The sequence below is a fragment of the Artemia sp. Qi Xiang Cuo genome, chromosome 4, assembly GCF_049724085.1.
Source record: "Artemia sp. Qi Xiang Cuo chromosome 4, ASM4972408v1, whole genome shotgun sequence".
Classification (NCBI taxonomy): domain Eukaryota; kingdom Metazoa; phylum Arthropoda; class Branchiopoda; order Anostraca; family Artemiidae; genus Artemia; species Artemia sp. Qi Xiang Cuo.
The window spans coordinates 29,325,585-29,377,939 of record NC_142797.1 but is presented as its reverse complement, the minus strand read 5'-3'; the positions used below and the strand labels follow the sequence as shown (position 1 = coordinate 29,377,939).

Below are 52,355 nucleotides of genomic sequence, written 5' to 3'. Positions count from 1 at the left end.
GAAAATAGTAACAAATAGTTTACTTAGAACAGGAATAAATGCACAAAATAGATATTTGGACATTTTGCCGACGTCACAAACCGATACATGAAGACCAAATGACAAAATTACGACATTGTAAGGAAAATGGCAGCTAATAGTTTGTTTTGAACAAGAAAAAATGTGAAAAGAGGTATATATATATATATATATATATATATATATATATATATATATATATATATATATATATATATATATATATATATATATATATATATATATATATATATCCATTTTGTAGATGTCACTGATCGATACTGTAGGAGGCACTAACATAAGTTCGTAATGAAACGAACTTAGAATATGTTTTCCTGGGGAATATGTTGGTAGGGGTGGTAATAACATTCAATAAATTCACAAAAAGTTTCAAGTCAAATCAAGCTGACGTATGTCTAATACTTCTTTTTCTAAAACTAGGTTTTCAATTCATATATTATAAAACATAAACACTACAAATAACTTGGCTCATTTCTCAGAGTAAGTGGACAAGTTCAATCTGCTTATATCATACCCTGATGAGACATCGGCCGTCCAAGAACAAAATATCTTTCCTGCAAAAACCAGAGCCCGTCCTAAAACAATATAGAACAAGATATCAACTGTCTAAGAATATCAACTGTCTAAGAATAGAATAGCCTGTTTGTTGTAAAATTAATTTTTCTGTCCAAACACGAAAGTCATGGGGAAGGGATGATAGGATCCACCTTCCTCCAAATTTCATTATTTATAAAATATACTATGATTTTCACAAAATTTGCACATTATTTTTCTGTTTGGACGATATTAGATCCTCTTTCAAGTTGCAAACCTTTGCGAGTCCCATCTATCTTTTTTTTATACTATACATTTTAAAGATCCCTTTTTGTAATAATTTTTAATAAAGTTCAAGAAGTAATTAATACCCACATTTTTTTGTCATGATTTATGTATAATTTTTATGTAATGTCAGCATCTAGAGTAGCCAGAAATTAAGTTAACAGTTCACCAGGCAATACACGGTGAGGGGTCGCCAACTTTCCACCACCTAGTGTAAATCTCAGAGCGCCATATGTACCACACAGTTCCACCATGCGTGGCACTGTTCCGTTACACATGACACAGTCCACAAAACGCTTGGCACAGTTCCGCCGCGCTTGATACATCCCACCTAGTATATGAGATTTCTGAAGTCCGGCATCCCTTTATTACATGGTAATTTTTCATTTTAATTTTTACCTAGTGTATTTACTCGTTAATAAAACTCGTTAATTTACTTAGTATATGAGATTTCTCAAAATAGGCACCCCTTCATTAGACGGTAATTTTCTCGTTTTACTTTTTACCTAGTATGTTTACTCGTTAATAAAACTCGTTAATTTACTCGTTTTATTTTAATTACTTTTAGATTACATACAGACAGCTTAGTTTATTAAACAGTTTTAATTCCTGGTAAGGTCAACTAATGACCGATTTATGGAGGGATTAGTTACCCTCCCTTCCACCCTATACGAAAAAACTTCATAATTTGAATAGCAATTTGGTATCCAAATACTTTTTTTTGTATTTTCAGAACGAAAACTGTTGAGGAAAAATAACAAAAAGGAGAAAAGACAGAAGAAATGGTGGAGGACGAATCTTTAGTAAAAACAAAGGAAATACAAGACAGAAAATACTGATAACAAAATTAATAACATAAATAAAATAAAAGAAAAAAAGAAAAATCTAGAACAAAATAAACTAACTGAACATCCTAAAATACTTCCAGATCTCTAGGTACTTAATCACTATCAAAACAAACGCACACAATCAACTTTAAATATTAAATACAGCACTAATTTGGTGACACAGTCATAAAACTCTTATCAAAACTAAAGACATCAACAACCAAGTCAATAAGGAAATAATATCTCAGTACGTATTAACTAAAACCTTCTTTTATTCACTTTATTTCTATGTACATACCCGGGGGAATGATAGCTTCAAACACAAAGCGTGTTCCATTGTGCTAACTTCATTCAACTACAACAATAAGCAGTGCTTATTGGATACAATTATCATTTATCTCTGTATTGTAAGGGCAATAAGATATTGCCCTCATGTAATAGGGCAAAGGGATTTTCAATTTCAGTAATGAGTAACTCGAGACCCAAAAATTAAAAGTGTGCGTTAGTGAAGTCTTCTTGGGACACCAACATAAACTGAAATTGCATTTATTAACGTCTTGACGTCAGCGTAAACTGAGATTGCATGTATTAACGTCTATGAGACCCAACTCTAGAATTTGTGTGCATATTTCCTTGAAAATTTCCGCGATATTACCCCGATAAGAGGCGGTTTTACGTGGGGGGGGGGGGGCAGAGGGGGCACTTGCCCTGATTTTTAGGGGCCCCAAAAATTTCAAATAAATAATTTAATAGTTATAATCATTAATTTTTATTGAAATAAAATAGAGGGTGCAGTTGGCAAAATTTTGTTAATAAATTAAAATTTTTACTAAAATTTGGGCTGAAAATTTTTGGGGGACATGGGGGGGGGGGGGGCTAATCAAGATTTTGCCCCGGGCACAAGAGAGGCCAGAGCCACCACTGATTCCGATATTTAATTGATAGTAGGTTCTAAATTCTAAACTATACAAACAAAACACCGTATCACAATTTGCACACGATAATTAAAAACGACAGGCTTGATAGTTAATAAATACCATGGTTAACATTTGTTTATTTGCATTTATATTGTTATATTTGCACTTGTTTACATATTTCTTCTTTTTTCACTACAATCCTTTGAAATATGTGGGTATTCCAAACTTGCGTTAAGGAAAAACTGTGTAAAATGGTGGGTAAAATGATTAATCGGTCATTATTAATCATGACCAATCAGCATTAATAATGATTTAAAATCAGCCAATTAAAAAACTGCTCGTTTTTAGCCATCTATACGCATCTGAGTACCCAACAAACAAAGAACCTATTTTCAGGATCGTATTTTCATATCCCGCTCTTGGATCATTTTGGGATTTTTTTTTTTTATTTCCCAGAAAATCTGAGAAATTAGCCCACCAAAATATATCATAGCAAATTATGATCCCCCTATTCATGCAATACGCACCAACAAGAAATTGTCATGGTGAAAAAAAGAAAAAAAAACAGAAAAAAAGAAAAAAAACATGGCATTGTCATAAAGGATAATCGAAAAAAAGTTCATTTGACAGTATTTTTATTTCAAACATTTCAGTTCAAAACTAGCAATATAGCAGTTTTGATTTTTTTAAACACAAAATAAATTAATAGTTTTGTTTCCTTTTTAAGTACATATATTACTTGGGAAGGGTTTATTGTTTGTAGAAAGTAATTCAACAGAGTTATCTGTAAACATACTGGGTTTAAACCACCAATAGATTTTAAACAGTTCCACTGGAATCATTAGCCAGCTTATTAAAATGGTGATATTTAAAAAATATTTTCATACTTCCAATTAGAATTAAGAGGAAGCTCGACTTAGTTGCAACTTGAATTAGCCCACAACTATCTTGCAACTTTTGGAATGCAACGTAATTTAGAATTATATTCTCAAACAAAATTAAAAAAATCAAGATAGTTGTTTCGCAAATTCGCAACATTATCTATTGCGACCAGTCTTAGCAGAGCCCACCCCCACCCCCCAAAAATACACATTTCAAACAATGATTGGTAGAAGAAAATTTGTTTAACAAAGTAAACCCAATTTCTAGGTATCAAAAGAATACAAAAATTAGTCTACTGAATATTTTTTCTATTTGATTTGATTTTTTCAATATTCTCAAAATGTCGAGGGACAGTTTTAAGTATTTTTTCTGTTTTTCAAAGAAAAAATCTGAAAGTATTTTCATAAATAATATAGAAAATTAGGAGATTAAACAAGGGTAAATACTGTAAAACTATATGCTGGTAACAAAGAATATGCAAAGAGGGAAAAGAATATATAATCAGTAGCAATTATAAGGAACAAAATACACACTATAAACATGGGTGATGTTGGTATTACACCGCTATCTTTTATAAAATCTGTTCAAGTTAATAACCACATAAAACACACACAGAATAAAATTCCGGGGGATAAAATATATAAAACAAAATCTTTTACAATCAGCACCGTAGAATTGATTAATATACATATGTATTCATCGAGAATAACTGCCTAAGTAAATGCTAGTTGAACGAATAACTTTTTACATTACGGTGCACGCTGAACATTGGCAGCATCGAGTATCGCGTCCTTTGTTTTTTAGCTCCTGATCTGAAAATAAAATAAATCAGCAATAAAACAATAAATACACCTCGGACCTAAGAAATCTTCCCTAAGCCAAATAATCTCAAGAGAAACCCTGTTTTTAGAAGAGCAAACCTTCTGCCATGGACTCTGAATAAATTTCAGTAAAATATTCTGAGGTCCCAAAAAAATCTATTACCTCTATTACTAAAACGTAACTTTTTTACTGCCTGACTTTGAGTCATTTCTAGGATTAAAATTTTATACGTTTTACTTACATCTCCCGTATGTATATTCGTATATGTTTCTGGTCTTTCTTTGTGAATTTCACGGGCTTGAGCTTGATTCCATATCATTTTGTTTTTGATATGCTCCTAGATTTTTCTTTTGCTTAAGGGATTTGAATTCGGCAATAGTTTTTTTCGGAAAAAAAAAATTATTAATTGCCTTAAGGCTCATTCACAATGACGTTTTACAAATGCCGGGATTTAGCTAGCGCTAATTTGAATCAATCAGAATTTTTTAGCCAATCAGCCAATTCTCTTGAAAAACTTGATTGGCACAAATTAGCACTAGCTAAACCTTAGTATTAGTCAAATCTCATTGTGAGTGGGGCTTTATCTAAAACAGTAGCTTCCTACCGGGGGTATATACAGCTCTAGTACCATTAAAAGACTTAAGAGCCATTTCTAAAGAATTTTTTGTGAATTATTCTTTTTATTCTAGTTTTTCCCTTCCTCTTTTTGACCTTTTTTTTATCTAAATTCTAAAACAGTATCTCCCTAAAACAGTAGTTTCCTACCGGAGGTACAGACAGCTCTAGTCCCATTAACGATTTAGGAGACATTTCCTGGGATTAATCTTTTTATTAAGTTTTTTTTCTGTCTTTTTAACTTTCTTTGCAAAAAATTCCAAGGTCGATTTTTTCACCTTCTGATACATTAGTAGCATCTTCATGATTTGCTCGCCTTTCAAAATCTTTACTGTATAAGAAGACAAGACAAATAATCATAGTCAAATATTGATTAACAATTATGTCTTGGTAGGCTTTTACAATTAATGTGAACAATACATGATCTATGAGCCATATTCTTGAAATCTTAAATATAAAATAGAAGATCTCCTAACTGGCACTTTTCAGATAGAAATACCTTTAAAAAGGTGCGAAGGGAGGGGGATTCGTCAAAACCGCCAGAATAAGGCAAAACATACGAGAATTCCAGAGGCATGAAAACCATCGTACATTATGATAATTTAAGCAAAGCTAGGGGAGCCCCACCCACGACCCCAATCCTTTATACCTTGAAACATGCAAGTACCAACCTGCATGAATACCAACCTCAGTATCCTATTTCTTACTTTGGAGGAACTCTTTTTATTTAATTTTTTGTTTAAACAGATAGATGGTGTATGCGGGAAGGCGTCATAACATCTAACCGCCAGGAGCACTACAAAATCCGTCATAACGTCGACAATAAAAAATCTGTCAGAACCACTAACCGTCATAACATCTAAAATTTTAAAGCTTTAGTTTTTTGGGGTTTAGGGGGGAAAAGGTACCCAGGGTAAGTTACGAATTTAATATATGCTCTGCTTTACCCCCGCCCCTTGATGTGCAAATATATAGCCGAAATTTGTTTCTACACTATTATATACTCATTACTATTATATAAACTTATAAATTTTTTTTAGATGTTACAACGGTTAGTGGTTTTGACGGATTTTCCTTTTAGATGTTATGACTTTTAGTGCTTGTGACGGTTAGTCGAAATGGTAGCACCCCGATGTAATCTATCTATTTTTGAATAAACTTTAAAGACAGTAATATATTTGTTACATAAAATACCTGAACGAAGAGCTTATGGCAACATTAAAATATCCATGTCAAATATAAAAACACATGATACATTTAAGCATATAAAATCTGAATGTATTTGTGTAGACACTGAGAAACAAGCTCCAGCTAGAAAAGTGAAAATTTATGCTGGACATTTTTAGAATTATGAGAACGAGTATAGTTTATATAAATTCGAAACAATCCGAAATCGAGGTAATATAACGTCATGATAATAAGCGTGTGAGTGTCAAAGGTTTGAGTACGACCCAAGCTAAAAGATGGCACATTAACCTAATGCATGTGGTATTGTCACCCCTCAAAACCCAAAAGGCTGTTGTCATTTGCACATGACTGGAGAAAAAAAATCGTATAGTTTCTTTTTGCATTACATTAAAATAAATTGTCACTCGAGCTACCAGAATTTTTTTTTTATATGTCAGTACATATATTTGCAATAAGTAACTTAGTTTTATTGGTTTCTAGTAAATTGTACATTTCAATTCATGAGTATTCCTTTTAAATCCATTCCTTTCAATTTTACAGAAAAACCATTGGCTGAATAAAGCTTTGAAGTTGATTTATCGATTTAACTTTCAATAAAGGGCAAATGACACAGTACCGTTTGGAGGAGTTTACATTTTTTCAATCGTTTGTTGTTGTTGTTTTTTTTTGTTTTTGTTTTTTTTGGGGGGGGGGGAGGATGAATTAAAGATTAGTTTTTTTTTCACTCGTTTATAAAATAAACTACATACCTATGATAGGTTTAAAAAAAAGACAATCTGATAACCCTAGTCAACAAAATTTTGAACCATTTTGAACAGCAAAAAAAAGGCAAATTATAAAACTCGTTAGAACCTTAAGAAAACGACTAGGATAATAAGTTTGTACACATTGTCATGTTTTGTTACTAGACACATCGTCATGTTACTAGACACCAGGAAGTGTACATTACAGCCAATGACTTGGTGCTTTGGATATACTTTCATTATGTCTAAATCGTTTCTAGACAAGCGAAATCTTGCTTCGCAGGCTCTTTGAAGGCTGACACCATTCCCATAGACAAATATTTTCTATTCTGGGATCGTCCTCATTTCAAATAAGCCTGGTGTTTTTATGGATAGCAAATGTATTATTCATTATTATATTGTATTTTTGTCGTAGAATTATGATTTTTATATGCTTTGGATATACTTTCAATATGTTTGAACAATAATAGAAATCCGCCCTCCCCCAATATTCAATTTAATACAGGATGAGTTCTTTTTTACTTGTTTATAAAATATTCTACACAACTAGGATAGGTTCGGTAGATGATTAAGACAATTTGATAACCAAGCCAATAGAGCTTTGAATCCTTTTGGACAAAATGGTTGAACAAATGACAAATTCTAAAATTCTTCAGAATCTTAACAGTACAACTAGGATGATAAGTTTTGTTCATGTTGTCATGTTTTTACTAGACCCCAGGAAGTTTACATTATGACCTATAACTTGATGCTTTGGGTATACTTTCATCGCGCTTGGACAAAATGAAAAATCCATGAAATCTCGCGCCCCGCAAATATTCTTTTTAAAAAAGGATGTTATTTTTATTCGGTTATAAAATGATCTACATAACTAGGATATATAACTAGTAGAAAATATTACGATAATCAGATAGCCTAACAAACCGAATTTTGAACCTCTTGAACAAAAAGGTTGAGCCAAAAAGGTGAATTCCAAGATTTTTTAGAATCTTTATAGTACGACTAGCATGGCATGTTTCTTATATCATATTATAAAAAGAGCAGTTCTCTTTTGCTGTTTGACCAGTATTAATTGAATTTAAGCGGTATTAACTCTGCACCTGTTTGGAATATATTAAAAGTGAAATACCTTTGAACTTATAAATGAAACTTGTTAGATAAATTTATAAACTTGTAAGCGATTACGGCTTAAGGATTATTTATAGATTATGGCTCTAAGTTAATATTCACCAATATCATCCTCTGAGTCCTTTTCTTGTACCATTATTTGATTTTTTTTTTACTAAGCAGACGGAAGAGGGGCAGTTTTCCCACCAGAAAAGCCAGTTGACCTACCAGGAGGGACCTCCCTTAAACAACAGGGGTTAGGTCAGTGGGTACCGACACTTCCCTTGCTTTGTTTCATTCAGTTACAGACACTTCCTTGAAATTGACAACAAATAGTACACGATATTTTGGATACGAACATTTGGAATTTTGTTGGACTGACCTTGTTGCTTGTTGTTTAATGGGTAAATATTATTACACTTATTGTCCGGTGCTGAATTTAATCAAAAACTGTTTAGCTTTTCCTGATAGCATCCCGAAAGAGACAGTGATTAATACGAGGGGTAAATTTTTCTTCAAGGAGCTAATTAGAGACGCGCAAACGTTACTGAAAAAATTAATTATAAGTCACAATGAAAGTCTAGCGCGTGACAGACGTCAATAAATAGGAAGAGATATCCTTATTTGATATAATAAAGGCAACAACCAACATACCGGAATTCAAAGCGAAATTTACGATACGTAGAGCATCTGAGATCCCGAAGATCCCTCAAGATGCCTTGGCAGCACTAACTGTTCGCGTCATGGAGTACGCTGATGAAGTTGCATCTACGGTGAATGAACTTAAAGTTTCTATGCCATCAAAAGAGGAAGCAAAAGGCTTTTGCAGAGCAGCATGTGTCTAGGGGCCAGATACTCAAGATAGAGTAACGAAAGTCTCGCCTAGTTGCTTACTTGGAGTCTGATAGTGATGTGCATGCGCTAGTGGACTCTCTTAGTGAGCTACTGGAGGTGAAAGTTAGCTACAGAAAAGGAAAATTCAGTGCGATTGCTAAATTCATTCCTTTAAGAACTTCGGAGGACGAAACTATAGCCGCCTGTAGCCAGATTACGGAAGCTCGGCGTTATAGTTCAACCAGAACCGTTAAGCTTACTTTCAGCGATGCCGAGGCTCGCAATCGGACAATCAAGAAAGGGCTTTTTATAGGATATTTTTATATCCGTGTCGTAGAATTTAAACAAATACCCAAAAGATGTTTCAAATGTCAGTCCTAATTGAATGATGCTAAATATGCACGTTGTGCAGACCCACATAGTTCTACAAAAGAAGTTCCGTGTGACTCGCAAATTGTAAAGTGCGCTCTGTGTCCAACCGGCAGGAATTTTCATTCTTCATACAGCCTGCAGTGCCCAGCAGTTCGCAAAGCCATAGCCAAGCCTCCCGACGGTGCCTATATCTCTACATTATGAACGATCTTTCTATATTTTGCAAATATATTTATGGTCACAATTCGAGGAAAATGGAGTATATCCAAAGTCTATGCAGCAATTATCAGGTGGTGTGTCTGCAAGAACATTTGTCAACAGTAGACGACACAGGTATGTTCGTAATCCCTAAGAATACTGTACACATCCATCCAGCAAAGCAGTTTTACACTCATGGTCAACCAAGCGGCGGACTAGCAGTAATAGTTGATCAGGCGATTCAGTCCCCAAAATTAGAATCGTGTGAATTTTATTTAGCTGTTGAATTTCCAGGTCCATCAGGCTTCACATTGATTGATGTATACGTTGATTGATTGATGTATACCTACGAACCTCAATATTGAACGTTCCGCAAAACGCTATTCTGAAGCATGCGGCCGCCTCTCTCTTTTATTACAATGCCTTGGTAATAGCCGCTTTGCTATATGTGGAGATTTTCAGTGTGATATTACTGCGCTGTCCGAAATATCAGACATTCTTTTAACATCCCTCCCCAACGATGCATCCTCATGCTTGAAGGATGACCCACTCACTTATATTCACAATTCAGGCAGTACTAGTAACATTGATCATGTTTTTACTAACTTTATAATGCAATCACTCGTTCATGTAGACCAAGAGCGTACTGCAAGTGATCACCTTGGCCTGGCGTTCTGAATCAAGTACACTCCTTCGCATTTCAGCGTGGCATCGAAGTTTTTTGACAAATTAGAATGGGTGAAAATAGACAATGCAGTGCATAAATAAGTATGCGACGAAGTTTTAAACAAAGTAAAAGTAGCTTTTCACCTCCTTTGCCACGATACTTCTGATTCTGTCAAACTTGAAATACATTATGCCGAGTTAAGACATGCTATGAAGATTGCAAAAAGTGTCGCTGTCCCAGTGTCTAGGGTCCGTCAAGGAACAAGCAAACCAGGTTGAGACAAGTCTCCTACGATTCAGTATGCTAAATATCAATCAAAATTATTGTATAGAATGTGGAGAGGTTCGGAGAGACATCGGTAAGGTTTAGTGTACACCCTCTTTAAAAATACGAAAAAAACAGTATCAGTATGAAGTTGATGCATTGAAAACTAAGAAAGCAGAGAAGGCCTCCGCAGACGCCCTAAAAGACTCCCGTAATATGTGGCGTTCGTTCAAACAGTACAATATAGGTGTCAAATTTCCTTCGGCTAATATTCCTGGAGATCAGTGAATGCGCCAATACGTCCAGGTTTTTGGGTCGAAAGATGCTACGTTGGAAAATGATTCGAGTAAGTCTTTAAGTGAAAAGTTGGAGCTCCTACTTCGGCAAAGAAATTATTTTGTGAGCTCCAAAAAAGTAATTAGTGATGCAATCTCCAAGCTGAAGCATCGCAAAGCTCCCGGTGTCAATGGTATTATGGTGAGCCCCCTTCAGCAAGCGTCACCTTTGTTAACAGAATATTTAGCCCTTTTCTTTCAAATGTGTGTCTATGCTTGTTCGGTTCCAAAGTCTTTTTGTACAGGGAATGCCACGAATATACTTAAGAAAGGAAAAAACCCAATTCATTACTCTAGTTACCGCCATATAACGGTGCTTACCACCCTCAGTAAGTTTTTTTGAAAGAGTTCTCCTGCCAGAGCTGTTAGTAAAGTTTAATATCGAATACGGGCAATTTGGTTTTAGAAAAAATTTAGGTTATGGAGTTACGCATCGTCTATTGAGTGGTGTAGTCTAGAGCAGAAAATTTGTGTTCGTCATTATATATTTGCAATGTCGATATTACTTCGGCTTTTGATTCGGTTGTCAAGTCACAAGTGTTTTTGAATTTTTTTGAAATCAGGCGTTAACCCGTATGTTGCCGCAGTTTTGTCGTTTTGTTATTTTCATAGTTCTATCCGTATAAAAGTCTCAGCAAACGTGTTAACTGGTCCAGTTAAGCTGGTGAGAAGTTTAAGGCAAGGTTCGACATAAAGCCCCATTTTGTTCAGTTCTTTAACTACCACTGTTACAAAGAATATCCAAGGTGGTCTTTCTATTGATGGTTGTGATTCTAGCCTAATATCCTACGCTGACGATAAGCCATAATCTTGCTACTCTGCAATCCAATCTAAATCGCCTATTGGCTGACTATGATGGTCTCGGTCTCCGAGTGAATGCGCAAAAAACTGACGTTTTAGTATATTATTTTCAGTCTTTATGTGACGTTGTTGTACCTTATATTTCAATTGAGGAAACTAAGATTTATCCAGGTGCCTCATTAAAGTATTTAGGTTTAGTATATGGTTTGGATTTTAGAAGCACACGTGTACTCATTACAGATCAAGTTGCGTATAATCTGCGTAAAGGGTATGCAAACCTTGTGGCGCTAAAATACAGCTATAACAGGCGTGTACTGACCAAACTATATACAGCAGTTGCTTTACCACATGTGTTCTACACGTCTCCCCTATGGTCCTGGTTGAGAGACAGATAAACAGAGAGTTAGCTCGTTTTTTTGAAAATACCTAGTTTCTTTTGCGTTTACCTCCACACGAAAGAAATACAGCACTTTTGTCTCGATTTAATGTCCCTGATTCTACAGAAGCTTCACTTACGCAGGAATCATCTGAACGAAATAAAGCGTTTGAAAATTTAACAGAGTTCTTTCCTAAACGTTTTATTTATGAGTTTTGAATGTTTTAATTCCGTGAAAGTCATTTAGTTGTATTATATATATGTATATAGTTTTCTTTTCTAGTTTTTCCCTTTTACTCCGCTTATATTTTTGCATAGTGGGCTTCGATAAATTATCACTATAACTATTATCGTCTTTTTGCCAAGTACAACAAGGTGTAGATTATGCCCTATCCCTTTCAATTTTGGATTTATGTTCATTGTGTTTGAACATAAAGAGCAATTCCCCTCTTCCCTAAATGTGTATGGGTGTCAAGATCAAGTTAAAAAGAGATATAATATATTAAACTCTAGAGTTGAATATTTGTAAATCCGAGGGTCAATTTTAATTCCCCTCCCAAAAAGAAAAAATAAGAGTTTGAGTATTTTTCTTTTTATTAACCGGTTACTGAAGAAACAAGGACGCTTCTTGAAAATAATGAAAGTGAGTGACTTTTTTGACCCACCTCCCCCCTAGATTTTTAAAAAGACATTTTTTGGTATTCTCGTTAAAAAATACTGCCAACAAGTGGATAATGCTGCTTCAAAATACAGCTTATCGTTTTTTTAACCCCCTTCGGAGAAAAAACCTCTAGACTGACTGATAGGAAGAGGATGATTGTTTGATGAAAGTGCGGAAGAGATGCGACATTGTACATTTTCCACGTCACTATCTGTTTCCCAGTCTTCAAATTACGGTGGAAACGCTCCCCGAAAAAGATCTCCGTTAATTCTGAAAATACGTGCAAATCAAAATCTGAGGAGAAATCTCAGTTTACACTTCCCAGATTGCCGTTTGAAATCCCAACAGACCCTGAGGCGAATGCAAGCGTGACTGATCCAAATTTACATGATACAAGCTTTGAATCAACAACGACTTCAGAGTTTACTGTTGCTACTACCGCATTTTAGGTCTCCAAATCCACCTCTTCAGAGCCTCAGATACTACAAGTCATTAACCCACCCCGTTATGCATAACTTTACTCTAAATTTACTTACCACTCGAACTAGGTTCTGGCAGGTTTTCTCGAGAAACAAGATGCATGACCACAGTTTTGCTTCGAGGCAATCCCAACGATTCCAATGTCACGTTACTATGAAGAAATCGACCATGAAAGATTAACCGTAAGATATCAGCTTTTGATACGGCTTCCTCGCTCCATTCTGCAAAGTATAAAAATGTCCAATCTACTTTGATTACAAATAGCGACAATTGTTAAACAGCAAAAATGTTGCCTATAGAAAAAGACACGAAATAGCTACATAAAAACCCATAAACTATAGAGTGAGGAGACTTTGTACAATCAAACTGAATAAAAATCTTCTTCAATGTTCCTGAACGTGCAAGTTTTGTAGAAGTGACGCTATTGCACATTTTACTTCACCTGCCATGTCTGGCGACACAAGGATGATAACTGATTCAATGAAGAAAACACAACAGATCTCGATAAGGTCTCTCCCTTTTTTTACCATAATTAGTCAAATACATATATTTTAAATATACACTTTTCTTAATTAACAAATAGTTCACACAAAACCCCATAGTCAAATCTCCATATACTACTAAAAAACAAAAATGGACATTACCACTTACATTCAAAGTAATTCCCGACGTAGATTAACATATTTGAGACGGCCCAAAAAACACACATCAACTATTAATACATTTTCTCGGAGAAACGGAATCTTTTACTCCTCCCCTTCCTCACCTTTACTAAACAATGAACCTCTACCTCTATATCCTACGACTAAAGAAAAAACAAACAAAAAAAACGTGGAATTATTATTTTTTTAGTCTTAAAAAAAAACTAGGCTTGGCGGAAATCGTTGCCGAACAATCTGCTGTTTTTTTTTTATTCACCGACTGGAAATTGTCCTCGTTGCTGTTTTTCTTTTTGTTTCTGAATTTTTTCGTATGTCAGGTATGTAGCCAGTGTGGTCTGCAACCTTACTTAGGATTGACAAACATTTATGTACCAAAAATTCAGTTGCAAGAGTTGGCGTTCTTTGTCTGGCTCGTCAAATCCGTCAAACAAATTGTAAGGTTTGATTCTTTTCTTCGACGGATGAAAGAGATGTACGACTGTTTCATTTGATAGTAGAAGGGTAAAAATACCTGCCCTTTTTCTTAACATTTTTTTTATATTGAGACACACAGATTTCGGATCTCTTTACTGTATTAGCGCTGTTTTTTGTCAATTCTGTCAAATTCCCGTAAGCAAAATCACCCTCCCCTTACTAGGACTTGACCTAAAATAGTTTAATTCAAAACATTACGTAACCGCTTAAGATATCGCAAACATACTTTAAAATAATTCAGTTATACAATATTTTTTTTCTACTCTGGGCTCTCATCTTACGTCTGATTAATTTGTCTCAAATAGAACAGGAAAACACAGGTTTGTTAGTTTTTCGGTAATTGTTCTTTTACTCACAATATAAGCTTATGCTACTATCAATAATATCAGCTAATATTAATTCGCCTGTTGGTTCCATTTTTTATAAGAAAATTAATTTGATCTTATCAAAGAGTGAATTCTACATAAGGTACTTTTATGCATAACACAACTGGGTGTACTAACATACAACACACTTTATAAATAAGCAACATTATACTTTTAGCATAACTGGATATGCAGGCATGTTGTACAGTCAAGAGAAACTCGTTGTTATAAAAAAATAAAAAATAAAAATTGAACAATTAATTCCAAATTTTTTTACTCAGTATGCTTGAATGGATGTTTTCTTTATGATACCATGTTTAGTATAGAGGACAAGAGGGTTACATGGTTTACCCCCCTTCTGAAATTTTTACCCGGCTCAGTAAAAACGACAAAAATATGCATACGAAATTTTTTTTATATCTTTTTAAAATATTTTTAGTATACCCCCCCCCCTAAAAAAAAAATATCCTAGATATGCCCTTGAGGATGAATTTTAATTTCTAAATTTTTAGATTTCGACAATTGAAGGATCTCAATGTGTAAGTCTACTGTATTCCTCAGGAGAACTAACCATATCTGAAATAGAAGTGACGTAAGAGTACTAATAAAATAGATTTGTTTCTTCAAAAAGAAATTAAGTACTTACAGACAGCTTAGTAGCCATATAGCGGTTTTTCAGTAAAAAGGGAACCATGCATAGGATTTTCATCATCAAACATTCAATATAATCGAGGAAAGTTAAGAACTATAAAAACGGATCCAATGGAAACGAGGACATTGTTTTAAAAATAATGTAGACATATTTTTTATTATTTTTTTTTAAGCAGAACATCTGAAAATGTCTTTCTTTTCCAGAGCGACAGAATTACTACGTGAAAATCGTTTCTTTATTTTATGATAAACTATTTTGTAAGAAAAATAAAAAAACAACGCAAGTGCTATGTCAATGGATCAGTGCTTGAATATAAAAAAAGTAGTACGTCTGACTTAAGAAAAATTTTTAGTTTAGTAAAATTTTCAGTCCATATAACAACCCAATGAAAAAAGTAACGTGTCGACTTAAAATAAAACAAACTTAAAGAAGAGAAGGAGCCACTTAAAAGAGGTGTTATGCAATCGTTTTCGTTTGTTGTCATTCCTTTGTGACACAACAGTGTGAAAAAAGAAATCATTTCTTTTCTTTCAAATTGTTGGTTAGTTTTATCCACAAGAAAACAAATCTTAGCTTGGCTCATTCCTTTTCTCATTTTATTCATTTTCTGACACGTGAAGACAGTAGGTGCTCATGTAAATACGGCATTCTGTCTCCAGCGGTTCCCCCTCCCCCCACTTTTTCGGCTTTTTGATGACACCTGAAATGTTCAGCAATTATTAGTGTTTTAGGGTGCACCCATCCTTCTTTTTTTGGCTTTTTGATGAAATCTGTAATGCTCAGCAATTATTAGCTTTTTAAGGTGCACGAATGCTTGATTTTTTTTCTATCTTTGTTTTATAAACACTTCCTACGGTAGATTTAATAGCAACCCTGAACGTAGCCCTAAGCACATGAAATCAGGATTTTCAAGGTCTTATTTTTATATTACGCTAATGGCTTCCATTGAATACTTGATCATGGCCGAAATAGTCATGTTTTAAATTTGCATTACTTTAGTCGAACTATCGTCGACTCCCCACATGTGAAATTTCTTCTTACTCTTTAATATATCTTACGATTGCAGGACAATATGAAACAATTCTTCCCCGTCTTTGTACCCTCGCGGGACGCCTTAAAATGCAATTGCCACTATTGCCAAATATATGATGTACTATTGCCAAATATTCACTAAATCCTTTTTATATTTTTTCATCATTGTAACCTAATTTTCTTAAAAAGCTTTAAATTCTCTATCTTCCCGAAGAGCCTTGAGCCCCACTTTGTTTCCTCCAGTCTTAATCCGTTCGCAGTCCCGTCACTCAAGTGTCAATTTATTTGACAGTTCATTCGTGCAATAATTCATCATAGAGTCCATCGCAATAGACAGTTTATATGTAGCTTTTGTAGGTGATGTCTTTAAAAACCTAATTTCCCCAATTAAAAGATTCATATTAGATGGATGGATTCACATAACTACGTCTAATTATAATCTGCTTTGAGAACGCAGAGAAGGATTTTTTTTTAGCCTTCTTTGAAGTTTGACTATTGATTCGACCTTGTAAAGAAAAGAAGCATAATTACCCTGAGGCCAATTTTCAAAGAGGTACTTGGCAATATCACCGGCAGAAATAGATGGATCAAACTGAAACTCCTTTGTTTTTCCAGAAACAAGAATTAGTTTCAAATGGATCTATAACATATAATCACCAATTAGAAAACGCTGATGTTAATGGTAATACCAAACAAAACAAGTTATTAAACAACAGCAACAAGGGGAAACTAAGGAATATTGGTAACAGGCTTTTCAGCTTTAGAGGGCAGTTGTAAGCGCCCTCTAATCAATTGCTGAAAAAATCAATACTGCAAAAGTTTCAAGCTAAAGTCCATGGCCTACAATGATCGTGATTTTTTTTTTTCAATTTAATTTTTTATGAAAATTCTTTGTTTTAGATTACAAAATTTATATCTAATTGTCTATGAAAGTTTTCTGCTACAGTTTTGTATAATTGACCTAAAAAGGCCCATAAATTTTACAGAGTAATTTTTTGGATGGATTATTTTGCCCGAAAAACTTCATGGAATAACATGCGAGAGTTATGGGCACTAAAACAAAAAAATATACAAAAGAAAACATTTTTCACAATAAAACTTCGTTTTTCTTGTTTTTAATATAAAATACAAATAAACTCACATTAATATAATTCAACAATTTAACTTTGTTTGCCCTAAGAATCAACTATAATAGTCCTAAAAAGTTTTTAAGGACTTTTAATTTGTAAATGCACTCGCAATCTTATTCGAACAAAATTTTTGTGCAATGAAGAATGAATCTTCTTGGTACTTAGATAAAAAAAAAACCTTATCAAATCAGTGCGCGAAAAGTAAAGTTGCTAAAAAAAAAGGTACACTTTTTAATGTAAAAAAAAATCGCATTAGAAAAATTGTTTAAATAATCAAAACTTCCTATTTTCTAAAACAACAGGCTTCACAAAAAAAAACCAAAACTGGGGGTGGGGGAGATGTTAAGGTTTCATATACAAATACAACACAAAAAACAGCTGGCTTTGTAAAATTTGAAAATATTTTATATCTCTATATATATATATTAGCTTGTTTTAGTTCTACTCAGCATTTCGAGTTGATATACGCGAAGTAAAACAACACCGTGACATTTTTTGATCCACAAGTTACCACATATTAGAAAAATTTTTGATTCCGAATAGGTTCTAACAAATCTTTAGAAATATTTGTTACTCGTACACTCGTGAAGAATTATTAAGGATACTAATAATTTTCAGCCAAAATTGTTTACCACTATTCTTTCAAACTTGTCAGTATGATCTTAATATTCATTTTTAAGAATTTTGCACTCCCTCTGAAGTTTACCACTATAAAGAAAACCCAAGGCTAAACAAACACATTCTATTATCTTATCACTATATACAAGTAGAATAAATATTATGAAAGGGTTTGTTACTTTGGGTTTGTTATATTTGAAAAGTTAAGTGCTTTATGTTGAAACTAGTGGGATTATTAGATATTTGTGGAACTGTCTCACTCCCAATGAAAAGTATTACGGGGATCAAATACAGTCTTTGAAGCATTTTAATGCTGTCAAAAAGTAGCTAGTGGCACCTTTTTTTTACACCAACATCTTACGCTTTGAACTTCATTTATTTCCCCAGATGGAGTACATGGAAAATGGATCTTATTTCAGACATAAAAATATTTCGTTACTATCGATTTATACTGTCAGGGGAAAACACATTAATACTACTAACGACTCATAGCTCTACCAAGCCATCCAATGTAAACATTCTTCCATATGTAGCTTATCCATCCTACTCTATTTGGATCCTCCCTCTTCATTCCTTCCTGAGAAGTTTCCACTTTCTTTTAATATTTTCTCATGACCTGTTTCCATTCATTTGAAAACACCTTGCTTTCGTTTGACCTTAGCTGGATTTTAAATAACAGCTCTAGCATTGTGTTATTCATAGTAGCTCAAACATAATTAGTGTTATTCATAATTAGAGAGGAGAGGAGAGGAGAGAGAGAGAGAGAGAGAGAGAGAGAGAGAGAGAGAGAGAGAGAGAGAGAGAGAGAGAGAGAGAGAGAGAGAGAGAGAGTGAGAGAGAGAGAGAGATAGAGAAAAAGAGAGAGAGAGAGAGAGAGGGGAGAGAGAGGAGAGAGTGAGGGAGAGTAAGAAAGAGAGAGGGAAAGAGGGAAAAGGGGAGGGAAAAAGAAAGAGAGAGGGAGAGGGGGAAGAGAAGGAGGGAAAAAGATAGGGAAAGAGAGAGATGGAAAGAGAGAGGGAGGGAAAAAGAAAGACAGAGGAAAAATTCCTTTCCATGAAAGTATTTACCATTGTAAGTACAAGTGACGGTATGTCAGACCTTGATCTGAACGCCAATCTAGCGATTAAAAATACAATGCCAACTTATATTATGTGAAATAGACATTTTTAAACCGTGGCTCACTGTGAGGACTCACGGTGAAGACTAGTAACTCGCACCCAGACTAAAAAGATTCATGACACGACAGCCCTGTACGACTCAAAAAGATCAATTTACATTTCCATGAAACATTGTAGCAATTGGAACTAGATTAAAATTGGTCAAACATTGATTTTTCCTGAAAATGATGTGGCCATGGGAAAAAATAACTTTTTAGGGAAAAAATCAGAAGGCCAAAAAATAATTTGGCGTCGGGACTATAGCTTGATACCTCTAGTATATAGAACAAGAAGATTGTTTGCACTGTTTGAGATTGTTACTGTTTGTTTGCACTCCGCTTAATACATAAATGAATGAAAAAAATTTAGTAAATCAAGAAGAATTTTGTAATTTTACAACACATGTTGTGTCAAAAATAATTTCTTAAACCACATTGATCTGCCATAATATAAAGAAGGAACGATCAAAAACGGGGGTTTTAAAAGTCAAACGATCATACTGAAAAAGCACACTGAAAACTCCGGTGTTTACAGAATTCCATGCCCTTGTGGTGTTTGGTACACCTTTTCCAATCAATTTTGGTGCAAATCAAGATTGATCTTATATTTTCTTTTTTAATTTGCATTGTTATTTTTTATGCAATGGCTTAATCAAATTAACTTCTGAACAGTCCAGACAGAGTAATGGAACCAAATCTCATCACCTAATATTTTAATCAAATTTTACTGGAATGTTTGCCTTCTATTTCACATATAGTCACCAGAATTTAATACTGATTTGTACCTTATACAATTTTTGTACTCACAAACATAGACAAACAGCTAAAATCCTCTATCCTGATTTATATATCAGAAGGAAGTAAGTTTAACTGAGCATCTGAATGCGTTTCCTATCCATATTCCTCTGCACCAATTGATCATTTATGCTTGGATTTAAAACCCATTTATTATTGAAACTGAACGTTTTTTATGAGTTGAAACTTATTACATTGTTAGAAAAATTCTAATTTTGAACTCCTGACAATTAGGCTTAACTTTATTTACATAAATTATTTCTCTTTTACTCAGTTAAAATAGACATTGAAGTTAATTTTTACAGAGGCATGCATGTAAACTAGATATGTACATTGTATATTTATTTGTTCACGGGATGTCATCTTTAAACCCTAGAAAATAGGTGAAATAAATGGAAGATATGGCGGAACTTGGAAGTCTGAACATTGTGTGAGGGTCAGAGCTTCAGCAAGCCCTATACATGTCTCCCTGTATTAATACTGCCATGTGTATTTACCACCATACTGAAAAATTGAAATTTACACTTAGAAGTAATCTGTTTACACTTATTTCTGCTAGGTAACTATGCATATTACATCTCAAACTTGTTTTATTTAGCTCTTTAGAGTTCATCTGAAAGCAAATTCTGTTTCTTTGCATTAAAGTTTAAAGCTGGAGATAGGTATAAGTATATCTCTCCCTTTCTCAAAAAAAATTCTGGGAAAGGAGGAAAATTGTTGAAAATTTTCAAACATTCCAGCAAACAGACATTTTAAATACTCATTTCCCACACCTCTCCCTGGTCAAAACACTTGGATTTTCCCTTGACTTGAAATGGACACAACAGAACATTCCTAAACAAGAAGAAACTTTTAGGTTATTCAATGAGAACGGTTTGAAAAAGCTACTAAAACATAAAAATCAATTAAATCTTCAGATACAAAACGGGCTAAAAAGAAAATTACTTACTCTATCCTCAGTCAATGCTGGTGAGTTCATTTTTATGTGAAAGGCAATATAAAGACTTTATTCAATTTCAAGAAAATCTATCATCTGAATGCTGCCATAATCACAATTTAAACCATTAAATCAGATCTGAAAATTAAGAGAAATCATTAATATCATATAAAACAATGGCTTGCAAAGTGGGTGCTACCCATATAATTAGAAAATAAAATAGGTCTTTTGCCTGGGGTCTTACAACACTCAATTTTCGTCTTTTCTGATACCAAAAGAGTTTGGGCAATTAAGGCTACCCTATTCAGTGTTTAGGGCCAAGAGCCAGATATCCAAAGGGCTTTCAATATATTTATTTTCTATTGTAGTGGCAAACCAAAAGTATGTAGAAGCTACAACCTGAAATGGTAAAAGAGGACAGTCAAGACCTGCAAAACACTAGACCAGCAGTACCTCAAGCTTATCCATATGCTTCCATCATGAAATACCAAAACAAACAGCCAAAAGGGATGCAACATAGTAAGTAGTTATGCCCAGGTTATAATGTGACATACCAAAAGAAAATGCAAAACTAGCTAGATTACTAGTTTTGCTTCTTTTTTTTGAATAAATTAGTTTTTATTTGTGTCTAAGTGAGAGAAGTCAAAACCAGTTTCATATTGTTGAGTCAAACCAGTGAGTGTAAATGCCTAGAACCATATATACATATATATATATATATATATATATATATATATATATATATATATATATATATATATATATATATATATATAAATATGAGACAGGTATGAGGCTTTTTCAAAGTATGAGACAACCAAATGCACAAACCCCTGATATCACTTTGCACAAATAAGGAATAAAATGAGGTAACTGACTAGGCAGTTCATAACGCAGACTATGAAGACTAGGCAGACTAGGCAGACTATGAAGCTAACTTTGGCATTGAACTCTAAGGACAAATCAAAGAGGTTCTGCAGATACATATCTGCTAAAGATAAGAGTAGACAAACTATTCAATTTCTGCTCAACCCTGAAGAAATAAAGCTGGAAGATCCAAAGGGCATAGTAAATTTGCTGAACAACACATTTGCATCCAACTTCTAATTGGACCCCCATGACGAGCCACCATGCCCTGCCCCCAGGGTGGTTGAGCATCTATTGCCAAAAATTTACATCACGATGGACAAGATTAAGAAAAGGCTGAATAAACTAGACCCCCAAAAAGCTAAAGGCCCAGACTGTATGCATCCCAGGCTCCTTAAAGAACTTGCGGATATAGTAGCCAAGCCACTCTGCTTGCTATTCAAGCTGCCCTTCAGACTAGTAGCCTATCTGCAGAGTGGCAGACAGCCATAATTACTCAAATATTCAAGAAAGGATCTAAAACCCAGCCTGAGAACTATTGACCCATTCGTCTGACCTTGGTTGTGGCCAAACTTATTGAAGGGATGGTCAATGATGCAATCATAGTGCATATGGCCAAGAATGGCCTTTTTGGTGGTCAGCAAGGCTTCAGGAAAGGCATGTCTATCAAAACGAATTTAATACTAGCTTATGAATCTATAACTGATCTGCTAGAGCAGGGTTTTCCAGTTGATGTGTTCCTACTGGATCAAGCTAAGGCATTTGATAAAATGTGTCACTGCTACCTGATGATCAAGTTGTCAGTATATTAGAGGCAACGCTGTAGCGTTGCCTATAGTAAAGGCCATACGGCTCCAATGTTTTATTATTATTTTTTTTTCCCAGAGGCACTTCATATGGAAGGGGTCGTCGTAGAAACTTCAAAGGGGGCTCATTCGATTGGAAATCGAGAGTTCTAGTGCCCTATTTAATAGTCTAAAATGATTGGCGGGCAACTAGCCCCCCCCCACGCCCATCATTCCCCCAAAACATCCAATCAAAATTTTGAGATAGCCATTTTGTTCAGCGTAGTTGATTTCCAGATAAAAAATATATTTTGAGGATGATACTCCCCCACGACCCTCAGGGCAAGGGTTTTAAGTTATGCCCTGGGGGCATATAAGGTTTTTATAGAAGGCGTTGTCGTAGAAACTTCAAAACAGGCTCATTCGATTGGAAATTAAAGAGCTAGTGACCTTTTTAATAGTCGAAAGTGATTGGAGTGTAACTCGCCCCGCTCCCCCCCCCACGCCAATCATTTCCACAAACACATCCAATCAAAATTTTTAGATAGCCATTTTGTTGGGGATAGTTTGTTTCGAGATAGAAAAAGTACTTTTGAGTAGCACGATCCCATACAACCCTTGGGGTAAGTTTTTTAAGTTAAGCCCAGGGGCTATTAAACTTTTTTTTAATCGCCGTTGTCATGAAAGATTCAAGACTGGCTAGTTCGATTGGAAATTAAAAGGGCTAGTACTCTTTTTAATAGTCGAAAACAATTGGAGGGCAACTAGCCCCACGCCCATCATTCCCCCAAACACATCCAATCAAAATTTTGAGATAGCCATTTCATTCAGCATAGTTGATTTCCTGATAGAAAATATATTTTTGAGGAGGACATTCCCCCAAAACCCTCAGGGCAAGGGTTTTAAGTTATGCCCTGGGGGTATATAAGGTTTTTATAGAAGGCGTTGTTGTAGAAACTTCAAAACAGGCTCATTCGATTGAAAATTAAAGGGCTAGTGCCCTTTTTAATAGTCGAAAGTGATTGGAGTATAACTAGCCCCGCTCCCCCCCCCCCACGCCAATCATTTCCCCAAACACATCCAATCAAAATTTTGAGATAGCCATTTTGTTCAGCGTAGTTGATTTCCAGATAGAAAATATATTTTTGAGGAGGACACTCCCCCACAACCCTCAGGGCAAGGGTCTTAAATTATGCCCTGGGGGCATATAAGGTTTTTATAGAAGGCGTTGTCGTAGGAACTTCAAAAAAGGCCCATTCAATTGGAAATTCAAAGGGATAGCGACCTTTTTAATAGTCGAAAGTGATTGAAGGGCAACTAGCTCCACACCGATCATTCCCCCAAACACATCCAATCAAAATTTTGATAGAACTATTTTGTTCAGCATAGTTGATTTCCTGATAGAAAATATATTTTTGAGGAGGACAATCCCCCACAGCCCTCAGGACAAGGGTTTTAAGTTATGCCCTGGGGGCATATAAGGTTGTTATAGAAGGCGTTGTCGTAGAAACTTCAAAAAAGGCTCATTCGATAGGAAATTCAAAGAGCTAGTGCTCTTTTTAATAATCAAAAGTGATTTGAGGGCAACTAGCCCCCTCTCACGCCCGCCTTTTCCCCAAACACATCCGATCAAAATTTTGAGATAACCATTTTATTCAACGTAGTTTTAAGTTATGGAAATTAGGTCATTGAGTATGACAACCCCCCAGAGCCCTCAGGGCAAGAGTTGTAATTTAAGGATTCGCCGAATCCTTCCCATTATTTCTTATGGAAGGGATGCTCGTATAAACTTTGGAGTGGTGTCATTTGATTGAAAAATGAAAATTCTTGTTCACTTTTTAATAGTCAAAAGAGATTGGAGGGTAGCTAGCCCCCCCCCTCTTCCACGCCCTAAATGTATTAGGTGAAAATTTTAAGAGACATTTTGTTAAAATAGTTCAAAGTTCTGATAACAAAAAACTCCGGTGTCAACACAGCCCACCAGGGCCCAGGGGTAGGCGTTGTAAGTTATGCCCTGGGGCATAACTTATTAAAGGGGGTTTATAACTTATGGGAAGGGGTTTTGTATGGGAAGAGCACATAGGAAATCTATTATAATTATCCAATTATAAGGTTAAAATACATACTCTGAGATAGATGTAAAATAGCATTGGCACACAAAATCCTATTAAGGTAATTCCAAACAGTCGTGATCCCTTTGTGTCAGCAAGCGTAATGGTCTAAACCCTCTTATTGGAGCTATTATACAATCCATTCATTGTTGTCAATCGCTGTCCACAAGTTATGCAAGCTGTCTATTGTTCATATATAAGGTTTTTATCAAAGAGGTAATCATATAGACTTTGAATAAAGCCTCATTCGATTTAAATTGAAAGTTCTAGATCCGTTTTTTAAAGTCAAGAATAATTGGACAGTAAGCACCCCCCCCCCCCCCATGCCCTAAAAACTTGAAACTTTTTGCAATAAAAAACGAACAAAAATTAATAAAAAAAAACTTTCCGAAAAATAAGTTTTTCAAAGAAAAGTAAAGGCCATTTTAAACTTAAGCTCAGGAGATAAAAATATATGTTAAAATTCAAACTCAAAACGACCAGAAATTACTATTAAAGAATAAATGAAACCCAAAACCAACATAAATTAAATAAACAATCATAGCAAAAACACACAACAAGTAATAATATTAATGAATAAATAGATCTTAAAGCAAGTAATGCTTCGATTGAATATGAAAATCAAGCTTAAAACGAAAAAAAATATTTTGCTATTGAAGTATAAATGAAACTTAAAACGAACAGAAATTAAATAACAATCAATGCGAACAAGTATACAATATATATCAATGTAAATGAATAAATAAATCTTAAAACGAGTGAAACTTAAATTAAATATAAAAATCAAGTTTGAATCGAATAAAAATGGCTACAAACATGAGTTTGTATCGCCTCATTGCAGAAGCCTAAAACCTTCTGCGCCATTGGCGCTTTACTGAAAACAAATTATATTACAAATGTTATCTTTCATACTTATTGAAAATCAATATTAAAATTACAGTAAAATTTTGAACTGATGAGCTTCTAGCAATTAGTATCATTATGCATCAAATATTCAGTTTAATTTATTAGGTCTTTTCAAGATTGGTCAAGACAAATAAAGTTTCACTACAAACAAAATCTGGATACTGCCCCCTTCCTTAACTGCAAAAACCTAAAGCCTTCTGCGTCATTGGCGCTTCACTGAAAACGAATTACTCGTATATTACAAATTTATTATTTTCCAGTTCTTACAGCATTGAAAATGAAAATAAAAATACAGTGAAAAAAAAATCTTGAACTCATGGATCTTTCAACAATTAATATCATTATATATCTAATATTAAAGTTGATTTTGTTTATACTTTCCAAGACTGTTCAAGACTCATATAGTTTTGCCATTTTTTTAACTCTGCCATTTTTTCTAACTAATCGTGTTAGTTTGTTTTGAAAACATTCTATGACTTCTAGGCATTTGTATTTGAGCGGAAAACTGCAGCTCAAGCTTTAAGGAACATGCATTTTCTTGTATGAAACGCCAAAATATAATAAAATGTCAAGTCTCGGAGTGTTCTACCACTCGCAAGCAAGTGCCACTGGTATTTTTGATACCACATGGTCAATTTAGGGGGTGGAGGGTAGGCTAATTCTCGTAGCAGCCCCATTCCGTCGTGGTCAGATTCACACTTTCAACACCTGGCGTCCGTACTATCATATAATCTACCAAGCATACAACTATCCCAAATCAGTATAACCAAATAAATTAAGAACAACCCAGACCAGATTTAAAATAAATATCAGACCCAAACTCAAAATAAGCAGAAATTCATATAAGTAGGATTCAAAACACTTATACTTGCTAAAAGTAAGAAAATAATTTTTGCTTTACTGAAAAAAAATTCAAATGATTTTACCGAAAAAAAATGTGCATTGTGAATTTAATATACATATGCTGATATTTATTCCCTAAAATCTTAATTAATGAAAGAATTGTTTTCAGTAAAGCGCCAATGACGCAGTAGGTTTTAGGCTTCTGCAGTGAGGCGATATCCAAACTCTTGTTTGTAGTTATTTTTATTCGATTCAAACTTGATTTGCATATTGAATTTAAGTTTCACTCGTTTTTAGATTTATTTATTCATTTACATTAATATATATTGTACGTTTGTTCGCATTGATTTTTATTTAATTTCTGTTCGTTTTAAGTTTCATTTATACTTTAATAGCAAAATATTTGTTTTCGTTTTAAGCTTGATTTTCATACTCACTCTAAGCATTACTCGCTTTAAGATTTATTTACTCATTTGTATTATTACTTGTTGTATGTTTTTTTGCTATGATTATTTATTTAATTTCTGTTTGTTTTGGGTTTCATTTATTCTTTAATAATAATTTCTCGTCGTTTTAAATTTAAATTTTAACAGGTATTTGTATCTCCTGAGCTTAAGTTTAAAATGGCCTTTACTTTTCTTTGAAAAACTTATTTTTCGGAAAGTTTTTTTTTTAATTAATCAGATAGACAGTGATGTTGCCCAGTGGATCCACAGCTTCCTTTCTGATAGAATCCAGATTGTTGCTGTATATGATGTAAGAGGTCACCTCATCTACTCCACACCTGTTCACATTAGCCCTTTGATGGCCGAATTATGAAACTGTGATTAGAAAAACTCGGTTTTGCTTTTTACTAGTTTCCTAGGGGTCCATGACATAGGGGCAACTGAGGAAAATAATTTATTTCAAATATTCATTTCACATGAAATATGGATCTTATAAAGCACATCAGCTAAATAGTGAAACAGTCTATTTAAACACTTTAGTGGTATGCTTTGAAACAATTCTTGTCTTTAGTTAAACAAAGGTGCACATTACCCTTCAGGCACTTGACAAACGTGTGGGCGTGTTTTGCACAGGACTTGCATCTTTGCCTTTCATCCACCATCTCAGGCCAGTGGGCCGTTTTGTCAAAGCAAATGCTGGAACTGGGGATGCTGTTACTCCTAGTTTTCTTTTGCGGTCTCGTAGTAACTGGAGACTCCCTTGGTGGTCTACCTTTCCTTGTTGCAGGGATGACTGCACCTCTGAGCAGACAGTCAGCAATATCCACACAAAAGCAAACAAGGGATAGGGGCTTCTCAGCATCAGAGTGATGATTGCGCATGTACAGTAACCAAGCATTGGCTACGCTGACGTCAAGAAAGTAATAGATTAGACGCATGTACCACTTTTTTCCCTTGATGTCAGTACAATATAACTTGATCAACATGTTGGTCCAGTCCATCCCACCCATGAACTTGTTATACTCTTTGATGACATGAGATCTGGCTACATTGATTTGAGCCTTCCTTTTTTGTCCCACCATTTGCATTGATCAAGTGGGTCAGACCCAACATATGAAGAAATAAGATGGACCAGCTTATTGTCAAACCATTTTGTCATGACTATTGCAGAATTTTGCTCAACCCGCCAATCAAACGAAACTCTTCTGGAGCTTTTCAGCTTGTTGTCAGCTTCCAAGGGCGGAAGTTTCACTTTCCGCATTCTGTCTATTCAGACTGTGCCTACTGACTTGATTCCCATTTCCTGCAGCTTTTCTACTAAATGAAAACTGCTGTAAAAATTGTCAAAGAACACTTTGAAGTTCTGGTTTTTTGGGATATATTCGACTAGGCAGAGCACCACATTAGCACCAACACCAAGGTCTGAACCAACAGTGGTTCCCTTACCACTGTAAATTTCAAAGTCATAAATTATTCCACTAGCTCCGGCTCTTGTAAATACTATTATTCCCCACTTGTATGGCTTGTCTTTGAAGTACTGCTTAAACCCACGCCAGTCCTTGAGCAGGGCCATTTGTTCATCCACAGATTGTCATTCTTTGTTTGGAACTTCTCGCATAATCTTCTGAAGCTTACCATACAAGGGTCGAACCTTGAAGAGGGGGTCGTATCCCAGATTCCCCTTTTTGATTGCTTTGAAACTATCATTTGCACGGAAGAACTGTCTTATTCTTTTGAAGCAGTTGCGTGACATAGCGTTAGCCACTGGAGGATAACATGCAGCTGTTTCCCAGACAATGACATGTGGGGAAGTTTCACAATTCCCATAAGTAAAAGGATTCCAAGGAATTGTTCCATTTCTTTGATAGTACATTTCAGCTCCAAGCCTTTTTCCGGCAGAGCATACCAATTTGTCTCTTCTACAAGGATGCTTATAATTTCAAAGTTGAAGAACTTTTGGAAGAATGCAACTGGAGTAACCAGAACCAAGTTGGGACTTGGCATTTGTCCTTTCCAGTCCATGTCATTCTCTCGCACAGTGGCTTTCTTCCAGATTTGTCTCTTTTCAGCCAAGGATTTAGGAACCACGTCTACTTTGGTTTCATGGCAGAGGGATTTTGCTGACTTTCAACCAGGATCAATCATAAATTAGCTGTTTATAGGTCAACCAGGATCAATTATTATAAAATAGCTGTTTGTAGGTCAACCAGGATCAAAATTAGGTATGGTATTTCATAATTTCCAGGATTTCCTTGTGTAAACTATACTGAACTTTTTGGCGGGTCGGTTTGTACTTCCTCCCTTAGGGTGGATGGGCCTTATAAGATGCATAGGCCTACTTATAAACTGTCCTTGCTTGTGGATGAATAAAAAGTTTTGAATAAAAATAATATAGATGGAACCATCAGACACTAACAAACACCACAAGATTTTTTTCCTTCACCAAGCAACATAAACTTATATGCTAACCGAATCAGATTTATTTCATTCAACAAAATCTGAAAAATTTCACTACATCAAATTCAGCACCATGAAAACATTGTTAGATCATAGGCAGCGCGCGAGCGCTGCCTAAGTAAAGAATGATGTGGGCACAATGTGTTGTTTTTTTTTCTCCATACCCGGGCACTTCGTATCAAAGGAGTCGTCGTAGAAACTTCGAAAAGGGCTCATTCGATTGGAAATTGGAGTGGCCAGTGCCCTTTTTAATAGACGAAAGTGATTGGAGGGCAACTAGCCCCCCCCCCCCCGCCCATCATTCCCCCAAATACGTCCAATCAAAATTTTGAGATAGCTATTTTATTCAGCATAGTTGATTTCCAGATAGAAAATATGTTTTTGAGGAGGACAATCCCCCACAACCCTCAGGGCAAGGGTTTGAAGTTATGCCCTGGAGGCATATAAGGTTTTTATAAAAGTCGTTGTAGTAAAAACTTCAAAAAAGGCTCATTTGATTAGAAATTCAAAGGGCTAGTGCCCTTTTTAATAGTCGAAAGTGATTGGAGGGCAACTAGCCAACCCCCCTCATCCACGCCAATCATTCCCCCAAATACATCCAATCAAAATTTTGAGACAGCCATTTTGTTCAGCATAGTTGATTTCCAGGGCATATAAGGTTTTTATAGAAGGCGTTGTCATAGAAACTTCAAGAAAGGCTCATTTGATTGGAAATTCAAAGGGCTAGTACCATTTTCTAATAGTCGAAAGTGATTGGAGGGCAACTAGCCACCCCTTGCCCATCATTCCTCCAAACACATCATAATGAAATTGAAAAATGTCGATATAAAATGTCTTTTTGTGGAGGACACTCCCCCACAACCTTCAGGGCAAGGGTTTTAAGTTATGCCCTGGGGGCATATAAGGTTTTTATAGAAAGCGCTGTCATAGAAGCTTCAAAAAAGGCTCATTCGATTGGAAATTCAAAGGGCTAGTGTCCGTTTTAATAGTCAAAAGTGATTGGAGGGCAACTAGCCCCCCCCCCGCGCCCATCACTCCCCCAAACACCTCCAATCAAAATTTTGAGATAGCCATTTTGTCCCGCACAGTTGATTTCCAGATAGAAAATATGTTTCTGAGGAGGACACTCCCCTACAACCCTTGGGGCAAGGGTTTTAAGTTATGCCCTGGGGATATATAAGGTTTTTATACAAGGCGTTGTCATAGAAACTTCAAGAAAGGCTTATTTGATTGGAAATTCAAAGGGCTAGTACCATTTTCTAATAGTCGAAAGTGATTGGAGGGCAACTAGCCCCCCCATCATTCCCCCAAACACATCCAATCAAAATTTTGAGATAACCATTTTGTTCTGCATAGTTGATTTCCAGATAGAAAATATGTTTTTGAGGAGGACACTCCTCGACAACCCTCAGGGCAAGGGTTTTAAGTTATGCCCTGGGAGCATATAAGGTTTTTATAGAAGGCGCTGTCGTAGAAACTTCAAAACAGGCTCATTTGATTGAAAATTCAAAGGTCTAGTACCCTTTTTAATAGTCAAAAGTAATTTGAGTGCAACTAGCCCCCCCCCCATGCCCTTCATTCCCCCAAACACATCCAATTAAAATTTTTACATGGCCATTTTGTTCAGCATAGTTGATTTCCAGATAGAAAATATGTTTTGAGGAGGACACTCACCCACATCCCTCAGGGCAAGGGTTTTAAGTTATGCCCTGAGGGCATATAAGGTTTTTATAGAAGGCTTTGTAGTAGAAACTTCAAAAAAGGCTCATTCGATTGGAAATTCAAAGGGCTAGTGCCCTTTATAAAAGTCGAAAGTGATTGGAAGGCAACTAGCCCCCCCCCCCACCAACACCCATCATTCCCCCAAATACATCCAATCAAAATTTTGAGACAGCCATTTTGTTCAGCATAGTTGATTTAGAAAATGTAATGAAATTGAAAAATGTCTATAAAAATGTCTTTTTGTGGAGGACACTCCCCCAAAACCCTCAGGGCAAGAGTTTTAAGTTATGCCCTGGGGGCATATAAGGTTTTTATAGAAGGCGTTGTCATAGCAGCTTCAAAAAAGGCTCATTTGATTGGAAATTCAAAGGGCTAGTGCCCTTTTTAATAGTCGATAGTGTTTGGAGGGCAACTAGCCCCCCCCCCCCCACGCCCAACATTCCACCAAACACATCCAATCAAAATTTTGATATAGCCATTTTTTTCAGCATATTTGATTTCCAGATAGAAAATATCTTTTTGAAGAGGACACTACCCCACAACCCTCAGGGCAAGGGTTTTAAGTTATGCCCTGGGGGCATATAAGGTTTTTATAGAAGACGTTGTTGAAGAAACTTCAAAAAAGGCTCATTCGATTGGAAATTCAAAGGGCTGGTGCCCATTTTAATTGTCAAAAGTGATTGGAGGGCAACTAGCCCCCCCCACGCCCATCATTCCCCCAAACACATCCAATCAAAATTTTGAGATAGCCATTTTGTCCAGCATAGTTGATTTTCAGAAAGAAAATATGTTTTTGATGAGGACACTTCCCTACAACCCTCTGGGCAAGGGTTTTAAGTTATGCCCTGGAGGCATATAAGGTTTTTATAGAAGGCGTTGTCGTAGAAACTTCAATAAGGGCTCATTCGACTGGAAATTAAAAAAGGGCCGGTGCCCTTTTTAATAGTCGAAAGTGATTGGAGGGCAACTAGCCCCCCCCCCCTGCGCCCATCATTCCCCCAAACACATCCAATCAAAATTTTGAGATAGCCATTTTGTCCAGCATAGTTGATTTCCAGATAGAACATGTTTTTGAGGAGAGCACTTCCCTACAACCCTCGGGGCAAGGGTTTTAAGTTACGCCTTGGGGGTATATAAGGTTTTTATACAAGGCGTTGTCATAGAAACTTCAAGAAAGGCTTGATTTATTGGAAATTCAAAGGGCTAGTACCATTTTCTAATAGTCAAAAGTGATTGGTGGGCAACTAGCCACCCCTTGCCCATCATTCCTCCAAACACATCCAATCAAAATTGATTTCCAAATAGAAAATATGTTTTTGAGGAGGAAACTCCCCCAAAACCCTCAGGGCAAGGATTTTAAGTTATGCCCTGGGGGAATATAAGGTTTTTATAGAAAGTATCGTTGTAAAAACTTCAAAAAAGGTTCATTCGAATGGAAATTGAATGGCTAGTGCCCTTTTTAATAGTTGAAAGTGATTGTAGGGCAACTAGCCCCCCCCCCACCCACACCCATCATCCCCCCAAATACATCCAATCAAAATTTTGAAATAGCCATTTTGATCAGCATAGTTGATTTAGAAAATGTAATGAAATTGAAAAATGTCGATATAAAATGTCTTTTTGTGGAGGACACTCCCCCACAACCTTCAGGGCAAGGGTTTTAAGTTATGCCCTGGGGGCATATAAGGTTTTTATAGAAGGCGCTGTCATAGAAGCTTCAAAAAAGGCTCATTTGATTGGAAATTCAAAGGGCTAGTGCCCATTTTAATCGTCAAAAGTGATTGGAGAGCAACTAGCCCCCCCCCCCCCCCGCCCATCATTCCCCCAAACATATCCAATCAAAATTTTGAGATAGCCATTTTGTCCAGCACAGTTGATTTCCAGATAGAACATATGTTTTTGAGGAGGACACTTCCCTACAACCCTTGGGGCAAGGGTTTTAAGTTATGCCCTGGGGGTATATAAGGTTTTTATACAAGGCGTTGTCATAGAAACTTCAAGAAAGGCTTATTTGATTGGAAATTCAAAGGGCTAGTACCATTTTCTAATAGTCGAAAGTGATTGGAGGGCAACTAGCCACCCCTTGCCCATCATTCCTCCAAACACATTCAATCAAAATTTTTAGATAGCCATTTTGTTCAGTGTAGTTGATTTCCACATAGAAAATATGTTTTCGAGGAGGACACTCCCCCAAAACCCTCAGGGCGAGGGTTTTAAGTTATACCCTGGGGGCATATATGGTTTTTTATAGAAGGCGTTGTCATAGAAACTTCAAGAAAGGCTCATTTGATTGGAAATTCAAAGGGCTAGTACCATTTTCTAATAGTCGAAAGTCATTGGAGGGTAACTAGCCCCGCTTGCCCATCATTCCCCCAAACACATCCAATCAAAATTTTGAGATAGCCATTTTGTTCAGCCTAGTTGATTTCCAGATAGAAAATATATTTTCGAGGAGGACACTCCCCCACAACCCTCAGGGCAAGGGTTTTAAGTTATACCCTGAAGCATATAAGGTTTTTGTAGAAGGTGTTGTCGTAAAAACTTCAAAACAGGCTCATTCGATTGGAAATTCAAAGGGCTAGTACCCTTTTGAATAGTCAAAAGTAATTTGAGTGCAACTAGCCCCCCCCCCCCTCATGCCCTTCATTCCCCCAAACACATCCAATCAAAATTTTTACATGGCCATTTTGTTCAGCATAGTTGATTTCCAGATAGAAAATATGTTTCTGAGGAGGACACCCCCCCAAAACCCTCGGGGAAAGGGTTTTAAGTTATGCCCTGGAGGCATATAAGGTTTTTATTGAAGGCGTTGTCTTAGAAACTTCAAAAAAGGCTCATTCGATTGGAAATTCAAAGGGCTAGTGCCCTTTTTAATAGTCGAAAGTGATTGGAGGGCAACTAGCCCCCCCCCCCACCCACACCCATCATTCCTGCAAATACATCCAATCAAAATTTTGAGATAGCCATTTTGTTCAGCATAGTTGATTTCAAGATAGAAAATATCTTTTTGTGGAGGACACTCCACCACAACCCTCAAGGCAAGGATTTTAAGCTATGCCCTGGGGGCATATAAGGATTTTATAGAAGGCGTTGTCGTAGAAGCTTCAAAAAAGGCTCATTCAATTGGAAATTCAAAGGGCTAGTGCACTTTTCAATAGTCGAAAGTGATTGTAGGGCAACTACCCCCCCCCCCCAAGCCCATCATTCCCCTCAACACCTCCAATCAAAATTTTGATATAGCCATTTTGTTCAGCATAGTTGATTTCCAGATAAAAATATGTTTTTGAGGAGGACACTCCCCCACAACCCTCAGGGCAAGGGTTTTAAGTTATGCCCTGGGGGCATATAAGGTTTTTATAGAAGGTGTTGTTGTAGAAACTTCAAAAAAGGCTCATTCGATTGGAAATTAAAAGGGCTAGTGCCCATTTTAATCGTCGAAAGTGATTGGAGGGCAACTAGCCCCCCCCCCGCGCCCATCATTCCCTAAACACATCCAATCAAAATTTTGAGATAGCCATTTTGTCCAGCACAGTTGATTTCCAGATAGAACATATGTTTTTGAGGAGGACACTTCCCTACAACCCTCAGGGCAAGGGTTTTAAGTTATGCCCTGGGGGTATATAAGGTTTTTATACAAGGCGTTGTCATAGAAACTTCAAAAAAGGCTCATTTGATTGGAAATTCAAAGGGCTAGTACCATTTTCTAATAGACAAAAGTGATTGGAGGGCAACTAGCCACCCCTTGCCCATCATTCCTTCAAACACATCCAATCAAAATTTGAGATACGGTAGCCATTTTGTTCAGTGTAGTTGATTTCCCGATAGAAATTATGTTTTTGAGGAGGACACTCCCCCACAACCCTCAGGGCAAGGGTTTTAAGTTATACCATGGGGGCATATAAGGTTTTTATAGAAGGCGTTGTCATCGAAACTTCAAGAAAGGCTCATTTGGAAATTCAAAGGGCTAGTGCACTTTTTAATAGTTGATAGTGATTGGAGGGCAACTAGCCCCCCCCCCCCACGCCAATCATTCCCCCAAACACATCCAATCAAAATTTTGAGGTGACCATTTTGTTCAGCGTAGTGGATTTCCACGGCGAAATCTTCTTTTTGAGCAGTACACTCCCCCACAGTCCTCAGGCCAAGAGTTGTAAGTTATGCCCCTGGGGGCATATAAGGTTTTTAAAGAAGGCGTTGTTGAAGAAAATTCAAAAAAGGCTCATTTGATTGTAAATTCAAAGGGATAGTGCCCTTTTTAATTGTCAAAAGTGATTGGAGGGCAACTAGCCCCCCCGCGCCCATCATTCCCCCAAACACATCCAATCAAAATTTTGGAGATAGCCATTTTGTCCAGCATAGTTGATTTTCAGAGAGAAAATATGTTTTTGATGAGGACACTTCCCTACAACCCTCTGGGCAAGGGTTTTAAGTTATGCCCTGGAGGCATATAAGGTTTTTATAGAAGGTGTTGTCGTAGAAACTTCAAAAAAGGCTTATTCGATAGGAAATTCAAAGGGCTAGTGCCCTTTTTAATAGTCGAAAGGGATTGGGGGACGACTAGCCCCCCCCCCCCACCCACGCCCATCATTCCCCCAAATACATCCAATCAAAATTTTGAGATAACCATTTTGTTCAGCGTAGTTAATTTCCAAATAGAACATATCTTTTTGTGGAGGACACTCCTCCGCGAACCTCAGAGCAAGGGTTTTAAGTTATGCACTGGGGACACAAAAGGTTTTTATAGAAGGCGTTGTCGTAGAAGCTTCAAAAAAGGCTCATTCGATTGGAAATTTAAAGGGCTCGTGCCCTTTTTATTAGTCGATAGTGATTGGAGGGCAACTATCCCCCCCCACGCCCATAATTCCGCCAAACACATCCAATCAAAATTTTTATATAGCCATTTTGTTCAGAATAGTTGATTTCCAGATAGAAAATATCTTTTTGAGGAGGACACTCCCCCACAACCCTCAGGGCAAGGGTTTGAAGTTATGCTCTGGGGTCATATAAGGTTTTTATAGAAGGCGTTGTTGTAGAAACTTCAAAAAAGGCTCATTCGATTGGAAATTCAAAGGGCTAGTGCCCATTTTAATAGTCAAAAGTGATTGGAGGGCAACTAACCCCCCCCCTGCGCCCATCATTCCCCCAAACACATCCAATCAATATTTTGAGATAGCCATTTTGTCCAGCATAGTTGATTTTTGAGGAGGACACTTCCCTACAACCTCTGGGGCAAGGGTTTTAAGCTACGCCCTGGGGGTATATAAGGTTTTTATACAAGGCGTTGTCATAGAAACTTCAAGAAAGGCTTATTTGTTTGGATATTCAAAGGGCTAGTACCATTTTCTAATAGTCAAAAGTGATTGGTGGGCAACTAGCCACCCCTTGCCCATCATTCCTCCAAACACATCCAATCAAAATTGATTTCCAGATAGAAAATATGTTTTTGAGGAGGACACTCCCTCACAACTCTCAGGGCATGGGATTTAAGTTATGCCCTGGGGGCATATAAGGTTTTATAGAAGGTTTTGTCGTAGAAACTTCAAAAAAGGCTCATTCGATTGAAAATTCAAAGGGCTAGTGCCCTTTTTAATAGTTGAAAGTGATTGGAAGGCAACTAGCCCCCCTCCCCCCCACACCCATCTTTCCTCAGAAACATCCAATCAAAATTTTGAGATAGCCATTTTGTTCAGCATAGTTAATTTATAAAATGTAATGAAATTGAAAAATGTCTATATAAAATGTCTTTTTGAGGAGGACATTCCCCCACAACCCTCAGGGCAAGGGTTTTAAGTTATGCCCAGGGGGCATATAAGGTTTTTATAGAAGGCATTGTTGTAGAAACTTCAAAAAAGGCTCATTCGATTGGAAATTCAAAGGGCTAGTGCCCTTTTTAATCATCAAAAGTGATTGGAGGGCAACTAGCCCCACCCTCCACGCCCATCATTCCCCCAAACACATCAAATCAAAATTTTGAGGTAGCCATTTTGTTCAGCATAATTGATTTCCAGATAGAAAATATCTTTTTGAGGAGGACACTCCCCCACAACCCTCAGGGCGAGGGTTTTAAGTTATGCCCTGGGGGCATATAAGGTTTTTTATAGAAGGCGTTGTTGTATAAACTTCAAAAAAGGCTCATTCGATCGGAAATTCAAAGGGCTAGCGCCCATTTTAATAGTCAAAAGTGATTGGAGGGCAACTAGCCCTCCCCCCCCCCCGCGCCCATCATTCCCCCAAACACATCCAATCAAAACTTTGAGATAGCCATTTTGTCCAGCGTAGTTGATTTTCAGATAGAAAATATGTTTTTGAGAAGGACACTTCCCTACAAGCCTCGGGGCAAGGGTTTTAAGTTATGCCCTGGAGGCATATAAGGTTTTTATAGAAGGCGTTGTTGTAGAAACTTCAAAAAAGGCTCATTCAATTGGAAATTCAAAGGGCTAGTGCCCTTTTTGATATTCAAAAGTGATTGGAGGGCAACTAGCCCGGCCCCCCCCACCCACGCCCATCATTCCCTCAAATACATCTAATCAAAATGGATGCTCAAAATCAAAGCTTGGTACGAGCAAATGAAGTTTGATTTTCACCAAACTGTATTGACTGTGTGACACCAAAAGTCACTAACTGTAAATAGGAATCTAAAACTGCAATACGAACGTTCAAAGTAAAAGAAAGAAAGAAGAAAAAACACATACTAAATCTTAGATGTTTCACAATGGCTGAAACTGGGTTTTGAGTGTCTTAAATCAAAGCATATTCTCCAGCATACATGTTTGACAAAAAGGTGTATTACTTGCTCAAATTTTTAAAATAGCTTTAAATTTCCAACACAGTTTCTGCCCAAGAATTAAACTGCTATTTATTCCAAAGCGAATATTAAACTAAGGAATGAAAAATTCAATCCATTGCAAGTATATATTTCACAAACAGTGTTTGAATTTCACCAAAAACGATATTAAGGGGTATTGAAACTCACTATTTTTAAATGTGAAATTACATTTGCAACATCAGCGTCCTAAAAATCTCACCTTACTTTCTTCACATATGTTTGGAATTGCACTGTGAGCTTCTTCAATCAAAGTACAACATATATGTTTGACAAACATCTTAAAATTTCAACCCCAGTTTGTGTCAAAGCATTTCTAAGAAACTCTAGGATAAATCTATTACTGCTGCTGCTACTAACAAGTCACTGCAGCACCAAGCCCCCTGGGACCAACACAGCTACGCATACTCTTCCTCCATCCCAATATATCAAAAGCCTTCCTCTTAACTCCCTCCCAAGAAGTTACAATTTCTCTCAAATCCTTCTTTACGACCTCCCCAAACGCCATTCGGGGATGACCTACTTTTTGCTTGACCCTAGATGGTTGACCAAAAATGACGATTTCTGACAATCTGTCATCCTTCATCTGCAGAACGTGTCCTAGCTATCTCAACCTTTTTTTCATTACAGCCCTATAAAGCGTTACAGAACGACCTTTTCCCTACAGCTTACTGTTAGAACTACAGTCAGTCATACGTCTGCTTAAAAGAATCTGCTGACCATTTTTTTCAGGAAAACTTGACAAGTCCTCTTCTGTGTTTCGGAGCGCCCAAGTTTCAGAGCCATATTTGACCACTGTCATCACTGTGGCTTCCAATATTCTAATATTGTTTTGCTGACCTATCTTCCAATTGTTCTAAACTTCTTTCAACTGTGAGAAAAAACCCTAGGCCTTGGTTATTCTACTTTTAACTTCTTCACTGCATACACCATCTTTATTAATAATACTACCTTGGTAGATGAAGCTATCCACTTGATATATCTTCTTGTTACTGAGCATATTCTCTTCACCTTCACTTATCCTCAGTCTAAGCAACTTAGTCTTCTTAACACAAGTTTTCAAACCTATTCTAGCACGCCAAACTTTCAAAACTCCCAAAACATAATTTTTTTGCTAAGATTTTCATCTAGGACGCTCAAATCATCAGCATAATCTAAGTCTAGGAGGGTTCTATTTTCTCATTCGATTCCATGCTCCTCCATGGCCTTTTCCATGTTCCTTAGAACAAAGTCTGTCAAAATGATTTATATAAATGAGCACAGAACGCAGCCTGGGGTGGCTCCTGATTGAATACAAAACCAGATACTAACATCATTTCCTACCTTAACCGCAGTAATGTTACTCTCGTACACATAACTTAAATATATTCATCGGATATCAGAGGCAAAGCTCTAGCGTTGCCTCATATGGATTCATCTGATATCAGAGGCAATGCTCTAGCATTGCCTCATATGGAATCACTTCATATGGAAGGGGTCGTCATAGAAGCTTCAAAGGGGGCTCATTCGATTGGAAATCGAGAGTTCTATCGCCCTTTTAAAAAATCGAAAATGATTGGAGGGCAACTAGCCCCCCCCCCCCCACGCCCATCATTCCCCCAAACACATCCAATCAAAATTTTGAGATAGATATTTTGTTCAGCATAGTTGATTTCCAGATAGAAAATATATTTTTCAGGAGGATAATCCCCCCCCCCAACCCTCAGGGCAAGGGTTTTAAGTTATGCCCTAGGGGCATATAAGGTTTTTACAGAAGGCATTGTCGTAGAGACTTCAAAACAGGCTCATTCAATTGGAAATTAAAGAGCTAGTGCCCTTTTTAATAGTCGAAAGTGATTGGAGTGTAACTAGCCCCCCGCCCCCCCCCCCACACCCATCATTTCCCCAAACACATCCAATAAAGATTTTCAGATAGGTATTTTATTCAGCGTAGTTGATTTCCAGATAGAAAATATATTTTTGAGGAGGACACTCCTCCACAAACCACAGGGCGAGGGTTTTAAGTTATGCCCTGGGGGCATATAAGGTTTTTATAGAAGGTGTTGTTGTAGAAACTTCAAAACAGGCTCATTCGATTGGAAATTAAAGGGCTAGTGCCCTCTCTAAGAGTAAAAAGTAAGTGGAGGGCAACTATCCCCCCACACCCATCATTCCCCCAAACACATCCAATCAAAATTTTTAGATAACCATTCTGTTCAGCGTAGTTGATTTCCAGATAGAAAATACATTTTTGAGGAGGATACTCCCCCACAACCCTCAGGGCCAGGGTTTTAAGTTATGCCCTGGGGGCAAATAAGGTTTTTTATAGAAGGTGTTGTTGTAGAAACTTCAAAACATGCTCATTCAATTGGAAATTAAAGTATTAGTGCCCTTTTTAATTGTCAAAAGTGATTGGAGTGTAACTAGCCCCCTCCCCCACCACACCCGTCATTTCCCCAAACACATCCAATCAAAATTTTCAGATAGCCATTTTGAACAGCATAGTTGATTTCCAGATAGAAAATGTCTTTTTGTGGAGGACACTCCCCCACAACCCTCAGGGCAAGGGTTTTAAGTTATGCCCTGGGGGCATATAAGGTTTTTATAGAAGGCGTTTTTGTAGAAGCTTCAAAAAAGGCTCATTCGATTGGAAATTCAAAGGGCTAGTGCACTTTTTAATAGTCGATAGTGACTGGAGGGCAACTAGCCCCCCCCCCCAACGCCCATCATTCCCCCTAACACATCCAATCAAAATTTTGAGATAGCCATTTTGTTCAGCATAGTTGATTTCCAGATAGAAAACTTCTTTTTGAGGAGGACACTCCCCCACAACCCTCAGGGCACGGGTTTTAAGTTATGCCCTGGGGGCATATAAGGTTTTTATAGAAGGCATTGTTGTAGAAACTTCAAAAACGGCTCATTCGATTGGAAATTCAAAGGGATAGTGCCCATTTTAATCGTCAGAAGTGATTGGAGGGCAACTAGCCCCCCCGTGCCCATCATTCCCCCAAACACATCCAAACAAAATTCCGAGATAGCCATTTTGTTCAGCGTAGTTGATTTCCGGATAGAAATTATGTTTTCGAGGAGGACACTCCCCCACAACCCTCAGGGCAAGGGTTTTAAGTTATACCTTGGGGGCATATAAGGTTTTTATAGAAGACGTTGTCATAGAAACCTCAAAAAAGGCTCATTCGATTGGAAATTCAAAGGGCTAGTACCATTTTCTAATAGTCAAAAGTGATTGGAGGGCAACTAGCCCCCCCCCCCTTGCCCATCATTCCCCCAAACACATCCAATCAAAATTTTGAGATAGCCATTTTGTTCAGCATAATTGATTTCCAGATAGAAAATGTTTTCGAGGAGGACCCTCCCCCACAACCCTCAGGGCAAGGGTTTTAAGTTATACCCTGGGGGCATATAAGGTTTTTATAGAAGGCATTGTCATAGAAACTTCAAAACAGGCTCATTTGATTGGAAATTCAAAGGTCTAGTACCCTTTTTAATAGTCAAAAATGATTTGAGTGCAACTAGCCCCCCCCCCTCATGGCCATCATTCCCCAAAACACATCCAATCAAAATTTTTACATAGCCATTTTGTTCAGCATAGTCGATTTCCAGATAGAAAATATATTTTTGAGGAGGACACTCCCCCACATCCCTCAGGGCAAGGGTTTTAAGTTATGCCCTGGGGGTATATTAGGTTTTTAAAGAAGGCGTTGTTGTAGAAACTTCAATGAAAGCTCATTTGACTGGAAATTCAAAAGGCTAGTGCCCTTTTTAATAGTCGAAAGTGATTGGAGGGCAACTAGCCCCCCCCCCACACCCAACAATACCCTAAAAACATCCAATAAAAATTTTGAGATAGCCATTTTATTCAACGTAGTTAAAAGTTTTGGAAATTAGGTCTTTAAGGATGACAGCCCCTCCCCCAACAGCCCTCAGGGCAGGGGTTGTGAGTTATGCCCTGGGGGCATATAAAGTTTTTATTGAAAGTGTTGTTGTAGAAACTTCAAAAGGGCTCATTCAATTGGAAATTGATAGGGCTAGTGCCTTGTTTAATAGTTGCAAGTGATTGGATAGTGATTAACACCCCTCTCACGCCCACCATTTCCCTAAACACATCCAATCGAAATTTTGAGATATTCATTTTGTTCAACGTAGTTGAAAGTTCTGGAAATTGGGTCTTTTATGATAATAACCCTCTCAGAGCCCTCAGTGCAAGGGTTGTAGGTTATGCCCTGGGGGCATATAAGGTTTGTATAGAAAGTTGTTGTATATTATTTATAGAATAGATCTTAGTCTTCCTCAAATCCAATTTTTATATGTTTAAAAACTAAATGTTGACTTAAGATTAAACCAAAATGCACTGTGATAATGCTAATTCCCAATAAGGCATCTCAGCAGTATCCCAAGAACGACTGAGGGTATTATGTTCAAATGTTTGGGGCTATTTTTGCTCTTAAAATTTAACAAAATCCAAATAGCATAAGTGTATCCAAGCTATCAAAGAAAGTAAACAGATTTTTTTGCAAATGGTATCAAGTTTTCCATTTCAGGTCAACTAGAGGAGGTATGAAACTAAATTAAACAGTACTATTTGTGTCCAGATTTTTAAAAGGGTGTATGCTGTTAAAAATTGCTGAAAATTTTTCTCTGGCATACAAATAGCAGGCCAAACTATAAAGTCTTAAAAAATGAAAAGATTTAAAGTATTATTATCTTTTTCCCTGAAAAGACTATGTCAATATAAAACAAACAGAAATTAATTAAAAAAACTCTTTCCACAAAATAAGTTTTTCAAAGAAAAGTAAAGAAAAATTTTGTAAAGTGCAAATTTTGTTCTGGCCTTGGGAAGGCATAGGGGTTTTGTGCCCAACCTATGTTAATTTCTGCTTGTTTTGAGTTTGACTTGGTTAATTATTGTAATTTCCGTTCGTTTTGGGTTTCATTTCTTTATCAATGCTGATTTGTGGTAGTTTCACGCTTGGTAGATTATTTGATTTTAGTTTTGCTCATTTTTTGTTTAATGGAGTTCTTTACTTTTCTTTGAAAAACTTATTTTGTGGAAGAAGTTTTTTTAATTAATGACTCATAAAGGGGCAAAGTAATATACCATTTGATAGCTCTCGTTTTCTTGATTCTGGCTAAGTAGATAATTTCTTGTTTCAACCAATCAAAAAGGAGCTATAGACAAAAATCTTGGTGTGCCTTAAAAGAGCCACCAGCCATCAAAGGGTTAAGAGTGGTGTCCCCCAAATGACCAAACTAGGCCCAACACTGTTTAACCCTTACATAAATGACACTCCCAAGGTGGTCAAAAATGGGTTAGGACTATCTGCAGACGATTCCAAACTCTTTGTTTCAGCAGCCTCAGCAGAAAATTGCTCTTCTCTACAAGAAGATGTCAACAACCTCTGTCTGTGGGCAACAACCTGTATGCTCAAGTTCAACCCATGCAAATGCAAAGTCCTGCATCTTGGTCCAAACAACCCCTGCCATAGTTATCACATGCTTGACTCTGCAGGTGCCAATATGTCCCTTCATAGTGCCAAGGAAGAGTGTGATCTTGGAGTAACCATTGACAATAAGCTTAAATTTCATAGTCATTGTTGGAACCAAGCAGCTAAGGCAAACAAGGTCCTTGGTTTATTCAAGCATTCCAGCCAAAAGTTATCAAAAAGCTTTCCACAACTATTGTTCATCCCCATCTTGAGTTTGGCATGTTGGTTGCCAACACACACTTTAAGCATGACATGGAGATACTTGAGAAGGTCCAGTGTAGAGCAGCCTAGCTCTCTTTTGCCAAACAACAAATCTCATATGAGCAATGAATAGAAAAGCTGGACCTGCCTACCCTAACATACTGTAGGAAGGGAGGATATGCCATCCTTGCATTTAAGCTGATGACCAGTGACACCATCAAGTCTGTTTTTGATCACAGTGATTACACCAGAACACAAGGACACCCCAAAAAAACTGCATAAAAATATTTAGCAGAATGTGTGAGAAGTTCAACTTCTTCACCAATCATGTTGTTCCACTGTGGAACTCACTCAGGAAATCTACTGTTTGCCAGATCAGTTGACAGCTTGAAGATTGGTGTCTACCATTATTGGAGCAGCAAGTCATGGAAGATGCAGTTGGATAAACCAATATCATCCAGCAGGGTCTATTAGGTGCAAATGCTCAGTTATGGCACCATATGAAAAATACCAGTTGTCATCATCTACCAGCAGCAAACTCATCCAAAGTTTCTGTTGTGCTGTGGCCTCAAGTTTAAACTGTACAGGTAATGTCTGGTGCAGGCCAGTCATAAATCTGGAGGGTGGCTGCTACCTAGTGGTTTAAATTGTAGGGCTTACACCACCTGAGGTACCCACATTTTTAGCCCTGAAACATACCTGGTTGACAATACATCTAGTGACACCCAATGATGAAACCAAACTGCCCTGTATATATGTAAATAGTGATGATCCTCATGAACTGTGACATGAATATTGACTCAACATTACCTGGCAAAATCTACAGGTTCTTCAACCTTAGTTGCTAGAAGATACAATTTAAGGTATGGTATGTTCAAAATTGGGCAACAGCATGGCACATGAGCTTCAATATTGACAAATGTAGTGTTATTCATTTTGGCAAGTCCAAACTCAGGTTTCAGTGTAAATTCCATTCAAACTGCCAGAAGATGGTGTCTCATGCAAACTCTGTCCAATATGCTGACGATCTGGCAACACCTTTGAGATAGCACAGTCAAAGCTGCAAAAGTCACTTTTCCAACTTGAAAAATTCTCTCAACATTCAGATTTACCCATTGCACCTACCAAGTCAAAAATAATCCAATTTCACCAAAAGCAAAATCATGTTAATGCAAGACTAACTCTAAATAGAACAACTATTCCAGAAGATAATCATATTAATTACCTAGGTCTCATGCTAGACCAAAAACTTAATTTCTACCTCCACATTTCAAACACAATAAAAAAATGCTATAGAAAAACAAATATACTAAAAAGACTTCCTTCCATACCCTGGGGCTGTAAGGAAAAAACCTTACTCCAGTTTTATAAATCACATATAAGACCCCATATTGACTATGGGCTCATCGTCTATGGTGCATGTGCAAAGACCCACATGCAAAACATTGAAACAATACAAAATGATATGATATGTCTCATATTTGGTCTTAGGAAACCCACAAGCACCAAGTTTCTGCTTATGGAGAGTGGATTAACAACAATAAGGGAGAGATGTAGCTTTCTCTTGACAAAACATCTTACAAAAATTGAATCAAATAGCTCACACACCCTACATAATTGGTTAAGAAATCCAGCCATGTATAGAGGCATTGTAGAAGAGTATAGCAATATTCAGAAGAAATTCCCTCTACCCGTAAAGTCTATGCACCTACTTTCTCCCAATCCCCTCCATGGAATTGGCCAATTCCCATAATAAATACTGATTTCTAAAAGTGGACTAAAGACTTAACCTCCATTGCTTTTGTCCAAAAAAAATTGCTGAACTTAATACTATTACTTATAAAAACCACTTCCAAATCTTTGTTGATGGGTCCAAAATGAATAAGAAGGTAGCAAGTGGTGCTTTCCTTCCTCACCTGAAAATTGCAATGGGTGAGAGATTGTATAATAATGTAACTATAATGTCTGCTGAGTTAAATGCCATAATCATGGCACTAGAACACCCTATGGAAAACCAACCTTTGATTGCTAATTCAAAAAATATTATAGTCTATTTCAACTCTTTATCAAGCCTTGAGTTGCTGGCCTCAGCTCCTCAGTATAAGTTGGACTTTGACACTTATCATTGTCTTAGTATTATAGATAATCTTGCTTCAAGTGGCATAAAAACTTATCTTCAGTATATTCCTAGCCACTCTGGTATAAGTGGTAATCATCAGGTTCATGAAATAGCAAAAAATGCTATAAATATTGACCAGCCAAGTGGGAGACCAATCCCCATTAGAGATATTTACCAATGGAGACTATCAGATATTACATTTAATAAGAAAAATCCCATCCTTTCCCCCTTTACCAATAAGTATTTTTCTAAAGTTTATCATAGAATTCGTTCTGTAACAAATGGACTAAACTTTCTTGCATTCTTGTACCAGTTTCTTAATTCAAGGGCTTCAGTTTCCCTGTCCCCCCTTTACAGGTATTGTATTATGAATAATGAAACAATTGACCACTGCCCATTAGAATGTAATATGCTGACATCTGCACAACACACCTTGCATTGTAAACTGTTAAATTGCTTCAAACACCACAAAATCTCACTATCAGCCAAGAGCCTAGCCAACTATACCACCTGCACACAGAGCATAGAAATCAACATCTATTATCTTATATTTGAACTTCTTGAGTCAAAACATCTACTGAAAGATATCTGAGAATATCTAATAAATAACAGGCAATCAAGCCAGTAGCTCTTTAGCCCACAGAGTGAAGCAAAAGGAAAAGGGCTAAATAGTAATACTGAAAAGCCTGCCTGCTGTGAAATAGAAGAAGAAGTTAATGAAGGCCAACATTCTCTGAGAATTATTTCCTATTGTTGGTCCTAATTCAAGATCCAGAGGTCATTGACAGGAACTTCTTAAGCAGTCTACCCTAACCAGAGTCTGTACTCAATTCTCTTCATCAAGAATAGCCTAATCAATGGTTGGAATTAACTCTCTTAAGACACAGTTACTGCTGAGTCTGTTGAAACTTTCAAATGAAGGCTGGATGCTGAGCAGTATTTGAGGGAGTGTAAACTCAACAGGAAACCAACTGATCATCCAAATGCATATGGTCACTAAACAAAAATGAAAACAACTTTAATCATCAACTCTGGAGCTTCACAAGGAAAAATCCTTGGATTACACCAAGCTGCAATTTCAGGTAGACTTTTCTTGTGCCCAAATTGAACATAAGAACTATTGCTTAAGGTTCCACTTTACTACACAAAAACTATAATAGGCCATCAAAGGTCAGTGTTCTTAGGAGGGTGATGGAGCAGATGTAGGTGCTTCATAACACCTTACTTGAGGGCTAATTAACACTCTGGATTTAGTAAAATTCTACTTTAGCTACTTTTGGCTATCTTAGAAAGGGGTTGGGTTAGGAAAATGAAACTTTTAGGGATGGCCCTACAGGCTAAAGTATGTCCTGGGAAGGTATTTTGAAGTAGTCCTTCTACCTCTAGATGGTCCTGACCTTTGAAAATCTGTGTGTTATAAAAGTGAAACCTTGTAAAATAGATCTTAAATGAAGTACAACAAAATTCTACTTTAGCTACTTTTCTCTATCTTGGAAAGGGGTTAGGTTAGGAATACCTTCCCAGGACATACTTCAGCCTGTAGACCCATCCCTGGAAGTTTTATTTTCCTAACCTAACCCCTTTTAAAGATAGCCAACAGTAGCTAAAGTAGCCTAGAATCTTTCCAAGATCAACAAAAGCCTCTGTCCTAGAACTTTACCCCAAGTGGTGTACTCCCATTCTACCCAGGCCAAACAATGGAAAAAAATCTATAGTTACTAGATGATTATTTTTAGAACAGCTTTAAGTCCAGCAAACTACCATATATAGCCTAAACTATGCTAGTACTTTGGCAAAGACTAGCCTATAACCATCTAGAAGTTAGGTAGAGACAATTTTTTAGCTCAGTAGTTTAAAATTTGCCTGGCCTATATTTATTTCAATCCTGATATATTTACTTTGATTCTCAATATCTGATCTTCGAAAATTCCCCTGTAGTCTACAAAGATTTCTAATAATTGACAACAATGGTTATATTCTATTTCTTCAAAAAATCTAGTCAATACAAAGCCAATCCTCATTACTAGGGAATTGCAATAAGAAAATTCAAACTTGTAAATATCAGAGTTTGGTATTATAATTATATCCTTTTTAGGCTTTTTCTAGACATTTAACATATTATGCATGATTAATTAAATGTAAGGATTTCATATTTCTATTCCAAGGTTACCACTACCACGCATGTTACGCTCGTAACATTTGTGTTTCCTGGATGAAAAGGAGACAAAACTGAAAAAGTAAAGTAGACTACGCCGGTAGTAGCCTACCCATGTTCAGTTCGAATAATTAAATCAATTCGGATTTTCTAAGTTGCTTACGTTACAGATCTTGTCGGAACTTCGTCAACGTTGTAATCGGCCAACGTTACGGAGCTTCGGTGAAGGAACTTATGGGGCTTACAGAACTTAAGTGAACCAATGCAAAAGGCCTACTTATTCAATGGAAAAACTAACATTGCTACATACAATACAGTCCTTAAAACATTACCTTTATTAGAAAATCAACAAATTCTGCTTGTCTGGATTGAATGCTTTATTCGCGAAATATAAACTATTTTAGCTTCAGTCACAAATAAAATAGTTGTTTACATGAACAACCATTGAAGCTGTATTTGGGGAATACCCTCATTTATTATAAATTAAAACACCTTAGAATTTATTACTAAATGTATATTTTAAATGGGAAATTATAAAATAGGTAATCTATCAATTATTTAGTCAGAGTGAGGTTTATGTCCCCTTTTAAAGAAAACACGACACTTTTCAATTGTTTCTCATTAAATTTAGAAAATGTATTTGCAGGCATTTGACTTTTATTGGATCTTTAGAATCTGTCCCAGCTTTATTTCAGGGGAGGCAGCTTTGAATTTTGTTGATGGGGGTCCAACTTTTTAGATTTGAACAATAGATGGTAAAATTCTTGGTAAGGAGCTTTTGCTTTCTTAGAAATTAGTTGAATTAGATAAACGAAGCCTTCGGGAATGAATCAAAAGCTTTAACGATGTTCTTGGGTATTTATTTCCCACCATTTCCTTTTGAATGGGTTTTTGTCTTAGATGACCTTTAGCAATATTTGTGTTTTAAGTGAAATCTTCAGAAACAGATCTACAATACAAATGAGACACAAGGTAAAGCTTTTCAGTGCAATATCTTTGCTCAATCCTCATTTGTATATTTTTTGCCTTCTATCTATTCCAGAAAGTTACGTTTATTTGACTCAGCTGCTTTCTAATATAGGTAAGACCCCCTCCCCCATATAATGTTTTATTCAATAGCTACAAGCAAACTACACAAAAAGGGGGAGGTAAAACATCATAAAAGCAATCCAACTCCGTAATGCCTTAGAGCATGTCATCAATTTGAAAATTCGAGCCGACAATTTTTTTTTATATTTACACCTAATTTTGTGCCGACAATTTGCACCTGCCTTAGCCAATTCAAGTGCAAGGAATCAGTTTTGTAAAAAAAAAAATCATATCTGCAGGTGATACGGGGTTGAAAAAAATTTGTCAAACGTATTGTGTCAAAATGGGTTGCTCACATCTGTAAAACATACTCACAAGAAGTTGAAAAAAATTCTTGACATCAGTATTTTAACAAGAGCTGGTAGGCTTGACAGCAGCAGCACATTGATGTCAAGTTAGATGTTTGTGCTATTGAAAATCTTCCTTGTGTCTATCATCTCTTTCTGGATGGAATAATATAAACATTAAGTGGCTCATGGATTCTGGAGATGAGTTGTAAAATCTGTAGTGTGGATCGGCTCGTTTTTGCCTATTAAACTCCTCTTGTGTCATGATTAAAGAGTATCTTTTATCTCTATAATAAAGAATAATATCTATCCATGAAGACAATAAGGACGTGAGTATAATTTGTTTTTGAATGAGCTCTTTTTCTAAATTTGTTTCCGAAGGTCTGTCCAAAATAGGATTGATTGGATTATTTATAGAGCTACTGTCCAACTGGCGTGCTACCTCTTAAATTGGATGCCTTGATGGCTTGGGATGTACTGAGACTTTAAAGACTGATTACTTGCTCTCTTACTGCCTTCTGATCTGAATCAGTGGCACTAAAATAGATATTATCAACGAGCTGAAGGACACTTTAGGAGTCTGAGAATAATAATTTTTTTTGAAGCTTGGGGCTGAAAGCTCTGTAGTGAGGATGGAAGAATTTTAAGGAGGTGTGTTTTTATATCAGCACATAACCTGGGATAACAGACGCAGAGGCACATTTGCTATCCTTTGCCAAACCATCGGTGTATATCTGTAGAAAAATATGGATACAAATTGGCCATTTTCTCATGTATAAGTGCCTTAGTTTACTTAGGCTGTTAATATGTTTATTAGATGGGACTTAACTCTAAAGAAACATCCGTATTTGTTATTTACCTTCCTGGAAGTACAATAAGATAACTAAAACAAGTTGGGTCAAGTTTCCAAGAGGGGACAAGTTCAATAAAAAGTTTCCATGACCCAATGAATAACAAACTATTTGAGGGCTAATCTTTATCAAAAGTAAGCTTAAAAGCATCATGCTTGTATCCAATGGCTGGTATTTTGCTGTAACATTTTGCGATGAGCATATTCTATCTTTTTGAAAAAGAAAGCAGACCGGATAGATGTTTCAGTTTGTTTGAAGAGCAATGAGCGTTGAGTCCTAAAGCGGTCTTCATCCCTATATTTTGAATTGTTTCAAATTTGGCAAGATTAGTCTCACTACAAGGGCACCGGCAGAAAATTTTCCAGGGGGGGGGGGCAGATGCCAATATAGCAATGGTGGTTGGGTGACAGGAAATATATTTCAGGATATGTTTTCGTGGGAATAAGTTTGTTTTTAAATACTTTGAGGAAAAAAGCAATTAAATTACATGAAAATGAAGCAAAATATAATAAATTTTAAACGAGAAGGATTCCTGACAAAGGGATGAATTTATTTAATCAATAATATATTTAATTATTATGCATTTAACCTTAAAAGAAAATCAAACTCAAACCAAAACTACAGATAGATTGATACTGTAGATTATAACATATGTAGACTTGTCTTTATGCAATTTCCTACGCCTTAGAATAGTTTACAAAAGAAGTAGAGAAACTAAAAAATCATCCTGCCTGCATAGATACCACGTTTTGATTTTATAACGGCCATGTAAAATGTACCTCTTTCACAACAGGATAATTCTCCCTCCTCGAACTTAAATCCAGATAATTAAAAAAAATAGAATAGCGAAAGAAAAACAAAATTTAAACTTACTATCCAGCTGTCAAATTGACCTTCACTCTTTTCATTGTCCTATTCAACTAAATAAAATGAACAGGTTAAAAAATTTTGGTCATAAGAGTCATATCTTATCAAATAGTTTGTGATAAAAAAACTGGAAGTAAAAAGTGACTTGAACCAATATTCACCGAAACTAAAAATGAAATTCTCATGACAATTGCTACACCAGCAGCATTGGCTTTTTATGCTGATTCTAAATATTATTATTATTATTCATTTATTGCCCGTCAAAAAAAGGTACAAAAGGTACAGTAGACGGAGTAATCACTAAAGAAAACAAAAAAGAAAAAAAAAGAAGAAAAAGAAGGACACAAACACACATTGAAAATTCAAACACATGACAAAAGAAAACTTTCATATAATCCTTTCAGTTCATTGTTACCCACCAAAAAAAATCTGAGAAAATTTGCCTGATACTTGAAAAAAGGGCGACCCCCCCCCAAAAAAAAACAAAAAAAAATAAAGCAAGTGATCTTATTGAAAACCTCTTTATTAGATATATCATATCAGCGAGAGCCCTACCGTAGAGGTTTCAAGCTCCAATCTTCAAAATGTGGAATCTCACTTTTTTTCAGAAGAAACGTCGTCGATGCATGTTTATTTGGTGTTTTTTTTATTTCCCCAGGGGTGATTGTATCAAACTGAAGTTCCAAGATAGTTGTTAGGGAGCTCATTCAAACGTAAATTTAAAGCTCTTTTTTAAGTGACTGTACAGATAGGACCAGGTGAAAGTCTTGTTTTCTTGCTATTAATTTAAAACAATTTTTCCACAAAATAAGTTTTTCAAAGAAAAGTAAAGAATTCCATTAAACAAAAAAGGAGATAAAATAAAATCAAATAATCTACCAAGCGTGAAACTACCACAAATCAGCATCGATAAATAAATGAAACCCTAAACGAACAGAAATTACAATAATTAACCGAGTCAAACTCAAAACGAGCAGAAATTAACATAAGTTGGGCGCAAAACCCCTATGACTTCCCAAGGCCAGAACAAAATTTGCACTTAACCGAAAAGTATAAATGTTTTTACTTTTATGACTTTAATAAATCAAATAATATTAACATTTTTTTTATATAATATTAACATTTTATAAATAATATTAACAATAATATTAACATTTGATTACTAAATATCAGTACTTGTATATTAAACTGGCAATGCACATTCATTTGTATTTTTCAGTCAAGTGCAAATTTTGTTCTGGTCTTGGGAAGGCATGGGGGTTTTGCGCCCAACTTATGTTAATTTTTACTCGTTTTGAGTTTGACTCGGTTAATTATTGTAATTTCTGTTCGTTTTGGGTTTCATTTATTTATCGATGCAGATTTGTGGTAGTTTCACGCTTGGTAGATTATTCGATTTTATTTTTACTCATTTTTTGTTTAATGGAATTCTTTACTTTTCTTTGAAAACCTTCAAAGAAGGTTTTTGAGGAAAAAGTTTTTTAAATTGATTTCTGTTCGGTTTTATATTGACATAGTCTTTTCAGGGAAAAAGAAAATAATACTTTAAACCTTTTCGTTTTTTAAGACTTTATA

At 36.3% G+C, this 52,355-nt stretch overlaps 1 protein-coding gene across 1 annotated transcript; it reads right to left on the bottom strand.

Moving 5' to 3' along the window:
* Positions 1–349: 349 nt before the first annotated feature.
* UBL3 (ubiquitin like 3) lies at positions 350–47,494 on the bottom strand. Its single transcript, XM_089088209.1, has 5 exons — positions 47,430–47,494; positions 20,781–20,906; positions 16,664–16,772; positions 13,004–13,168; positions 350–4,296 (listed from the first exon to the last, which is right to left on the bottom strand). Exons 2-5 carry the CDS (start codon positions 20,808–20,810, stop codon positions 4,229–4,231), a joined length of 372 nt encoding a protein of 123 aa, XP_088944335.1. The 5' UTR covers positions 20,811–20,906; positions 47,430–47,494; the 3' UTR covers positions 350–4,228.
* Positions 47,495–52,355: the final 4,861 nt, after the last annotated feature.

Excerpts from the sequence above, each read along its gene's own strand:
- UBL3 (XM_089088209.1), bottom strand. The coding sequence starts at position 20,810 with ATGAACTCACCAGCATTGACTGAGGATAGA. Across the intron at positions 13,169-16,663 it reads CTTTGAAAATTGGCCTCAGG|AATGGAGCGAGGAAGCCGTA; the intron begins GTAATTATGCTT and ends TATACTTTGCAG. Across the intron at positions 4,297-13,003 it reads GCCAGAACCTAGTTCGAGTG|ATCAGGAGCTAAAAAACAAA; the intron begins GTAAGTAAATTT and ends TTTTATTTTCAG.